General features: G+C 36.4%; 4 protein-coding genes across 4 annotated transcripts in view; 3 read left to right on the top strand and 1 right to left on the bottom strand.

The window, feature by feature from the left end:
* The window catches only part of LOC121389168 (sushi, von Willebrand factor type A, EGF and pentraxin domain-containing protein 1-like), a 15,383-nt gene extending 14,284 nt beyond the window's left edge, over positions 1-1,099 (bottom strand). Inside the window, exon 1 of the mRNA XM_041520775.1 lies at positions 1,037-1,099. Coding sequence (XP_041376709.1) covers positions 1,037-1,099 — 63 coding nt within the window. The remainder of the gene's footprint in view (positions 1-1,036) is intronic.
* A 39,429-nt stretch (positions 1,100-40,528) lies between these two features.
* LOC121389167 (involucrin-like) lies at positions 40,529-41,212 on the top strand. The gene has a single exon (XM_041520774.1). It carries the CDS (start codon positions 40,529-40,531, stop codon positions 41,210-41,212), a length of 684 nt encoding a protein of 227 aa, XP_041376708.1.
* Positions 41,213-45,230: 4,018 nt separating this feature from the next.
* LOC121389166 (involucrin-like) lies at positions 45,231-46,169 on the top strand. The gene has a single exon (XM_041520773.1). It carries the CDS (start codon positions 45,231-45,233, stop codon positions 46,167-46,169), a length of 939 nt encoding a protein of 312 aa, XP_041376707.1.
* A 3,275-nt stretch (positions 46,170-49,444) lies between these two features.
* Positions 49,445-64,943, top strand: LOC121389165. Its single transcript, XM_041520772.1, has 3 exons — positions 49,445-49,719; positions 57,756-57,838; positions 64,806-64,943. The coding sequence occupies exons 1-3, from the start codon at positions 49,626-49,628 to the stop codon at positions 64,941-64,943; spliced, it is 315 nt and encodes a 104-aa protein (XP_041376706.1). The 5' UTR covers positions 49,445-49,625.
* Positions 64,944-72,089: the final 7,146 nt, after the last annotated feature.

The following is a 72,089-nucleotide window of genomic DNA, read 5'->3' as shown; positions in this document are numbered from 1 at the left end:
AGAGCGCCGTTAAATAAACCATTTCCTTCCTTCGTTTCTCTAAACTGGACACCTCTTAAAACCAGACATTTTACTTGATCCTGAAGGTGTCTGGTTTAGAGGAGTTTCACTGTATATCCAAATCACTTTTGCTTGTTAGATATACTTAGAAACAGCTCATTGTAAGATGAGTGGTATCTAACAGCCACTCGTATACTTAGATATACTTAGAAACAGCTCATTGTAAGATGAGTGGTATCTAACAGCCACTCGTATACTATTTGTTAGATATACTTAGAAACAGCTCATTGTAAGATGAGTGGTATCTAACAGCCACTCGTATACTTAGATATACTTAGAAACAGCTCATTGTAAGATGAGTGGTATCTAACAGCCACTCGTATACTATTTGTTAGATATACTTAGAAACAGCTCATTGTAAGATGAGTGGTATCTAACAGCCACTCGTATACTATTTGTTAGATATACTTAGAAACAGCTCATTGTAAGATGAGTGGTATCTAACAGCCACTCGTATACTATTTGTTAGATATACTTAGAAACAGCTCATTGTAAGATGAGTGGTATCTAACAGCCACTCGTATACTTTTTGTTAGATATACTTAGAAACAGCTCATTGTAAGATGAGTGGTATCTAACAGCCACTCGTATACTGTTTGTTAGATATACTTAGAAACGGCTCATTGTAAGATGAGTGGTATCTAACAGCCACTCGTATACTATTTGTTAGATATACTTAGAAACGGCTCATTGTAAGATGAGTGGTATCTAACAGCCACTCGTATACTTAGATATACTTAGAAACAGCTCATTGTAAGATGAGTGGTATCTAACAGCCACTCGTATACTTAGATATACTTAGAAACAGCTCAACATGCTAATTTTCAACAGGAGAGGACATATGGGAGGAGAAAGTTAGTAAAACCACTCATCAGTCGACCACAAATGGTACCAATGACACCACCCATCAATCAACCGCAACCGGCACCAATGTTTCTTTCTCGCATGCCACTGTATCAAGGACAGACATTCTCACCAGTGCATCCTTATCATTTCCCTCCTCATACTGGACTGTACGGCCCACGACCCAACCAACCATGGTTTCCCCAGTGGCTACCACCTCCACCACCACCAGGATGGGTCAACAGAGCACCCATAAGATAGTTCTTACACTGGCAAATAGATATTCTGTGTTGGATAGCTTGTGTGGACATTGTGACAGTAATGTGCAAAACTGTTCATGTACGAAACATATTACTAAACAAAATAGGCCTAACCCTATCACAATAAAAAAATAGTTTTAATATTGTCCAACCAGTCATTTCTGCTACTACTGATGATTCACAACCCATGAAATGCAACTATTATAATTCCCCTGATAAATATCAAGCAAATTGTTGTACTGAGAAATCTGTTAACAAATGTAAAATATTTTTGTCCACTATAGATTCCCATATCACTGTAGACGAATGTCTACAAACTGCTCCTGCAGTAGATATACCAGTGAAAATCTTGGATAAACACTGTATTAATAGCAAGGACACTTTAGGAGTTACAAATACTCCTCTCATGTTTTTATTACCAGTTGGTTTTATGAATGTTAACATGTGTCTTCATTATTTACATATTATTTCATATATTGAAAATGATGCATTTGAAAAGCTAGGAGATAAATATACTCTTCTGCCTGATCCATTCAAGTTTACACAGATAAATGTTGTTCCTGATGTTTCCTGGATATACAATGACGACACTATATGTTTTGGTTTTGAATCTGCAAAAGGGTTAACAATAGCACATCTTAACATCCAAGGTATAAGATCAAAATTTTATCAAGTTAGTCTACTTGCTCAAGATGTCAGTATTCTAGGTCTAACAGAAAGCAAACTAAACAACATAATGCCAGACAGCATATTAAATATCAATGGGTTTCATAAACCAGAAAGACGCGAGAGAACTCACAAACATGGCGGTGGTGTTATTGCTTATATAGCTATGCATCTTGCCTACACCAGAAGAGTGGATTTAGAAAGCGATGAACTTGAAGTAATATGGTTGGAAATACTTCCATATAAATCTAAATCTATTCTTGTGGCTTTTCTTTATCGACCACCAAATGCCAAGATTATATGGTTTGAACAATTTCATGCCAATATAGAAAAAGCTATCACACTTAACAAAGAACTGATTATAATGGGTGATTTTAATATAGACCTGCTAACATCAAAACATTCTGAATTTATTAATATCTGTAAAGCATATAATCTAGAGCAAATAATTAATGAGCCAACAAGAGTTACGGAAAATTCTTCAACACTTATTGATCATGTTTATGTTACAAGCAAAGCAAAGGTTAATCGCTGCTTTGTACCCAAACTTGGAATAAGTGACCACTTCCCTGTCTGTATTGTTTATAAATCGAAGGCTGCACCTATTAAAAAGAATCATCACATCACGCTTCAATATCGATGCCTGAAGCATTTTGACCAGAGTCACTTTTTGAATGACTTATCAAATACTCTTGAACCAGTAAGTAATGTATCTGACCCCAGTACTGCTCTCAATACTCTCTGTGCCTGTTTAACTGAAGTAGTGAATAACCATGCACCACTCACTGAACATAGGGTTAAGCATACCAAACTTAAACCATGGCATACAGATCAAATTATAGGTGCTATGAAAATGAGAGACCTTTGCAAAAAACAACAAAAAGAACGGCAATTCAAATATTGGCGTAATACAGTCAACTCATTGATTGACAAAGCTAAAACAAACTACCTGCGAAATGCTGTTAAAGAAAACACATCAAACCCAGCTGCCATTCACAAAATTCTTCGAAATCTTAATCCCAAAGATAACACTTCCATAGCCTCCATTAAGGATGACAGCAACCACCAAGTAATAAACAAACAAAACATATGTAATCACTTTAATCATTATTTTATCAATGTAATTGAACAGGCAAAATCAACCATTACACCTTCCAATAACAACACCTTTAAACAATTATCAGATTTTGTTGATAGTAAAATACCAAGTACTGTCAAGTTCACCATTCCACTAGTCTCAAGTGCATTTGTATTTGAACAACTTCAGAACTGTGATGTAAAAAAATCAATGGGATTGGATGACATAGGACCACACTTTGTTAAATTGGCTTCAGCTGTTATAACCCCATCACTTGTAACCATCATCAACAACAGCATAACATCAGGGATATTTCCTGAGCAATGGAAACATGCAAAAATAACTCCATTATTTAAAACTGGGGATAGACAAAAGTGTGAAAACTTTAGACCAATTTCTATATTGCCAATAATGTCTAAAATAATGGAAAAACATGTGCATAAAGCATTATCTGAATTCTTCGAAGAATACAAACTCCTTTATGAATACCAATCTGGATTTAGAACCAAACATTCCTGTGAAACAGCTCTACTTAGAATTGTTAATAATTGGCAAAAGTCAGTAGATGATGGTAAATTTGTCTCAGCTACATTCATTGATTTTAAAAAAGCATTTGACATGATAGATCATGATATACTCATGAAGAAACTAAGCATCTATCACTTTGATTCAAAATCTCTAAAATGGTTTGAATCATATCTCTCGGGTAGAAAACAAACTGTTGTTCTTGGCAAAGCCCGATCTGATCCTCTTAATCTCTCATATGGCATCCCACAGGGATCAGTACTTGGCCCCACTTTGTTTGCATTATATATCAATGATCTGCCACTCTATGCAAAGCATTGTGTCATGGATCTGTTTGCTGATGATGTAAGCTCCACATCTGTAGCTGATGACATATCTCTGTTAGAAAAACATGTCCAGTTAGATTTGAATGAGGTGAGTCTTTGGTGCAACCATAATAAGATGTCTCTTAACTTAAATAAAACTAAAATCATGCTTATTGGTTCTTCTAAAAAACTGACCTCGATTGCAGAAACCTCAACAGCATTGACTGTATATGTAGATCACATACCAGTGCAATGTTCCACTTCTGAAAAACTTCTTGGTGTACACATTGACCCAACACTGACATGGGCTAACCACATAAATGCCATTATAAAAAATCTTCTTATTTATTATACATTTTTCGACAAAACAGAAAATATCTTGACCAAAAGACCAGATTAATATTCTACAGCTCTTACATATTACCTCACTTAGACTATTGCTCCACAATTTGGGGAACCTGTTCAAAACATTCTATAGGAAAACTTCAAAAAATCCAAAATCAAGCTGCAAGACTTATTACTGAAAAAAGCAAAGAAATGTCCACTGCAGAAATAATTAGCTCTCTCAAATGGCTTAAAATCAAAGAGAGAATTGACTTTAGAACCTGCCAGTTTGTCTACAAAGTCCTCAACAAACTATCTCCATCATATCTAGAAACAATGTTTCAAACAACTTCAGAAATTCACTCCTTAAATCTGAGGTCAACTCAACATAATCACCTTTATGAATTAAAACCAAGAACAGAATTTTATCGCCATAGTTTTTCATGCAGGGGAGCTAAACTGTGGAACACACTACCTTCAAAGATAAAATATTCTCAATCCCTCGCCTCATTCAAATCCAGTTATTTTAAGCACTATTCAAATAATAATCAATTTTAAGATATACCTTTGTTGTTGATTTTGTGTTTGTTAAAATAATTATGATGTATTGAGTTATCACTGACTCAAGTTTCTTAACAAATTGATTTAAATATTATTTATATATTCATAATATGTGCTATTGTTCCTCATGCTATACATATTACATGTATGTTGATGTTGTTTCTTTGAATGTATGTATGTATAATATCATGTATAGATTAGAGAGGGCCTCATGGGAGACCAGTCACCTTGTACTGAATGTGTTTACCCTCTGAAAATAAAGAATTTTATTATTATTATTATTATTGTAAGATGAGTGGTATCTAACAGTCACTCGTATACTTTTTGTTAGATATTCTTAGAAACAGCTCATTGTAAGATGAGTGGTATCTAACAGCCACTCGTATACTATTTGTTAGATATACTTAGAAACAGCTCATTGTAAGATGAGTGGTATCTAACAGCCACTCGTATACTATTTGTTAGATATACTTAGAAACAGCTCATTGTAAGATGAGTGGTATCTAACAGCCACTCGTATACTTAGATATACTTAGAAACAGCTCATTGTAAGATGAGTGGTATCTAACAGCCACTCGTATACTATTTGTTAGATATACTTAGAAACAGCTCATTGTAAGATGAGTGGTATCTAACAGCCACTCATATACTATTTGTTAGATATACTTAGAAACAGCTCATTGTAAGATGAGTGGTATCTAACAGCCACTCGTATACTATTTGTTAGATATACTTAGAAACAGCTCATTGTAAGATGAGTGGTATCTAACAGCCACTCGTATACTTAGATATACTTAGAAACAGCTCATTGTAAGATGAGTGGTATCTAACAGCCACTCGTATACTTAGATATACTTAGAAACAGCTCATTGTAAGATGAGTGGTATCTAACAGCCACTCGTATACTATTTGTTAGATATACTTAGAAACAGCTCATTGTAAGATGAGTGGTATCTAACAGCCACTCGTATACTATTTGTTAGATATACTTAGAAACAGCTCATTGTAAGATGAGTGGTATCTAACAGCCACTCGTATACTTAGATATACTTAGAAACAGCTCATTGTAAGATGAGTGGTATCTAACAGCCACTCGTATACTATTTGTTAGATATACTTAGAAACAGCTCATTGTAAGATGAGTGGTATCTAACAGCCACTCGTATACTATTTGTTAGATATACTTAGAAACAGCTCATTGTAAGATGAGTGGTATCTAACAGCCACTCGTATACTTAGATATACTTAGAAACAGCTCATTGTAAGATGAGTGGTATCTAACAGCCACTCGTATACTATTTGTTAGATATACTTAGAAACAGCTCATTGTAAGATGAGTGGTATCTAACAGCCACTCATATACTATTTGTTAGATATACTTAGAAACAGCTCATTGTAAGATGAGTGGTATCTAACAGCCACTCGTATACTTAGATATACTTAGAAACAGCTCATTGTAAGATGAGTGGTATCTAACAGCCACTCGTATACTATTTGTTAGATATACTTAGAAACAGCTCATTGTAAGATGAGTGGTATCTAACAGCCACTCGTATACTATTCTCAACCAATTTACCTTTAAGCCGTCGATGTCAACCACAGAAAGTTCTTTCACTCTTTGTGCTTCAAATTCACTTTCTTTTATAGTGTAGGAGAAGACTGTCCCAAAGCCCATCATTTGATTGGTTCGTACCCAGAAACACACAGTGACCTCTGTCATAACCGGAATTGTCTCCCATGGGAAGGTTACAAATGCCGATGAAGAAGGATTTTCAAAAACTAGGTCGAAATCTCTGGACACTTCTGTAAATAAATGGGTCATTAGTAGGTATTTATCATTATTTTGCCTTGATGTTTTAATCTTTACATTTTTCTTGTTACTTGTATGTATCTATGAAATTCTGGCTTTCATGCACTTTCTGTCCTTTAACTTCATTTTAAACCACCCTGATTTTCTGCCATCTGGTTAAAACATGATATAAGTAGTTCATACGGCAATGGCAGATATATTTTCAGTCTTGAATTGACAGTCCCATCATTTTTATGAGTTATGTGCCCAGATCAACATGCCTAACATTAATTGGATATAGGCATAAGTGTACTAGACAGGTGTCTGCACCCCCAGTGCTAGAGCAAAACCTCGAATTCAGGCAAAAATTATACAGATATTTGGGCAAAATATGCTAACCTGAGACCTTTTTTACCATGTATTTCCATCATTCTACCCTCAAAATTAGTTGTAATTCATGTAAAAAATGCGTAGTGATTTGTTTGCAACCCTATATAGCTGTTGGGAATAATGCTAATATGAAGAAATGTTGTTATTCAGATTTGGGCATTTTCGTTTAATTTGGGCAAAAGCCAGTCTGCCCCCTACAAAAATGGGAGCCTGTACGCCTATGGATATAGGCATAAAAATAAAATCCCAATACAATAAAATAATAAGAATGCTGAACTGACCAATCTGACACAGATGGCCTGTAAATCCTGGCAGACATTTGCAAACAAAACTGTTAAGACGATCATAGCACTGGCCGCCATTTTGACACGGGCCACTCGAACACTCGTTGATGTCAAATTCACACCATTTCCCTGTAATACAAGATGTAGAGTCTTGTGTACACAGGACTCATGCTGGATTTTCTTTGAGCAAATTTTCATACATGTTGAGTATTTCCTTGGAAATTGTTAAAAAAATAGTTAATTTAAAACTTTAACAAAATTGATAATCTAATAATAAATGTTATTGCCACTTTGTATTAACAATGGGCAGACTAAGCCCTGTCCAAATATTTACATAAACAGATTGCATAAATAATTTTTGTTTTTGTTTTCTGTCAGTCAAATTAATGTTCTAAAAGTTGTTAGGTAAATGACCCCTGAACTGATGGTGGGAAGCAAATAAATGGCAGATATGTGGCACAGATGGCCACAAGAACAAGAAACATGCTATGGCTGAAGAGACAAGGACTTGGATGTAGAGGTGGACAGCAAAAGTTAAAAAATAAATATAAGCTGTAAATTTGAAATAAATAAGATGGGACTTCAAAGGAGAAAAAAGAATGGGGCAGTGGAAAAGAAAAAGTATGCTTTTGCTTCAGTCTGCTGGGGTGGTATTAAACAAACATTTCTTTCATTAGCTAAAAAATCCATGTTACCCGAAAATCCAGGTATACAGGAACATGTGAAATCATTTGGTGCTGGAGTACAACCAATAGCGTTCTTACAGGGGTGAGAAGAACACAGATCCACTAACACATCGCATCGCACACCTACAAAAACATTTAAAATATTTATAGCATTTATTTAAGAACTGAACATTATATTTTTGACATTCGTGCAATGATAAACATCAAAACCGTTTTACACACTGTATGAATGGCGTAGCACGAAGCCGTTCATACATAAGTGTATGAACGTCAAAAATATAACGTTCAATTCTTATAATTCCAAATGCATTAATATTGCCATTATACAAAACTTTATTAAAAATTCCAATCAAACTCTATTCCACAGTGATTTACAACTGTATCAATACACAAATAAGGGAATTCCCTTAGAAAGTTACATTCATTTTTTTCCGTCAAATCTCTGATTCAATATAATGATTTACATACGGTTTTATTAATTTTAATTTTCTGAATCAAATGTGGATAAAACGTTATAAAATTTAAAATAACTGAACATCAACCGACAACGCAAACATTGTTTTTTTTAAAATATCAAACAATAATTAATTAAGAATTGAACATTCTATATACTTAAATGAAAGATCTGTTGTAAAACGGCTAGAGTATGAGTTTTGAACTAATTAACACAAGGCAGAGCGTCAAATTATTTAGAAGATTTATCTACTATATTAAAATGGCAGTTGTCAAAAGCTGAATTAGTGAAAATGAATGTGAGGTTTGTGATTTTGTTGTATTATTCTCGGACAGGACAGATCGCATAATTGTGCACGAAGGCATATGTGTTTTTGCACATGTAAGTTGTCAATTTGGTGTTTATGTCAAATGTGACACAGCTGGCTCTCTTTTGATTTTTTGAGCATTCTCTGCTATAACTTCTAATAGAAGCTTCGTTTTTGTGGCCTTTCATATACATTATGTGTTTCAGTTTAAAACTGTAGTCGTTTAAAGCCTGAATTGTCACCGTAGAAATGATGGAATCCTCGGGGATTCCACTGTTTACCGAAAAAGTGCAGTTTTCACGTTCATGGAAGAATGAACGTTGGTTTTTTAGATCACGTGATAGCATTTTAACCAATCAAGATACCTATTACAAAACAGTAATTATAAAATGGAATTATACATTAACACATTACATCGCACACCTACAAAAACATGTTTACTCTTTATAGCATATATACATTAACACATCACATCGCACACCTACAAAAACATGTTTACTCTTTATAGCATATATACATTAACACATCACATTGCAAACCTACAAAAACATTTTAATTGTTTATAGAATATATATACATGTATTAACACATCACAATGCACATGTTCAAAAACATAAATTTTAATAGCATATATTATATATATTAACACATCAGAATATACCCCTACAAAAACATTAAATTTTTTAATAGCATATAATATACATTAACACATCAAATCACACTTACTGGGCTATTTCACTGAACTATCCTATGGACCACATGGATAAAATAAGAGGGCTTTAAAACCTAATCTGATTGGCTAACTACTCCATCAAAGTTAGTACAATAGGCTCTGGAAAACATCAGCAACTATACAGATATTAAAACAGAACAGCAACTATGTTACAATTTATTTATTTTTTAAAACAGAAAATAATTAGTGTGACTTACCAACATATCCTGGTATGCAAGAACAAGAACAGAAGCCATCTTGAAATATACCATTACCATAGCGACACTCAACTGGTGTACACTCTTGTGCATTCTCGCAGTGTACACCAGTGAAACCAGTTGGGCAGTAGCACCGGTAGCCATTAATGAGGTCTTCACATGATCCATTATTTCCACAAGGCGATGACAAACATTCATCAATGTCAAGATCACAAGTTTTACCTGAACAAAAATATTTAAACTGATTAAACAAGGTAATCAATGACAGTTTCATTTTTAAAGACAAATTTCTAAAAATCAATATCGCATTTATGTGTGTTGGTAATTTTGACATATAGTCTTAGTGAGGAACCCCGCCACATTTTTCAATTAGTAGCAAGGGATCTTTTATATGCAGCATCCCATAGACAGGACAGCACATACAATGGCCTTTGATATACCAGTCGTGGTGCTGGTGCACTGGTTGGAAAAAAAAATAGCCCAATGAGTCCACCGACGGGGATCAATCCCAGATCGACCGCACATCACCATTAAATTTTCATTTCGTTTCAATTTATTTTCATGCTTATATCCAATTACAGTTCAAGCATGCTGTCCTGGGCACACACCTCAGTCTGTCCAGGACAGTAGATTAGTTGTTAGTTGGTTAGTGGTTAGTGAGAGAGAAGAGGGTGTTGTGGTCTTACACCTACCCATTGAGCCCTTAAGAACTCGCTCTGGGTTGGAGCCGGTACCGGGCTGCGAACCCAGTACCTACCAGCCTGTAGTCTAATGGCTTAACCACGATGCCACTGAGGCCGGTACCATTAAATAAAAGATTCCTTCCTTCATTCCCATAAGACTACCTGTAAATCCAGGTACACAGAGACAGGTGAAGTCATTTGCAAGATCTTCACACACAGAATTATTGCTGCAGGGATGTGACAGGCAGTCGTCCTCATCAACCTCACAAAACGCCCCCGAGAAACCAACAGAGCAGTTACAGACGACACCGTCAGTGTTGACACCAATACAGGTACCATACATTCCACACACTGTGACATTAACACATGGGTCAGAGGTTGAATCTAAAATGATTTAAATAACAAATATGACATCATCAATGTTGACACCAATACAGATACCATATCAAATATAAGACATCATCAGTGCTGACACCAATACAGGTTCCGCATGTTTCACATTAACACATGGATCAGAGAATCTAAAATGATTTAAATATCAAATATAAAATACCATCAGTCGACACCAATACAGGTTCCATATGTTCCACATGCTGTAGGTCAAATTTAAAATGATTTAAATATCAAACATAATACATTATTATCAGTGTTGGCATCAATAGTACTGTAACTTTCACATTAGCCAGTACAAGTATTGTAACCCTGACATATGGTGACATAAATACATGGGTCAGGGGTCAAAATCTAAAATGATTTAAATATCAACTGTAATACATCAACAGTGTTTACACCAGTACAAGTATTTGAACCTTAACATATGGTGACATTAACACATGCATTGGACACTGAATCTCAAATGATTCAAATAACAAGTATAGTACATCATGAACAGTGTTGACACCAGTACAAGTATTGTAAACTTTGACATATGGTGACATCAACACATGCGTTGGACACTGAATCTAAGTATCAACAGTGTTGTCACCAGTACAAGTATTGTAACTTTAACATATTATGGTGACATTAACACATGGGTCAGCATGTTTGAATCTAAAATGCACTCAGTGTTACAGAATTCCAACTGGCTCACCTATACAGCTGTTCTCCGACACAGACCCCCGGCTCAGCGTCACTGTGTTGTTAGGACACAGCATGCAGGTAGTGGCACCCTCTGCTGGCTGATACGAGTTCAGCTGACACATTTGACATGTTTCGAGACCTGTGTCTTGGCTGTAGAAACCGGGGGCACACTTTCCTGAAGACAAGTTAAATTTAATATATTTAATTGTTTTTATATATTATAAAATATTTCATATGTGTATCATGTAGGAACAACAACAAAATAAATAACTTTTTTCAAAATCAGGAGATATAGTAAAACCTGTCTAAAGTGGGGACCTAACTTTTGTCTGATTTAGACAGGATCCGCTGTTTAGAGGGTTGCGTTTTAGAATTTAAAGAATTGCAGTTTGAGGTATCTTGTTCAACTACTATTTAACTAAGAACAAACGCAGATCAGAGCCTAACTACATGTAGTTGCAGCAATGATTAATATAAAAAAGTTTCTTTTGTTTAACAACACCACTAGAGCACACTGATTTATTAATCATAGGTTACTGGATGTCAAACATATGGTAATTTTGACATATAATTTTAGTGAGGAAACCCTGCTACAATGTTCTATTAGTAGCAAGGGATCCTTTATATGCACCATCACACAGACAGGATAGCACATACCATGGCCTTTGATATATCGGTCGTGGTGCACTGGCTTCAACGAAAAATAGCCCAATTGGCCCTAGATTGATCCTAGAAGGATCATGCGTCAAGCGAGCACTTTACCACTGGGCTGCGTCCCGCCCCCATGCAGATCAGAGCCTAACTTCAAGTAGTTGCAGCACTGGGTGCAGAGGGTGGGAGTGGCAGGTGTCCTCCCCAAAATACTAGTTTAAATAAGAAGTGCTATTATTGAGATGACCCTCCTTAATTGTGCCCCAATTATTTTACCACCGCTCCACCCTTACCCCCACTGGTTATTGTTGGCTACATAAGACTGCAGATTTGATCACCATAAAAGGGAATGTGGGATGAGAAAGGGGCTCAAACACAGATCCAGTAGAAGCTGGTGGCTGCAGAAGATAACTCAAGGCTTTTAAAATCATATTTTCGATATTTTGATAGCATTTTTCACCAAAATTAAGGAGTTTTAAATACTGAACATTTTATCTGTGCTTTTTTAACCAACTGAAAACCAGGCCTGGTGCTAGAGCCTGAGACACCAACGTCATAACAAAGTTATACAAATTATACATTGTAACCTGCATTCGATTCACTTTGAGTGCGTTTCTTTTTTAACTGTTACGATACTCGCCAGACCCTAAATTTGATGCATGGTCGCCCAACGGACTACCTTTGTAAAATTCTTAGTCGCCCTTAGCCAATAAAGGTCGCCACGGGTGACCGGGCGACTGCTCATTTCCAACCCTGTATTATTCAACAGACATTATTTGTGAGTACATAAACACTCTGTCACAGTACACCCCTCCCCCTTGTACCACCCCTCCCTCTTGTACACCATCCATACATGATGTCTGGTCAAGCATACATGCCAGCAATTGTGCAATAAATGTTTTACTACAAAATAACGAGTCTACTGCTAGACAAACTTTTTAACTATTAAATGGACTGTCCAGTAGTTTGTTGCCATTGCTAACACTAAAATGACACATTAAATATTATTTTTGCATAAAATATCAGTTGGTGTATACTAAAATGTGTTTCTGGTCACCCTAGTGTTTGTGTTAGGTCAAACTTCATTTTATTTCCTAATATATATTTTTCATACATATAAAATTATAAGGAGACCAAATCCAGTTTGGCCCACTTACAAATATTAAGACGATCTGAAACAACACACTGCATGAGTTTTTATAAAAGAAATTCTGTTAAGTATGTAATCTTAGTTGTTAAAAAGATTTAATTAGATGGAAACATCTTACAATGGCAGCTAACGCGAGACAACACACTGTAACGGGATGACACGTTGTAGATCAATATAGTCTGCAACATATGTTGTAGATCAGCTAATGTGAGACAACACACTGTAACGGGATGACACGTTGTAGATCAATATAGTCTTCAACATATGTTGTAGATCACTTCTGAGACTTGTGATTGGCTGTTCCGAGGTCATGAGCCAAATGTCCCAAGTAACCATAAATGGATGACGTCAATATAGTGAGTCATTTGTGTCCATGACATCATTAACTTATACAACCTAATGCTGAGGCTTTCTGTTTAGTGTTTTCCTATTAAACTATATTAAAAATGACTTTTTAAGGGAGTTTAAGAAATAGAATAAATCACTTGTGTCGATTTGAGACGATTTGTCTTACAACTTGTGGTTCCCAAAAGTACCTTGTTAGATAACATTTGGCAACCACTCATTGTAAAATAAATCATCTCCAACGGTTACCTCTGTATTATACTATTTCTTTAATATTTACAGTTAAACTAACACTTTAACTGAACTCACGTCTGCAATCATCGACACTAGAAGCTCCTGTAGAAGCTGTCGTTGTCTCCTCAGGGCAGGCTATACAAGAAATCGATCTGTTTTGGTCACCATAGTAACCAAAGTCACATGGGATACATGGTTCTAGTCCAGTTTCTGAGAAATAACCTGGATGACATAATTCTGTGAAAAAATATGATTATAATGCATTGAAGCACCTTAAGCATGGTTAATATTTATATTTATAGGATATTAAACAAGTTTCCATTTCGTATCATGTTAATGTCCTGAGTGAAATAATTTTCAGTTGTCACAGGTTTTAGCAAGTGACACTGAAAATTATTTCGCGAGGGACATAAACATGATACAAAATGGTAGTGAGTTTAATATCCTATTTATTACCCATAATTCATCTTAATTTATATCACTCAACTCATTTGGTTAACTTCCTGTGCTAATCGATAATATCAGCATGTGATGTCAAAGTGTTATGTCCCACTTTGATATTTTTAACCATATGGGTGATAATGTCAGATATTAAATATAAATTAAGGAAATTACTGCTTTAACACTTGGTGATTTTCATAAATTCATTTTAAATTATTTTGATGCTGATATCAGGGGCTTGGTCTGAACCTAGTGGATCCTTTTGTCCAGTAAAATATATTCACAATCTAAGCACACCTGTTATTATTTCTATATTATCCTTTACGGGGCAATTCAACAATTATGTAATATACACAGCTGAATGTTCTAGGTAGGGTCAGGTTCCTGGAAACAAGACAATTTTCTTTTAGGCTTAGGAAGCCTACCTCGGCAGTCTGTGATATTAATGGCTCCTGGACGGAAAGTAGTACTGGAATTGGGACAAAGTTTACACTGGAACTGTTCCTCTTCATCTTGATAGTGACCAACTGGACACTGGACACAGGACCCATCTTCATAATATGTCCCCAGTGGACAAGATACTGAAATAAATAACATAATTATAGACATGACCGTAGGATTAACCCCCCCTCGATGGACACATTTGCTGGTTGATGTTTTTATCCTGTAACAACCAATGCTCCATGAATGATATATAAATGGCTGTGGTATGTGCTGTCCTGTCTGTGGGAAACTGCAGGATGGGTCTTTTTGGAATATACTATCATAAATCATGTATATCAAACATGTTTTTTTTCTTGTCACAATCAGTAATTCACAAATGATATATAAATGGATGTAGCATGTGCTGTCCTGTCTGGGGAAACTGCAGGCTGGGTCTTTTTGGGGATATACTGTCATAAATATAGTGTACTCTGATATATCTTTTATAAGCTGCACCCCACCCCCGTAGAAAAAATCTAAGGCTCACACTGGAACAAATTTTGGTTTAGCCAATTTTCAGAAATGTAGAGTTTTTCCTTGAAATTTATTAAAATGTGATTAATTTAAGCAAATGTTTATTAGCCAAAAATTTGATTTTGTTGCCATTCTATATTTAAAAAATAGCAATTGGCTAATTTGGCAATGCACAGAATGAGCCCTGCACGTAATTGCTGTACCTCTGGGTCCTGCAAGTACTTACCACATGAATGAATATAATACGTGTCCATTTTGTGAACCCGTCCTGGATCACACGCTGTAAAGGTTGGATCACTGAAGCCGACTTCCTCTGTGGGTCTAAACACAATGAAACTTTCGTTAACATCATCCGTCAAGTTAAGGCTCAACCGTGGGATCCAGACATTAAAAATCTCTGAATAGTTTAACAAGCGATCCACCATATGAACTTGATCCATCTCGCTTACATACGTCAAGTTGGATTCTGTACTAATTTCAAAGGTCACAGTCATCATATAGGATGAGTTGGCAGACAGACCAATGTTTGTTCCTGATGCTGTGGTTGCAGCAGTCTGTGTTGCCATGGAAACTGGGGTATTTTCAGTACTTGGCAACTCTGTTGTTGCTGGAGTGTCGGCCACAAAGGGAGATGAATCTGATGTCACTGGAAAATCAGTGGCTACACTCCCACTGTCGACGCTCAAATCTGATTCATCGACAATCTGAGCACTTTCTGATTCGGTGTTTGTTTCCGATTCGTACGTAGATTCATCACCAACAGTAACTGCTGAAGCTGACCTCACTTGAGCTGGTGAATCTGACACAGTATTCAACATGGAGGTGCTGTTACCATCCAATGCTAGCGAGTCATTCTGTTCTGAATGACTGAGTCCATTCTCCATTTCCAGTCCACTGGTGGTGTTAGAATCTTAAGAAGAAGAAAAAATATCTGTTTAACAAAACCTCATGACATTTTAAACTACAGCTATTTGGGATCTAACATAGGCTACTTCTACTGATAAAGCAGATTCCATTGAGGAAAAGTTAAAAAGTTAGTTTTGTTTAACGATACCACTAGAGCATATTGATTTATTAATCGCTGCCTATTGGAGAGGGGTGGTCATAATGGCAAATTCTCAATAAACCTAGGTGTGTATCTCGAGGGTGTGATTGAAAATGGGGAATGACTGCCAGGCAGACACCACAAGTCTCATGTATCCAAAACGAAACAAAAAGTTTACAGATGGACAGACAGTTGGACAATGCCAAACCATAATACGACCCGTCAAAGACATGCATATAAAAATCACATAAAACCATTTCAAGTAAAGCACAATAAAACACACATACCCATCATGTGATTTGTGTTTAGGTCAGCATTTCTCTTCTTTCTGGACCCCTCTCCACAGTGAACCTGGACATTGTCTATAGGAATACCACAGGAGCTGTCACCACAAATATCCCATGCCTCTCTCTCAACCAGTTCCATGAACTTGGCAACAATTTTGTCCTTCACCTTGTTGCATGCCCCCTGGTGGTAGTGATACTTGATACTGCCCCGCATCTTCACTCGCCGTGGATTGTATTTTCCTGGAAACACAAGCTTTACAAGTTTGATTTTAAAAATCAGTAAATTGCTGTCTTAGACTTATATTACGTTTATTTAGTATAATTCTGAATGTGACTGACCCAACCAAAATAAATGTTGGGCCAATGCACTGATGCTATCATGGTCAAGTGTTTTAACGTGCACATTCAGAGCAAGCTGTTGTAGTGCATGCCTTTCTTGGGCCCAGGTTCTGACCACCATCATCTTCTTTGTCCAGGACATAAAGGGTAAGGGGAAAGGAGAATAATGCTATCAGGGTAGAGGACTTGTATAGGTATTTTCAATACTGGTCATGAAGGAGCCATGAAGTGTCCGATACAGGCAATTATGACCGATACAGGGCAATTATCACATATGGTCTAAAAAGGTGAATAAAAAAATCACTTCAGCTACATAGGCTAATCTTGTTTCTTAGCAACAGTGTCTGCAATATACATTATAGGTTTTTTCTGCCCCAATCAGTGTCCCAAGACTAGTGTCAAAGGATGTTATATGAACTGTCCAGGGGGTGTGCAACAAGATCAAGGACAAAATTGTTGCCAAGTTAATGAAACTGGTTGAGAGAGAGGCATGGGATATCTGTGGTGATAAGACTAGTATCAAAGGATGTGGTATGAGCTGTCCTGTCTGTGGTAAAGTGTATGTTAGTGTTTCATTGCTGCTAAAGGGAAAATGGGCTGATTTTACAAGTTCAAAAATATCTTGTGAAGTTTCTATCACAGAGCTACATTTCAGTACACTAAACAGTTGAAAATATAAAGTATATTACTGCAGGCCTCTAAAAATGGTGAGAATGGTTGTTTCGTTCGTGCGATGCTCGCGCAAATCTCATTCTGCATAACCTATTGTTTGTTGGTGCAAAATTTCAAGCACCAATTCTCAAGAGGTCTGTACTGATACAATACTCACGAGAACATGGAGGCCAAAATGTGTTTGGTTTGCGAAGAATCCAGTTGCCATGGAGATCACATTTATAAATGGTCTGCGGTATGTAGTGGAAGTCATAGTTGTCATTACATGACACTGAGCACAGTCTGAGAAATCCACTTCCTGTAGAACAAGCGACGCTCCCGTGTAATGGTGGCAGAGGAACAACACACGTCCTTCCTGAAACACAGTAAATATTCAAAAACAAATACTACTTTCCTACTAACCAATGTCCTTCCTGCAACATAGTAAATATTCAAGACATATACTACTTTCCTATTAACCAATGTTCTTCCTGCAACATAGTAAATATTCAAGACATATACTACTTTCCTATTAACCAATGTCCTTCCTGCAACATAGTAAATATTCAAGACAAATACTAATTTCCTACTAACCAATGTCCTTCCTGCAACATAGTAAATATTCAAGACAAATACTACTTTCCTACTAACCAATGTCCTTCCTGCAACATAGTAAATATTCAAGACAAATACTACTTTCCTACTAACCAATGTCCTCCCTGTAATATATTAAATATTCAAGACAAATACTACTTTCCTACTAACCAATGTCCTTCCTGCAACATAGTAAATATTCAAGACAAATACTACTTTCCTACTAACCAATGTCCTTCCTGCAACATAGTAAATATTCAAGACAAATACTACTTTCCTACTAACTAATGTCCTCCCTGTAATATATTAAATATTCAAGACAAATACTACTTTCCTACTAACCAATGTCCTCCCTGTAATATATTAAATATTCAAGACAAATACTACTTTCCTACTAACCAATTTCATTTCTACAACATAATTCCAGTCCGCCATTACTAGATATTCAAATGGAATAAGAATATGTGGCGCTGTGTATTTTTGAATGGAAATGATGTCAAACTCAAATGACGTCAATTTGGATGTCCTTACATCAAAACAAACTAGGGCTTAACATGTTTTTGTTTTCTGAATGTTGGACAGCTTTCAGTGTCAAATCGCCATTGAAATGTTTTTATTCGATGACTATGAATGCATACGTCAATTATGGAGTGTCACACAAATACATTTGCTTAAATGTCAATAAACCTAGTGCCGTGACCTCGATTACTTTACATCTAATTTGCAAAGTTATCAAATTCTTAAAGTATGTGATTTTAAAAATATCACATACTTTGATTTCACTGAAAATGTAAGATATTATATGATAAAAAGGAATATTATATAAAATACAAGGTAACAAAGACAGAATACAATATTGTTATAACATACTTTTGAGACTAATGGAAAATTGGCAGTGTGAATTTCCTTCCACTGAGGAGCAGCGGATATTGTGTGTGCCAATAGCGAATCTGCTGCCGTTGTTGCGAGAGCACAGAAAGTCAACAGTGTTGTTGTTGTGGTCAGAAAACACTGGGGCAGGCCAAGTAACAACAGCATCGTTGCCTGGGACATCATCCATAGTGATGTTGTCAGGACAGAAAACCGATCTGATGATTTTTGCTGTAAATGGTTTTAAAAAAGTTTATCAACTGGAGTAAATACAAAAATCTGGACCAATTTCACAAAACATTGTATGCCTAGTTTTGCAGTTAAATGTAAATCTATGACTAAACCACAATTTGTATTACTATTAACAGTACAAATATAGGTTGAAGTACACATAATTCATTTTCTTTTTGTCCTTAAATGTGTGCAGATTTAAGGTGCAGACCTAAATAGATTTAGTCAAGTAATTAATTTTTCAACTGAATAGGGTGAAGAGTCTTCTTTATCAATGCCAGTGAACTACATTACATTAAAGTTATGACCTTCCCCTATTAAAAATGTATAAATCTGTGTCTCATTTAGACATAAAAGGTTAAAACTGCAACATTATTAATTTATGAATGTAAAAATAAAATTCAACTACCAAGTAGTTCTAATAAGATTAAGTGTTTCCACTATAAACTGATATCATCAATTTTATTAATGAAATATACAAGATTCGTTCCCTTCTGTTTTAGCACATTGAACAACAAATCATTCAGGTTGGACTATACCAATAGAAAATGTGTGTAATATGTCATCTTTGTTGTTAAAAACAACCATTACTCAGAAATATCTCAACAATGGCTAAAACCTGAGGACACTCCCTTTAATGTATGTGGTTAAAAATAGTACGCAAGCTATGATCCATATATATATATGATGGTACTGGGAAATGAAAACAGCATCTACTAATCAAGGCTAGTAACTCTCTCACCTACAACATGTATAGATCTTATGCAAAAGTTCTCATTCCCAGCTTGGTCTCTTGCCACATATTTCAGCTGGTGGTAACCAATTGAAAACTGTCTAGGGCTCCTGCTTGCACCAATCACATTCATGGAAATCCTATTGGGTGAGTTGTCAGATATGATTGGCTCCTCACTCTGCCAGTGTATTACTGCATAATTTGCTTCTGTTACTGGAGTCTGGATGTCTGAAGGGCAGGTTATACTTGGAGGAGTTATATCTTAAAAGATAAAAGGAACACTAACAAAAATTCATTAATTTTTATTAAAAAGTTCTCTATACATGTCAACCCCTGCAATTAAGAAAATGTTCATGGCAAAAAATATGCCATTGAAAAAAAAACCTGAATATTATCAATAAAGTGCTGTGGAGAATTAAAAATACCACGGCATTGCCGATTGCCATTGGCAATTGCAGGGATTGTGCATGATATTACTAATTACCATATCTAAACAAACAAAAAAACCCGACATTAAACAAACAAAATTCAATCATATTGGTTAAATGTCCTTTTACTAATCACCATAGTTTACAGTTTAAATTTTTTTTAAATATATTTTCACTATTAAATAGAAACAAATTATTATATTTTTTTGCAATTTTTTTTTTTAATCTTCCAGGAAAATAATGCTGTTAGTAATCTTAATAGAAAGTGTAGATGGCCATTTGTTACATTTTTGTTAATATCAAATTTATTTATAAATCCTTCATTTTAAAAACACTAGCTTGAATCTTGTTTTAATATATTGAAACATATAATAATAATTAATATAACATCACTGAAAGAACTAAATAAAACTGTATATGTAAAACTTATAAGACGGCTTTTTTTTCAATATTCTTACACACCACATAGTAATATAACTTTCTATACCAGGTTTACCGTACGATTATAATTTTTTCATCATTCTGTTTTTCATTTGCATAAAAAATGAAATTCTAGAAATCACAGTTATCAGCATTTCATGAGTATACAAAACAGACATGTTTTTGTTTTTTAATACTCCCTTCAGCTTTAATCAATACATAAAAAGACTGATTGTTTTTCAGGAATATTTTATCTACATTTAAGGGAATGTTAAAAACATATGTTGGTATTAACCCCTACCACCTAGCATACACTTGTGAAAATATTAATAATCGTGAATAGCTTCCAACATAATGAAAACATTTAACTTCTAACTATCAGATTAATAATACTTTTGAATATGAAATACATAAAATGAAATCTGATCATGCAGGTAATTTCATAATAATAGATATAACTATAGAAGGAGAGAGGATTACACTTGTAAATATCTATGGACCAAACGAAGATAGTCCCAATTTTTATAAAAATATTTTTGACCATATAGAAGATTTTCAAAATGAAAACTTTATTATTTGTGGAGACTTTAATATAGCATTAAATCATGATTTGGACACTAGAAACTATATACATATAAATAACCCAAGAGCCAGAGAATGTATATTAGAAAATTTTGAGAAATTTGGTTTTAAAGACCCATTCAGAGAACTACACCCTAACTTGAGGAAGTATACTTGGACTAAAAAAAATCCACTTAAACAAGCGAGGTTGGATTTTTATCTTTTATCTGAAAATCTAATGGCTAACGTAAACTTGGTAATGTTTGAAAGTAGTTATCGATCTGATCATTCAGGTGTAGTACTGCAATTAAAGTTCTGTCATTTCCAAAGAGGTAGAGGGTTGTGGAAATTTATTAACTCGTTACTAAGAGATAAAAACTATATTAATGTCATTAAAGAGATAGTTAGAGATATCAAAAGTCAGTATGCCGTACCTGTTTATAATTTAGAGAACATTAACAATATTCTTAACAAAAATATTCAATTGACCATTAATGATCAGCTCTTCCTAGAAATTCTGTTAATGGAAATACGAGGGAAAACAATTTCATATTCAGTTTTTTAAAAGAAAACAGAAAATATACTAGAGACTAAATTAACTGAAGAAATTAAACAATTAGAAGAAGATGAAAACCAGATTAACTCAGAAATATTAGAACAAAAACGAAACGAATTAATAGAATTAAGAAAAAACACATTAAAAGGCCAATTTGTCAGATCAAGAGCGAAATGAATCGAAGAAGGAGAAAAACCTACTAAATACTTTTGTAACATGGAATCACGGAACTATACTAGTAAGCTAATTTCTAGAATAGAGTTAGGTAATGGACAAATAATAACCAATCAAAAAGATATCTTAGAAGAAACAAAACGATTTTACCAAACTCTCTACTCTGAAAGAAATAAGCAAATTGACGATGACTTTATGGAAACTATAACACATATCAATTTTAACAAACTCAGTAATGATGAAGCAGAAGAACTAGAAGGTGAAATTAGTTATTCTGAAGCATTAGCTTTTCTCAAAAATATGAAAAATGACAAAAGCCCTGGTTCAGATGGGTTTACAGCAGAGTTTTTCAAAATGTTCTGGAACGATATTGATTATTTTATTATACGGTCAATTTATTACAGTTAAAGTATAAGCGAAATGTCAAATACTCAAAAACTAGGCATGATCACTTGTATCCCAAAGCCAAATAAACCAAAACAATTTCTCAAGAATTGGAGGCCAATTACTCTGTTGAATTGTACATACAAGATTGCATCAGGATGCATAGCAAATCGAATAAAAAATGTATTAGACAAACTTATTGCAAGTGATCAAACTGGTTTCATAAAAGGTAGATATATTGGGGAAAATATAAGATTAATATACGATATATTGCAGTACACAGAAGAACAAAATACACCTGGTATGTTATTATTAATAGATTTCGAAAAGGCATTTGACTCTCTTTCTTGGAAATTTATAGAAAAAGCGTTGGAATTGTTTAATTTCAAAATATCTATTAAAAACTGGATAAAAACCCTCTATAACAATTCAACTTCAAGAGTACTTCAAAATGGATTTTTATCAGAAAGCTTCAACTTAGAACGTGGATGTAGACAAGGTGACCCTCTCTCACCATATATTTTTATTATATGTGCAGAAATCCTTGCAATATTAATCAGAAATTCTAAAAATATAAATGGTTTAAAAATTAGTGGAGAGGAATTCCTCTTATCTCAATATGCAGATGACACAACCTTTATTCTAGATGGATCTCCCAAATCCCTTGAGAATACCTTAAAAATCCTAGATGTGTATGCTAATGTTTCTGGTTTGAAGATAAACTATTCGAAATCAAAAGACATTTGGATAGGCAGTAAAAGTTCTCAAAAGAGGTTTATCATCAAGTAAGATGGAAATTAGAATGGGGTGCAGAACATTTTGAATTGTTAGGAATAAAATTTTCAGTTGACCTGAAACAAATTACTACAATTAATTTCAAGATTTAATGGATGAACATGGTAGAATTTTAACCTATGAAACATTTAGATTTAAATTTCACATACATTCAAACTTCTTAGAACATGCATCTTTAATCAAAGCAGTTAAAACCTTTATGCATTGCACATTGTCAAGTATCAACAACCAACAGGTTAACACCTTAAATCCTATATTTCCTTTTAAATTGGAGTTATTTTTTAAAACTACAAAAGGGTGCAAAGAAATGTATAATATTTTAAACAAATCCACAATAGTGCCAACTTCCCAAAGAAAATATTACAATTTAGGTTTCATACTATCATTACAGGAGTGGGAAAAAGTGTAAAATTTACCATTTATATGTTTAAAACATACAACTTTACAGTGGTTTCAATATAGAATTCTACATCGAATAATCACGACAAACACGTTCTTATATAAAATAAAATACATAGAATCAAATGTTTGCGATTTTTGTCATAGACAACCAGAAACATTGGAGCATTTGTTCTATGACTGCTCTAAAGTCTTTCTTTTATGGAAGGAAATTGAACAATGGATTCAGGACAAAGGTGAACATACACAACTTGATAAACAGACAGTCTTGTTTGGAATCATAAAGAGGGAAAAAAGCAAGATGGTATTTATTAATTGGCTCATTATCAATATTAAATACTATATATATAGATCTAAAATGCAGAAACATGGACCTAACATATATGCTTTTTTAAATATTTTAAAAGATAAAATAGAAATTGAAAAATATATACTTCTCAAAAATTGTCAATTTCAAGAATTTGAGGAATATTGGGCACTTTGGTCCAGATACCTAGAAACAAGACATGGCAATACAATGTTCTAGAGGTATTTCAATACAAATATGTTTTCTCTTTCGAAATTAAAGTATTTAATTCACTCTTTCTTTCCTTCTTCCTTCCTTACCTTCTCTTTTCTCCCTTTACCATTTCCTTCAAATCTTTCCTCTACCTCTATCTTCACTGTTAACCCCACATATTAGTGAACTCCATGTTTTCATGTATTCATGCTTATTAATATTATTATATTGATTCGAATTACACTATATTATATATATAAATAATGTTCATATGTACTTATAACATGGATGTAAGGTAGTGAAATCAGGGTCCCCAACCCTGACACTATAATACTTGTGTCTGGGGACAATAAACTTCTGTAATAACAGATTTCACTTGAGGAGATCCATTTCTTTTTATTATGATGCATGGGAAAGATTTCAGGGGTCAACCACTACCCGCAAGCCAAATTTTAGTGGTGTTTATATATATATAATGAATAAAGTCCCTTGACCCAACTCTTTGCAAAAATGACTGTATACATTCTTGCTAAATGACATTATATTTTCACTATTAAATATTTAGTTCAGTGTGCCTATCCAATTCTCAAACCCTGCCTAACAGTACGTTTTAACAATGTTAAAGAGAAAGAAAGCAAAAGTGCACATTATCATAAACACCATGACAAGTAACTATGTCGGTAGTATCCCATAATCCACTTGAGCTGCATGTCTTTCTGGTTGGTCCCTCACGTTGGTAACCAAAGTGACAGGAAAATACACAGAGTGAGCCGGGCATCATACGGCTGTGAGAACATTCTACAGGGTAGATGGCTCCACCAGACAGTTTTTGCAATGCTGGACATCGGGCCTCTGCAAATATGTATGTTATATAAATATATATGAGAGAGAAATAACAGATTAATGATAGAAGACAGCAGCTTTATGTTTTGAAGGTACAAATGGAAAACATATTATGATGTAAAAATAATAATGGTGAAGTCTTTATTTTCTGAAGACAAGAATGGAGAACTTTTTATTTTGTTAAATTAAGAATGGTGAACTCTTCATCCTATAAAGGTACAAATAGATAACTATGTTTCTGTTCAAACAAGAATGGAGGCCTCTTTAGTTTGTGATGGTAATAATAGTGAACTCTTTATTGTATAAAGGTTCAAATGTAGGACTCTTTGTTCTGTAAAGACAAGAATGGTAAACTCTTTATTCTATGAAGATAAAAAAGGTCAACTATTTATTCTATAGATGAGAATAATTATGGTGCACTCTTTATTTCCAATAAGAATAGTGAACTTTTTTAATTCTGTGAATATAAAAAAAAAGACAAAGAGTTATGTCACTATGTAAAGGTGACCAGGTGTATTTTGCTGCAGAAAGTATATAGCTTTGTTTTATTTATCTATCACATTCTTTAATATAAAGTGTTACTGAAGGATAAAAACATGGTATAAATAGAGTTTAAAAGCAATTCTACTGTTTTACCTTAAGAGAACACCACATGATACGAGTACCTCAAATAAGAATAGCCACGATAAAGGCCAATTGTAACAAGACAACATTACAATTTCATCTGTTGCTATGCAATCAGCTATTCTCGTACAAGGCACTCATACAGAATGGTGTTGCCTTAAGACAAAGTCTGTATTGGTAATTGAATTGATTTACTTCACCTATGCACCAAGCCTGAGTACCAGACCAAGTCCCGTGCTGTGTGCACCACCTCACTGCGTCTCCAAACATCTTCCACCCCGGCTGACATGCTGCTTTCAGAACAGAGCCAAACACTGTACTTCCATTGATGTACGTGATGTTGCCGTTGTCCACAGTTTGGTGATGGTAGTCAAGTGACAGGCAGTCCACAACTGGAAGTAAAAACAACATGTCACGTATGGTCATCCTGAGGTGCAAGATCTTCTTTGACAGGATTTATCTGCCTATGGTGTTTACCAGCCTCGGTGGCACAGTGGTTAAGCTATGCGGCATAAGGCTGGTAGGTACTGGGTTCGCCTCCCACCCAGAGCAAAAAGAAAAGAAAAAAGTTTGATTTATTAATCATCGGCTATTATATGTCAAACATTTGGTAATTTTGACATATAATCATAGAGAAAATCTGTGACATTTTTCATCAGTAGCAAGGGATCTTTTATACACACCATCCCACAGACAGGATAGCACATATCATGGCCTTTGATATACCAGTCATGGTGACTGGCTGTGATGAGAAATAGCCCAATGGGCTTTAATGAATGAATGAATGTTTAACGACAAACACACACATTGGCTAATGGGTGTCAACCAAAGGTAAGTATATCAATATAATTTTCTTACACACCTGTGTAAGAGATGACCCATTTTAGATCATGTCATGTTGTTGGAGATCACTTTTGAACTTTGTGATTGGTTGCTCTACTGTGATGACCCAATCACGACAACCATACCACCACCCCCCCAAACATCGAACTGTCCAGTCGGTTGGGCATGTTAACGTCACTGTCAAAATTCTACAAAAGTACAAGTTTGCAACATTTTCAATATGTCTACGATAATTGATCAGTGATGAACTTGCTTTTATGTAATAATTATCACATATTTATTTCAGTCTGTTTGTATTTGCCACATCGCCATGCACTGTCCTCAATGTTTTAATGTAATCTATCGAAAACCATCCCACATCAAAAACCATCCCACATCAAAAACCATCCCACATCAAAAACCCTTCCATTGGCATTGTACTTCTATTTCTTTTCAACTTTAAACAACGTAAGCACAAACTTTGATTACGGCATACATGTATGCTGTTCACGAAAACATGTCCACAACTTATCCAAAAATGGGAAGGTTAATTGGGGAAAATATACAAAAATGGAAATATAGAAATTAATCTGTATGTTTTTATTGGTGGTGGGTATACCTGGGAACATAGACAATGGCTTGTCAAACAACTAACCTAAGGTAAGCAAATAAAAGTTTAAAATTTTCACTAATTGTCAGCGTAGATAATATTAAACACATCGGATGATTGAAATGGCCATGCATAGTACTGTAGTGTAGGCTACCTTTTTAGCGGAACATATTTTTCGTAACTAAAACAAGTAGTTTAATTTTATTTTTATTGAAAACATGTGCAAGATATATAATAATTATATAAGCTATTTTCATTGATCATTTGTTGACTCACTTATTTATGTATTTGTTCATTTTATGTCATAAGCATGCATCAGTCAACAATTTGGCGAGAAGGACTGACAACACTCTTCAGCAGGTGCCAAACCACAAAACAAACATGGATGTAGCAAATGTTGTCATTCAGTCAATGTGCAGGTACTGCAGACAGTGTGTGTATGTGTGTGTGTGTGTGTGTGTGTGTGTGTTTGGGTGTAAAACCATGTGTGTGTATATAGATAGCAGAGAGAGAGAGAGAGAGAGAGAGAGAGAGAGAGAGAGAGACAGAGAGACAGAGAGAGAGACAGACAGACATACAGACAGACAGACACACAGACACACAGAGACACTGAGACACTGAGACAGAGAGAGACAGAGAGAGAGACAGACAGACAGACAGACACACAGAGACACAGAGACAGAGAGACACACAGAGAGAGAGAGACACAGATACAGACACACATACCGAGACAGACAGACACACACACCGAGACAGAGAGACACAGAGAGAGAGACAGAGAGAGAGAGAGAGAGATACAGACAGACAGACACACACACAGAGACACAGAGACACCGAGACAGAGAGACACAGAGAGAGAGAGACACAGATACAGACACAGACAGACAGACATAGAGAGATAGAGAGAACTAGCTGAAGTAATTATTTTAAAGTATAAAATATGGCATTGGTAAGATAATTAACCACTAAATATAAGATACAATTTTTCACCATTATTAAAGCATAGATTTGATAAAAGTAAAACTATCTAGGTACATAACAAATCCTATCATTTGTCAAAACAAAAACAAAAATAATAATAAAACTGGTCTATAATCATATATTGTGACATGCTGTTAAATTCTTTTCTTTCTTTTTTTTACCTTAGTGAAGCAGATGATTTGTTCTTTTTCTTTAAAAAAACCCAAAAACAAACAAACAAACAAACAAACAAACAAACAAACAAACCCACCTGTTATTACCCAGATCATCTTATTATCATAAATGTCATATTTGTAACATTTTGTTCCAGGTACATGGCACATAAGTTGTTTACTCTGGTTGTGAACCCAAGTACATCTAAAGTGAGGATATATAGCTGGACAAAATTCAAGCAAGGTGTTGAATGTGTGCCTTTTGGAACCTTCTAACATTCATAAAGTTATTACGGTTTGTGTAACTGTGCTAGAAAGCTCCATCTGATTCAGAGAAATTCAATGACAGTGATCCAGGTTTTGTTTTGTTACAAGATGATAACTTTGATATGAAAGATATTTCAACCCTAGTGGTTCATGATGTTGATAGCAGAGCTGTTATATACTAATAATACATTTACTTTTACTAAGTAAATGTGAACTTTCTGATTTACATGCTCTGTTAACACAAAATGATATTCATATTTTAAATTTTTCATACATCTTCATTTTGAAGTTTAAAATTAAATCAATATGCAACAGGAAAATAATGTTACAGTTAGATGATTATAATTGAGAACTACAATGCAAAACAATTCATAAAATAAAGACAAATTAACAAAATAATTATGAAAAATACATGAAATTGTTTTAAAATCTGATAAAGAATAAAAAATAATTTTAAGTAATAATTTTGTTCATGTACATATTGAGTAACTATTTAATTACATGTTCCCTCTGACATGTCACCCAATTTAATTGTCAATTTTAAGATGGGTTTATCTTAAGTTATCTACACTTGGTTTATTTACTTCTACACTATACTTGCTTCACTCTTCACAATTTGTAAGGTGAAATAAATTATAAATATTACTTTGAATTGTTGTTGTTTGTTGTGTATTTCAGTGTATGCCCTGTTTGGCAATATGTACTGACTGAAAGAAATAAGGGATCACAACAACACCTACAGGAGATAATGACTGCAACAAAAACACTCATCTATTTTGTCAGGAAGTTAACTGTGTTACTATCATCCAGTCTCACATTATTGTCATTCAGTGACTCCCACATTACATCTTCGTACTTTATACAGACATGAGGACGATAATAGTATTCAATATTAAGTGTTCTCTTATTTCTTTCTCTATATATTTTGTATATCATGGACAAAACGTCATTTATTTTATGGTATTTTACGTTTCAACATGGAATAGAGTATAAATATGTGTAACATGGAATTAAGTCCCTATGTATTAAAAGTGTAAATACTAGAAGTTAACATTACTAGTTATTTAAGATACAGTCGGTTTGACGGACTAATGTTATTACACTCAGTATAGTAATGGAAATCAAATCTTTGTAGAGCTGACCGAAGCAATGACAAATTAATGAAAAACTGAAATTAAAAGTTCCATTCTTGTGGTGTCCATAATTGAGCATTCCATTCCCCTCTATGTCTTGGATATGCCTCTAAAAGTTATTTATGTGTTTTAAATAATACTGATGACTTTTAATGACTGTTAATAACTGGATTGCTATATATATTTTTTTTTTTTTCTTATAACTATGTATTTAATTTTAATTTTAATTTAATTCTAAATATATACTGCATTTTTAATGATTGTTAATAACTGGACTGCTAGATATTTTTTCTTTTCTTCTTATAACTATGTATTTATTTATTTTTATTTTTATTTTTATTAAATTAAATTAAATTAAATTAAATTAAATTAAAATTTATTTTAATCTTATTTATAAATAAATGTATTTATGTATTTTATTTATTTATAAATATTAAACGATACACTGTTCTTTTTGTTTACAAAAGTACATTGTAAGTGCAACATTCAGTTCCAGAATGCCATGCACGGCGAGGAGTTACCACAATCTAAAAATAACGCTGCCGGATAGCTATTTATGTTTATGCATACCAAAAAGCAAATAAATTTAAATGCGATTAGCAATCCGCATTTACCCGCTATCCACGTTTAGTTTTATCCCCTCCTCATGCATATGGCCCCAGAGCAGATAACTCAACTGAGTGAAAAAATGGATGTCCTAAAATGTTAAATAACAAAATAAAACTAAAACAGAATCTTTGTTTTGATGACCAATAAAAAGGACCTACTTTTACATTGTGGAACATTCCCAGACCAGGTTCCATTGGTCAAACAAATGAGACCAGGATGACTATCCAGTCGGTAACCATGGTTACACTGGTAGTGACATGATGTATCTGGTAGATTCAAACATGGTTCATCAGTGTTAGGGAATTCATCACGAACACGACCGGATACAAAAAACTTGAATCCATTAGCAATTTCTGGCAATGCTGAACAGGTCCGCACTAAAATTTTGAAAACAAAATCAAATATCTTTAATCCTACTACATGAATTTATAATATTTAATAAATATATAAACAATTTCTATCTGATCCAACAAAAAATATATTAATTTTTCATTTAAAATTTTGAAATATATACTACAATTCCTATACCCATTTATTGTGGATCTGTCTCCTTTTGTTTTATCCCCTTCCCCTATAGTTGCTATCTCTTGAGAGCATCCTTTTTCTTTTTATTTAACAACTCCTCTAATCTCTTAACTTCTTTAAAGTCTACTTCCTATTCATTATCTGCCTTCAGCACATGCTTATCTCTAATTACAATTCATGCCACACACCTACTGCTTTTACCATCAAATATTGATGCATCTTATAATACTATAATATAGTATTTTAAATTAATTTTAATTTGTTTTATATAAGATTTCAATACTAAACAGACTATTTTTTTAAATTGTGGTAACACAAATAACCACATAAAATGTTTAATTTGCTCATCAACATAAACACATAAAAATTATTATTTGTGAGAATATGTTATTTACGTACAAAGCAATTTCCTAGTTCTAAACCATTTAATCTCTTGTTATTCGATACCCAGAAAGAAAACTATTGCTATAAAAGTATGTGTTATTTGTTTAATATGTATAACATAAACACAACATGGTGATTCATGGAAGCAGTTATAACCTGGTCAAAACCTCCCTTAGTCTTTGCTTTATACAGAGATACGATTTTGAATGTGAAAACTTTTGTCATTCAGAATTAATATTGAAACCATTTTCTACAGAAGAGTTACTAACATTCACAAGGTCCGCCTCTATGTTTCTGATGATAGGGTGGGTGACATATGCACTGGGCATCGCTGGTGGCACCGATGGTAACAGTTGTAGAGTTGGACGGACAAATCTGACAGCTGTATGGACTGACAGAGTCTTTGAATGTTCCTGTTGGGCATGCTAAAACAAAGTAGAAACCAAACTGTTATGATTATCTGGTTTCTGAAGATCAATTTCACATTGGTCTACATGTTAATGTGGTACTACCTTCCACACAACCAGAGTATTAAATGTCTACCACTTACACCTTCAGGTACCGTATATACCATAGGATTGCATTTTACTAGGAAAGGGAGATGAGTCAGAAAGAAGTTGTCATGAAATAGTTAATGATGCCCTCATTTCCAAATGTAGCAAAAATAATAATAACAGAAGTTAGAGAAACCAATTACATATTATACAATAGCATACACACACATTTACTACTTTACACTGGTATAAGGGATCTTTTATACGCCCTATTCCACAGCCTTTGATGTATCAGTAAACTTTAGATACAGGGCCTTCCATCTCCTCTATTTGATAAGGAGCAAGATTTAGCTCAGTTGGTCAAATGCTCGCCTGTGGTGCTTGCATTGCAGGATCGAATCACCTCGGTGGATCCATTCAGCTGATTTGGTTTTTTCTCATTCCAATACAACCTGGTGCAACACAACTGGTCAGAGGCCATAGTATGTGCTTTCCTCTCTGTGGGGAACATACATATAAAAGATGCCTTGCTGCTAATGGAAAAATGTAGTGGGTTTCCTATGATGACTACATGTCAGAATTACCAAATGTTTGACATCCAATAGCCGATGATTAATTAATCAAAGTGCTCTAGTGATGTCATTACTCACGTGAGCAGGTGAATCCATCCCCCTGGTATCCCTGCTTACACACACACACATATTCTCCGCTACGAGTGCCGCACGTACAGAAGGCATCGGCTGAACACTGGTCACGACAGTGAAGTCCACTGCCCACCAGATCCCATGTCTCGGACTGGCGGTCTGAAACAAAAAACACTTCTATCAGTACTACCAGTGGAGATGAAAGGAAAGGAATGTTCATTCAACAACACCTCAGCACTTTTTAAACTATGGTTATTTGATCATTTAAACTACTCACAAGAATGGATAACAACAGAAAGTAAAGGAATGTTTGTTTAACAACACCTCAGCACTTTTTAAACTATGGTTATTTGATCAGTTAAACTACTCACAAGAATGGATAACAACAGAAAGGAAAGGAATGTTTGTTTAACAACACCTCAGCACTTTTTAAACTGTTGCTATTAGGTATCTAACAAATGGTTATTTGCACATTTGATCAAGAGAAAGGGGAAACCTATTATTCTAACATTTAAGCTACTCACACCAACATAAGTGTACGAGACAGGGGGTGGGGGGAGGGGGCAACTGCCCCCTAGTGTTGGATCAAATCTCAAATTCAGGCAAAAATGATAGAGATATTTGGGCAAAATGTGCTCACCTGTGACCTTTTTATCATGTATTTTCATCATTCTATCCTTAAAATTAGTTGTAATTTATGTAAAAATATGTAGTTATTTGTTTGCAACCCTATATAGCTGTTTGGTAGTAATGCTATTATGAATAAATGTTTTTATCCACATTCGGGCATTTTCATTTAATTTGGGCAAAAGCCAGACATCCCCCTCAAAAAATGGGAGACAGTATGCATACCGGTAACTGTTCAAAGGTAGTGAAATTTGGTGTGAAGTACTGGTATCTGTGATTTGACAGTTTATAATAAAATAATACAAAATAACCAATTATGATCTTCAACTGCATGAAAAATATAAAAAACAGAAATCTAAGGATGTTACAATTATGAAGAGAGGGAGATAACGCTTCAAAAGCAGTGAAATTTGGTATGAAGTAAGAGTCATTTGGCAGTTCATGACAAATTGATATAAAATAGCTGATTATCATCTTCAAATATACAAAAGATAAAAAACACAGAACAGTTTTAGATTTTACCATTATGAAGAGAACGAGCTAATTGTTCAAAAGTGGTAAAATTTGGTATGAAGTATGTGTGATTGGGCAAGCTACTCGCAATGGATCGCAACTCTGGCATGTAGGCATCTTTGATTCCAAAAGCATAGATCTCAACTTGGGGTCCGAGAACCGTTTCGTTCCACGTATCGTTCCATCGTGTGAATCGAATCTCCACTGAGGCTCTCACGGGCGGAGGCCCAATGTTCGACCTTCCATCCGTCAACACAAACACAGCCTTTTTGGCCCCCAGTCGCGAACTCAGCAGAATCTGGTAGACTTTCTTCAGTGCCTCGTACGTTGCCGTAAACCCAGATGGAACCTTCAGACTTAACTGCCGCTGAATTCGAGAAACAAGGTGGCACTTGTTGTTACGACCTTCCACAAGGTTGTTGATATCAACACTGGCTGTGGAACTGAATGTCACTATGGCAACACGTGTATTGGATGAAGAGATGGTGAAATGCTCAAGCAGGGATCGAATAAATCCGAGCATGGCCCTCCATCCCGAGTGAGAAATACTTGACGACCGGTCGAGAACAAACACAAGGTCAACCTCATGAGTGTTGTAGCGAGTGTAGAACTCCTGTACTATGTTTCGACCTTCTGTGACCACAGAGTTCTCCTGAACTGTTAGTAACACACTGACCAAAATATACAACGTTTGCATAATGACTACCATTGTTCTGCTTTAAGGATTCGTCATCTGAAAAAAAAGTCAATATTAACCATTTATTAACAGCAAATCTAAGTATATGGGCTAATATTTCAGACAAAGAACTGTACATATTTTACAGAAATATTGCTAAATATTTCAAGGGAAAAGCCCTTTTAATTATTAATATTTAATTAAAATGAAACAATCCGATTCAATGTAACAAATAAAATTAAAAAATACTAATTACTAAAATTTCTAAAACACTATATGCATAGGGGGTTATTTCATGGCACTTACTCCCCCAGTAGCTGAATGTTTAGCAAAACAACTGATGGATGAAGCTCTGGTGTTAGGATTTTTCTGACTGGCTCATATAACAATAAAATTGATGTACTCTAGTGGTGTCGTTAAAGAAAACAAACTTTACTTTCATTATAACAATAATTATGTAATGCTCGTATGCAGAAAAGAAGGCTGTATGTTTGCATTCAAAATATATATTAAAAACATAAACAGTGTAAACATAATTGCCTAAATCCCTATAGTTTTTGGTAAATGGAAAGCTAATACCTTTTCAGCCAAACTACTCCATATGATTTTGTATGTGAATCTACTTGTTGATAATCATAGACTATTAATTATTAAGACCCAGTTAAAATGAAACAACATCCTTTAATATAGAGCAAATACCGGGATATTAATACTTAAATAAAACAAATTAATGTCATTAAATATAACAAATATACCAGAAAATACTAACTACATAGGCTTACAAAAAGTTAATTGTTAACATTCACAATTAACTAACCATCATTTCTAGAAATACTGTTTTAATACCAATTATTAATATTCAGTTAAAACAAAATATCGTTCAATATATAACAGCAACAAAAAATAATCTAATTACAAAAGATTAATTAATAATACTCACCATTAACGACCACCACTGGTGTAAATGTTAAACAATTTGTGCTATGCCATGTCTGGACAATGCAACCTGATCATTCTCACTAATAAGACTGCCAAGATAGCAAGACACTGGGCCCCACCAGCCACACTGCAACACGACACTGACTGGGAAACAATAGATACAAGCCCAAAGGTGCAGCCCAGACACTTCACAACAACATCAGACACCTTCGCCCTCAGTCCGCATTCCAGACCGCCTTCTTACAAAGTCAGGCACAAAACAAATTCTTCTTTTTAAAAATATCTTTAATGCATTTTTTTTTCAGTTTTATTTTAAATTGTTTTAAACCAAGTTTGTACATTTCAGCTAACATTCACTGAAAATCATGTCTACTATAGATTTTTTCTTTTAAACAAAAACAATATATAGAATATTCACAAACTGAATCAAGGAATTTTCAAAACAAACCTTTGAATTATGCGGGGTTGTTTTGTTTTAGTTTTCTTAAATTATATTCTAATATGAAATCATACTCTTCTTAGGTTTATCTTGGTAAGGCATATTTGCTGTTAATCTATTCAGTTAAATGGGTTATATAACTTAATTGTATGTCTAATAAACTTGTCATCACTTGAAATTAATTTGATCATCAAAAACAGTGTAAAACAATATTACAGGACACTTTTCATGCTAGCTATGAGAGAATAGCCACAAGAATAGGCAATTGTGATAAGACAATTATATAATTTCATCGGTTGCTAAGCAATTGGCTACTCTTGTACGAGGCACTTGTATTGTGTGATGTCACCTTTACACTGACTTCTTTCTCACTGATGACTAACAACTATTAACCTATCATATGTCCTGGATAGACAGACCTATATTTGGGTTATGTGTCATTGAGTCATTGCTCATAATTTTCCCATCCCAACCAGTTCCCCATGACTGTTGTATCAAAGGCCATGGTATGTGTTGTCTTGTCTGTGGGAAAGTACATGTAAAAGATCCCTTGCTAATGGAAACATGTAGCAGGTTTAAACTTTAAATTTCTTTCCGTTAAACTAATCCTAGTTCAACTGTTCAAAATCTAAACAGCCCATTGGGCTATTTCTTGTTCCAACCAGCACCACATGACTGGTATATTAAAGGCAATGGTATCTGCCATCCTATCTGGAAGATGGTGCCTAGAAAAGATCTCTTGCTACTAATGTTGACATGACCAAAGTGGTCTTACACCTACCCATTAAGTTGTTAAAACTCCCTCTGGGTGGGAGCCTGTACTGGGCTGTAAACCCTGTACCTACTAGCCTTATGTCCGATGGCATAACCATGACACCACCGAGGCCAGTAAACAAAACAAACTAACTTTCTAACTCTAAATATGTAAGGGAAAGAACTCTGTAAGGATTACTATAATAATGTAGCAGTAGCACGTTTTTGTAGTTATCCTGTAGCGGTTTTAGTGGTATAGCAGTTATTGCACTGAACTTAAGGCTGATACCAGTATATTATTATATACTGGGTTTGCATCCGAATACAATCTTTCACCCACAGCAACTTTTAATGGCTCCTACACTGACTCTCTCAATAACCACTAACAACTGGATGGAAATAGTAAATATATTATTTTTCAGCAAAAACAACCTGCCTTTATTACAACAGGGCTTGAATTTAATGACAGCCAATCAGCAAATTGCTGCAATGACCTAGTCATGTTTCCAAATGTCCTAAAAATTAAACAGAATCTCACAGCCAAACTGGCAGTGCCTTCTTTTACATGTTACTAATTGGTCATTATACTCGAAAGTCCTGTCGGTGGGCCCACTGGGCTATTTCTCGTCCAGCCAGTGCACCAGGACTGATGTTTTATTACAAAAAAGATGAAACCATTCACACTTCTTTATTTTGAATGGGTGCTGTTGTGTTACATTCAGTTTGCCTTGTTGTCCTGCCTTCTGGCTATAATGTACTCAAACAATCTCCACTGATCTAAGCGAAAAGACCTTGCCCTCTAATTTGCCAAATTCAAAGCATGTTACAACTGTTTTTCATATTCATGCCAACACTGCAAATGAAAAGTTACAGTTTGTTTTGCTCAACAATACCACTAGAGTACATTGATTTATTTATCATTGGCTACTGGATGGCAAACATTTGGAAATTCTGACAGTCTTACAGAGGAAACCTGCTATATTTTTGCATTAGCAGCAACGATCTTTAATATGCACCATCACAGAGACAGGATAGTGCATATCATGGCTTTTGATATATCAGTCATGTGACATTGGTTAGGATAAAAAAACATCCAACGGGTGTTTGATTCTATGACCTAAGCAATTCAGGGGAGTTCTCTACTGACTAGCTAGATACACAACAATAATTACATTTTATCCTTACAGGAATTATATTAAACTATTTTCAATGCTTTTGTTCAAGTGTATTGTCCGGGGCATTCAAATAACCTGCCTCCCTAGGAACAAGAATAAGATTAATGGGTAATATGAAGAAATCCAATGCCACCATACAAGATATTTATAATCAAATAGCACCAAAAGGGTTTTTCTATGCAATGTCCATGGACATACCATGTTCTTTGATAGGCCTTAATCAGTCATAGACCACTGGTTAAAATAAGAAATAATGGAATGACTTTAATAGAAGTCACATTTTAATTCTGTGAGGTGTGGCAAGTGTTGCCTTTAGTTTAATAACAAACAATAGGGCACCAAGGCAAGTTAGAGGTGTACCAAGGCATGTTTGAGCCGTACCATGGCACATTTGAGGTGCACCAAGACAAGTTGGACGTGTACCAAGGCATGTTTGAGTCGTACCATGGCACGTTTGAGGGATACCAGGACGTGCACCATGGCAAGTTGGACGTGTACCATGGCACGTTTGACGGATACCAGGACGTGCACCATGGCAAGTTGGACGTGTACCATGGCATGTTTGAGGAATACCAGGACGTGCACCATGGCAAGTTGGACGTGTACCATGGCACGTTTAAGGTGTACCAAGGCAAGTTGGAGGTTACCATGGCACGTTTGAGGGATACCAGGACGTGTACCATGGCAAGTTGGACGTGTACCATAGCATGTTTGAGGGATACCAGGACGTGTACCATGGCAAGTTGGACGTGTACCATGGCATGTTTGAGGGATACCAGGACGTGCACCATGGCAAGTTGGACGTGTACCATGGCACATTTGAGGTGTACCAAGGCAAGTTGGAGGTTACCATGGCACGTTTGAGGTGTACCAAGGCAAGTTGGAGGTGTACCAAGACAAGATGGAGGTGTACCAAGACAAGATGGAGGTGTACCAAGACAAGTTGGAGGTATACTACTGCAAGTTGGAGGTGCTCCAAGACAGTTGGAGGTGTACCAAGACAAGATGGAGGTGCACCAAGGCAAGTTGGAGATGCACCAAGACAAGATGGAGGTGTGCCAAGGCAAGTTGGAAATGCACCAAGGCAAGATGGAGATGCACCAAGGCAAGTTGAAGGTGTACCAAGGCAAGACTGAAGTGTGCCAAGGCAAGTTGGAAATGCACCTAGGCAAGATGGAGGTGCACCAAGGCAAGTTGGAGATGCACCAAGACAAGATGGAGGTGTGCCAAGGCAAGTTGGAAATGCACCTAGGCAAGATGGAGATGCACCAAGGCAAGATGAAGGTGTACCAAGCCAAGTTAGAGGGCACCAAGGCAAGTTGGAGGTGCACCAAGGAAACGATGGAGGTGTACCACGGAATGTTTGAGGGGAACCAAGGCAAGTTAGAGGTGCACCAAGGCAAGTCGAAGGTGTACCACGGCAAGTTGAAGATGTACAACGGCAAGTTGGTGTTGTACCACGGCAAATTGGAGGCGTACCATGGCAAGTTAGAGGGGCACCAAGATATGTTGGAGATGTACAACGGCAAGTTGGAGGTGTACCATGGCAAGTTGAAGGTGTATTATGACAAGTTGGAGGTGTACCATGGCAAGTTGGAGGTGTACCACGGCAAGTTGGAGGTGTACCATGGCAAGTTAGAGATGTACAATGGCAAGTTGGAGGTGTACTACGGCAAACTGGAGGTACACCATGGCAAGTTAGATGGGCACCAAGACAAGTTGGAGATGTACCATGGCAAGTTGGAGATGTACCATGGCAAGTTGGAGATGTACCATGGCAAGTTGGAGATGTACCATGGCAAGTTGGAGATGTACAATGGCAAGTTGGAGGTGTACCATGGCAAGTTGGAGATGTATACTCTCACCCTGTCGTGCCATTTGGGATTTTACCACTTTTTTAAGTAATGCACAACTTACCATTTGTTTACGTTCCAAGTCTCACAGTAAGATGTGTAGACAGTCAAATAGCTAAGATATTTTAAGTATATCCAATTATTTGTTACATTTTACCTTAAACATTTTTTTTTTTTTACACAGGAACCAAAATAGGCCAAAAACACATGATCTGTATGTCAATTACAACATTTGTAGTTTTCTTAATTTATGGTGATCATGCCCAAAATATATATTGAAGTTTTGTCTGCATGTGCATGTTTATTTTTATGTATTAGTGAGTGATGTCAGTAAAAATGTGAGGTCACACCTCAATTGTTTTTCTATGCAAGCAAATAAGGTCGCTAAAATTTTAAAAGGTAAACTAAGATATAGATCAATACAGTTTTACATTAAAAATATGGCTATTACTACAATATGTATAGTGAGTGTTATATTTGAATAAATATTAAAAATATATTTAGATAAAAAACACAATTAGAAACAACCAAAGCTATTTAAAAAACAAAAAAGAAGTTTGCCCCACCTTATCTTGCAAGCAATATTTTAAACACCATGCAGCAACCTGCTGACTGTTAAATCAATCATTTTTTCATTAAAAAACCAGTTCCTTTTTTATTGATTTCTTCAAGACAAATTCAACCAAGCAAATTGCAGCTATATACTGTGTTTTTATGATGTTTTGAGCTTCTATACTTGAAAATAGTAAATAACACGACTCAATAGAGTTTTTTTGTTTAATTATAAGCATGTTTGTACTTTTGATTACATCAAATATGTAGATTTTTCTGCATTGCAGGTTCAAGTAACAATTAAAACATTTCTTTTGTCTAATAATTATAATAAAATTACAAAGCAGTTTTAAAATATACTAATGCGATTATTAAGTACCTCACCAGGGTCCCATGCTACCACGGCAAGTTGGAGGTGCTCCAAGACAAGTTGGAGGTGTACCAAGACAAGATGGAGGTGTGCCAAGGCAAGTTGGAAATGCACCAAGGCAAGTTGGAAATGCACAGGCAAGATGGAGATGCACCAAGGCAAGATGGAGATGCACCAAGGCAAGATGGAGGTGTACCAAGGCAAGACTGAAGTGTGCCAAGGCAAGTTGGAAATGCACCTAGGCATGATGGAGATGCACCAAGGCAAGATGGAGGTGTGCCAAGGCAAGTTGGAAATGCAACAAGATAGGTTGGAGGTGTACCAAGGCAAGATGGAGGTGTACCAAGGCAAGTTGGAGATGCACCAAGGCAAGATGGAGGTGTACCAAGGCAAGATGGAGGTGCGCCAAGGCAAGTTGGAAATGCAACAAGATAGGTTGGAGGTGTACCAAGCCAAGTTAGAGGGCACCAAGGCAAGTCGAAGGTGTACCATGGCAAGTTGGAGGTGTACCATTGCAAGTTGAAGGTGCACCATGGCAAGTTGGAGATGCATCATGGCAAGTTGGAGATGCACCATGGCAAGTTGGAGGTGCAGCAAGGAAACGATGGAGGTGTACCAAGGCATGTTTGAGGGGCACCAAGGCAAGTTAGAGGTGCACCAAGGCAAGTCGAAGGTGTACCATTGCAAGTTTGAGGTGTACCATGGCAAGTTGGAGGTGCACCAAGGCAAGCTGGAGATGCACCATGGCAAGTTGGAGGTGCACCATGGCAAGTTGGAGATGCACCATGGTAAGTTGGAGGTGCACCAAGGCAAGTTGGAGATGCACCATGGCAAGTTGGAGATGCACCATGGCAAGTTGGAGATGCACCATGGCAAGTTAAAGGGGCACCATGGTAAGTTGGAGATGCACCATGGCAAGTTTGAGGTGTACCAAGGCAAGTTAGAGATGCACCATGGTAACTTGGAGATGTACCATGGTAAGTTAGAGATGCACCATGGTAAGTTGGAGATGTACCAAGGCAAGTTAGAGATGCATCATGGCAAGTTAGAGATGTACCAAGGCAAGTTAGAGATGTACCAAGGTAAGTTAGAGATGCACAATGGTATGTTGGAGGTGCACCATGGCAAGTTGGAGATGCACCATGGCAAGTTAGAGATGCACCATGGTATGTTGGAGATGTACCATGGCAAGTTAGAGATGCACCATGGTAAGTTGGAGATGTACCATGGCAAGTTAGAGGGCACCATGGCAAGTTAGAGATGCACCATGGCAAGTTAAAGGGGCACCATGGTAAATTGGAGATGTACCATGGCAAGTTAGAGATGTACCATGGCAAGTTAAAGATGCACTATGGTAAGTTGGAGATGTACCATGGCAAGTTAGAGGAGCACCATGGCAAGTTAGAGATGTACCATGGTAAGTTGGAGATGCATCATGGCAAGTTAGAGATGCACCATGGCAAGTTGGAGGTGCTCCAAGGAAACGATGGAGGTATACCATGGAAAGTTGGAGGTGTACCAAGGCAAGTTGGAGATGCACCATGGCAAGTTGGAGATGCATCATGGGAAGTTGGAGATGCACCAAGGCAAGTTAGAGATGCACCAATGCAAGTTAGAGGGGAACCATGGCAAGTTAGAGATGCACCATGGCAAGTTAGAGGGGCACCATGGTAAGTTAGAGATGTACCATGGCAAGTTAGAGATGTACCATGGCAAGTTAGAGATGCACCATGGTAAGTTAGAAATGCACCATGGCAAGTTAGAGGGGCGCCATGGCAAGTTAGAGGGGCACCATGGCAAGATAGAAGTGCACCAAGGCAAGTCGAAGGTGTACCTTGGCAAGTTGGATGTGCACCATGGCAAGTTTGAGATGCACCATGGCAAGCTGGAGATGCACCATGGCAAGTTTGAGATGTACCATGGCAAGTTTGAGATGCACCATGGCAAGTTTGAGATGCACCATGGCAAGCTGGAGATGCACCATGGCAAGTTTGAGGTGCACCAAGGCAAGTTAGAGATGCACCATGGCAAGTTAGAGGGGAACCATGGCAAGTTAGAGATACACCATGGCAAGTTAAAGGGGCACCATGGTAAGTTGGAGATGTACCATGGCAAGTTAGAGATGTACCATGGCAAGTTAGAGATGCACCATGGTAAGTTAGACATGCACCATGGCAAGTTAGATGGGCACCATGGCAAGTTAGTGGGGCACCATGGCAAGTTAAAGATGCACCATGGTAAGTTGGAGATGTACCATGGCAAGTTAGAGATGTACCATGGCAAGTTAGAGATGCACCATGGTAAGTTAGAGATGCACCATGGCAAGTTAGATGGGCACCATGGCAAGTTAGTGGGGCACCATGGCAAGTTAAAGATGCACCATGGTAAGTTGGAGATGTACCATGGCAAGTTAGAGATGTACCATGGCAAGTTAGAGATGCACCATGGTAAGTTGCAGATGCACCATGGCAAGTTGGAGATGCATAATGGGAAGTTGGAGATGCACCAAGGCATGTTAGAGATGCACCATGGCAAGTTAGAGGGGAACCATGGCAAGTTAGAGATGCACCATGGCAAGTTAGAGGGGCACCATGGTAAGTTAGAGATGTACCATGGCAAGTTAGAGATGTACCATGGCAAGTTAGAGATGTACCATGGTAAGTTAGAAATGCACCATGGCATGTTAGAGGGGCACCATGGCAAGTTAGAGGGGCACCATGGCAAGATAGAAGTGCACCAAGGCAAGTCGAAGGTGTACCATGGCAAGTTTGAGGTGTACCATGGCAAGTTGTAGGTCTACCAAGGCAAGTTGGAGGTGCACCATGGCAAGTTGGAGGTGCACCATGGCAAGTTGGAGATGCACCATGGTAAGTTGGAGGTGCACCAAGGCAAGTTGGAGATGCACCATGGCAAGTTGGGAGATGCACCATGGCAAGTTAAAGGGGCACCATGGTAAGTTAAAGGGGCACCATGGTAAGTTAAAGGGGCACCATGGCAAGTTAGAGATGCACCATGGCAAGTTAAAGGGGCACCATAGTAAGTTAGAGATGTACCATGGCAAGTTAGAGATGTACCATGGCAAGTTAGAGATGCACCATGGTAAGTTAGAGATGCACTATGGCAAGTTGGAGATGCATCATGGCAAGTTAGAGATGCACCATGGCAAGTTGGAGGTGCACCAAGGAAACGATGGAGGTGTACCATGGAAAGTTGGAGGTGTACCAAGGCAAGTTTGAGGTACACCATGGCAAGTTCGAGATGTACCATGGCAAGTTGGAGATGCACCATGGCAAGTTGGAGATGCACCATGACAAGTTGGAAATGCACCATGGCAAGTTTGAGGTGCACCAAGGCAAGTTAGAGATACACCATGGTAACTTGGAGATGTACCATGGTAAGTTAGAGATGCACCATGGTAAGTTGGAGATGTACCAAGGCAAGTTAGAGATGCACCATGGCAAGTTAGAGGGGAACCATGGCAAGTTAGAGATGCACCATGGCAAGTTAAAGGGGCATCATGGTAAGTTGGAGATGTACCATGGCAAGTTAGAGATGTACCATGGCAAGCTAGAGATGCACCATGGTAAGTTAGAGATGCACCATGGCAAGTTAGATGGGCACCATGGCAAGTTAGTGGGGCACCATGGCAAGTTAAAGATGCACCATGGTAAGTTGGAGATGTACCATGGCAAGTTAGAGGGGCACCATGGCAAGTTAGAGATGCACCATGGTAAGTTGGAGATGCATCATGGCAAGTTAGAGATGCACCATGGCAAGTTGGAGGTGCACCAAGTAAACGATGGAGGTATACCATGGAAAGTTGGAGGTGTACCAAGGCATGTTGGAGGTGCACTATGGCAAGTTGGAGGTGCACCATGGCAAGTTGGAGATGCACCATGGCAAGTTGGAGATGCACCATGGCAAGTTGGAGATGCATCATGGGAAGTTGGAGATGCACCAAGGCAAGTTAGAGATGCACCATGGCAAGTTAGAGGGGAACCATGGCAAGTTAGAGATGTACCATGGCAAGTTAGAGATGCACCATGGTAAGTTAGAAATGCACCATGGCAAGTTAGAGGGGTACCATGGCAAGTTAGAGGGGCACTATGGCAAGATAGAAGTGCACCAAGGCAAGTCGAAGGTGTACCATGGCAAGTTTGAGGTGTACCATGGCAAGTTAGAGATGTACCATGGCAAGTTAGAGATGCACCCTGGCAAGTTAAAGATGCACCATGGCAAGTTAGAGATGCACCATGGCAAGTTAGATGGGCACCATGGCAAGTTAGTGGGGCACGATGGCAAGTTAAAGATGCACCATGGTAAGTTGGTGATGTACCATGGCAAGTTAAAGATGCACCATGGTAAGTTAGAGATGCACCATGGCAAGTTAAAGATGCACCATGGTAAGTTAGAGATGCACCATGGCAAGTTAAAGGGGCACCATGGCAAGTTAGTGGGGCACGATGGCAAGTTAAAGATGCACCATGGTAAGTTGGAGATGTACCATGGCAAGTTAGAGGGGCACCATGGCAAGTTAGAGATGCACCATGGTAAGTTGGAGATGCATCATGGCAAGTTAGAGATGCACCATGGCAAGTTGGAGGTGCACCAAGGAATGTTAGAGGGGCACCCTGGCAAGTTAGAGATGCACCCTGGCAAGTTGGAGATGCATCATGGGAAGTTGGAGATGCACCAAGGCAAGTTAGAGATGCACCATGGCAAGTTAAAGGGGCATCATGGTAAGTTGGAGATGTACCATGGCAAGTTAGAGATGTACCATGGCAAGCTAGAGATGCACCATGGTAAGTTAGAGATGCACCATGGCAAGTTAGATGGGCACCATGGCAAGTTAGTGGGGCACCATGGCAAGTTAAAGATGCACCATGGTAAGTTGGAGATGTACCATGGCAAGTTAGAGGGGCACCATGGCAAGTTAGAGATGCACCATGGTAAGTTGGAGATGCATCATGGCAAGTTAGAGATGCACCATGGCAAGTTGGAGGTGCACCAAGTAAACGATGGAGGTATACCATGGAAAGTTGGAGGTGTACCAAGGCATGTTGGAGGTGCACTATGGCAAGTTGGAGGTGCACCATGGCAAGTTGGAGATGCACCATGGCAAGTTGGAGATGCACCATGGCAAGTTGGAGATGCATCATGGGAAGTTGGAGATGCACCAAGGCAAGTTAGAGATGCACCATGGCAAGTTAGAGGGGAACCATGGCAAGTTAGAGATGTACCATGGCAAGTTAGAGATGCACCATGGTAAGTTAGAAATGCACCATGGCATGTTAGAGGGGTACCATGGCAAGTTAGAGGGGCACTATGGCAAGATAGAAGTGCACCAAGGCAAGTCGAAGGTGTACCATGGCAAGTTTGAGGTGTACCATGGCAAGTTAGAGATGTACCATGGCAAGTTAGAGATGCACCCTGGCAAGTTAAAGATGCACCATGGCAAGTTAGAGATGCACCATGGCAAGTTAGATGGGCACCATGGCAAGTTAGTGGGGCACGATGGCAAGTTAAAGATGCACCATGGTAAGTTGGTGATGTACCATGGCAAGTTAAAGATGCACCATGGTAAGTTAGAGATGCACCATGGCAAGTTAAAGATGCACCATGGTAAGTTAGAGATGCACCATGGCAAGTTAAAGGGGCACCATGGCAAGTTAGTGGGGCACGATGGCAAGTTAAAGATGCACCATGGTAAGTTGGAGATGTACCATGGCAAGTTAGAGGGGCACCATGGCAAGTTAGAGATGCACCATGGTAAGTTGGAGATGCATCATGGCAAGTTAGAGATGCACCATGGCAAGTTGGAGGTGCACCAAGGAATGTTAGAGGGGCACCCTGGCAAGTTAGAGATGCACCCTGGCAAGTTAGAGGGGCACCATGGCAAGTTAGAGATGCACCCTGGCAAGTTAGAGGGGCACCATGGCAAGTTAGAGATGCACCATGGTAAGTTGGAGATGCACCATGGCAAGTTAGAGGGGAACCATGGCAAGTTAGAGATGCACCATGGTAAGTTGGAGATGCATCATGGCAAGTTTGAGATGCACCATGGCAAGTTGGAGGTGCACCAAGGAAACGATAGAGGTGTACCATGGAAAGTTGGAGATGCACCATGGGAAGTTAGAGGGGCACCCTGGCAAGTTAGAGATGCACCATGGCAAGTTGGAGATGCACCATGGGAAGTTGGAGATGCACCATGGTAAGTTGGAGATGCACCATGGCAAGTTAGAGATGCACCATGGTAAGTTGGAGATGCATCATGGCAAGTTAGAGATGCACCATGCAAGTTGGAGGTGCACCAAGGAAAGTTAGAGGGGCACCCTGGCAAGTTAGAGATGCACCCTGGCAAGTTAGAGGGGCACCATGGCAAGTTAGAGATGCACCACGGTAAGTTGGAGATGCACCATGGCAAGTTAGAGGGGAACCATGGTAAGTTGGAGATGCATCATGGCAAGTTAGAGATGCACCATGGCAAGTTGGAGGTGCACCAAGGAAAGTTAGAGGGGAACCCTGGCAAGTTAGAGATGCACCCTGGCAAGTTAGAGGGGCACCATGGCAAGTTAGAGATGCACCATGGTAAGTTGGAGATGCACCATGGCAAGTTAGAGGGGAACCATGGCAAGTTAGAGATGCACCATGATAAGTTGGAGATGCATCATGGCAAGTTAGAGATGCACCATGGCAAGTTGGAGGTGCACCAAGGAAACGATAGAGGTGTACCATGGAAAGTTGGAGATGAACCATGGGAAGTTAGAGGGGCACCCTGGCAAGTTAGAGATGCACCATGGCAAGTTGGAGATGCACCATGGCAAGTTGGAGATGCACCATGGTAAGTTGGAGATGCACCATGGCAAGTTAGAGATGCACCATGGTAAGTTGGAGATGCATCATGGTAAGTTAGAGGGGCACCATGGCAAGTTAGAGATGCACCATGGTAAGTTAGAGATGCACCATGGCAAGTTAGAGGGGAACCATGGTAAGTTAGAGATGCGCAAGAAAAAGGTGGAGGTGAACCAATGCTTTTGTTAAAGTGTATTTTCTGGGGCACTGAAATAACCTGCCTCTCTGGGAAACACTTTTTCGGTTCTGTTCCTTGTGATCATGGGAACCCATCAGAAACTGTTTTTAAAAAATAATTATACATGTATGTATATTATTTTCATTGAATTGTCATAATTGATATAATAATCAAGGGAAACAAAATTTCGGTTCCAGATTATACTGACACAGTACCGTAAACGATCCTTTCTGTGAAATCTGAGGGCCTGAATGTCCATTTAAAGATTTAAAACCTGAAATCATCTGACAGGGAGAAAGAAGGTAAACTCTCAGTACTAAACTAGACTGAATATTTCTATCATTACATACCTTCAGTATATAATATCAGTGATAGGAATAAGCAGAATGTTTCACTAGTTCAACCGACAAGTACACTTAGAAAACTACTATATTTTCGCTTGCCCAAATAAGTGGTTTGTTTTATTCAAGTTCAAAGATTATGTTTTTGATTGCTTAAAATAAAATTGCATTGAACATTTTTCTTGTTCATTGAACAACCATTGAAATACCTTTTGCTTGTCAGAGCAGATATTTACTTGTCAGGACAAATGTACAAGTGCTTATTTTGAACACTGTACATCAGCAACAGAAATGACCAAATACTTTAATGTAGAGATAACCATTTCTCACATGTTAATATGATTTCCTTTCAAGTTCAGATAAAGATTTATTCTATAATCATTTTCATTTAAAAATGCACCTACATGAATGAAGCTAAAATGTAGTATATAACAAATAAAAATTAACAATAAACTTTCATTCATAGTCATGCATAGTCTGTGACATCATGGATAATCCTTGATGAAACTGCTGACTACAAACAAAAATAGTTTGTTAAGAGTGCCGGAAGTTGAAGCCCCTCCCTGCTCAAAACAAATTTCAACTTTAAAAAAAAAAAAATCTGAGGGTCATGACTAGAATCCCTCTAAAAACATCAATCAACAGACTAAGACTCCCCGATAATTATTTCCTACACATGTGTACTGCATCTGGTGATAGAAAATACTTTTTGTAATTACTGAATAGATCTGCACTTTAATTTTATGCAAGAATGCACCATTGCATTTCTGATCCCACTGTTCACCCAGTTTTGCAATGTAAAAGCTATATATATGTTATACAGTCTATACTATAATTTAATAAAGGTTATGTTTTAGCACTTTGGGTCACATCTAAACTACTATTAGTGAAAATTATGATACTAAAAAAGAAAGAAAAAAGAAAAAAAAAAAAGAGGTAAAATCAAATAAAATTTTTTAGATCACAAGCTTCTCCCCAATCCTTCTTGTCTGTGGGAAAGTACATCATTATAAAATATCTTTTCCTATTTGGTTGGAATTGGAATCTATGTGGAGAGAGCTGGTTTCCTCTTTCAGATGAAAACAACTGTGTTAAAACATCAAATAGCTGATGTGTTGCTAAACAAGATCAGAAAAAAAGAAGACAAGAAAACAAAAATTGAAAAGAAAAAAGCAATTTCTTCAACATAATATATAACCAATAAAAATATTATAAAATGTTTTCAAGTCAATAGGATCAGTTATTGGAGGGGGCGAGATGTAGCCCAATGGTAAAGCACTTGCTTGATGTGCGGTTGGTTTAGGATCATTAGGCTATATTTCGCTCCAGCCAGTGCACCACAACTGGTACATCAAAGGCTGTGGTATGTGCTATCCTGTCTATGGGATGGTGCATATAAAAGATCCCTTGCTGCTAATCAAAAAGAGTAGCCCATACAGTGGCAACAGCGGGTTTCCTCCATCAATATCTGTGTGGTCCTTTACCATATGTCTGACGCCATATAACCGTAAATAAAATGTGTTGCGTGCGTCGTTAATTAAACCATTTCATTTCTTTTCATTTCAGTTATTGGAATAAATACGGTATTGTACCATTTCTACATGTTCGTGTGCTTTTAATTTGATTTGGCTCCAGGCTCCTGCGGAATCAGTTACATCCATCTAATGAAATACATTGGTTTGTTCCAGAAGCAGATTCCCTAAAGCCAAAACAGCAATTTCAACAGTAAAGTAACTTACTCGAAAGACAACACGGTCTCACTGAGACTTTCAGCACAGAAGAATCATCTATGATTTTTACAGGGGTTCATATTATTTTATAGTCTTAAATGTACTAAAGCATTTACGTTTAGTTTAAAATACAAATTTATAATACTCAGAGATGCTATTTCTATCATGAATCTGTAGGGTATACAATTCCAAATCGTCAATGGTAAAAAGAAACACAAAATACCGTTTCAATAAGATAAGGAATCAACCTTCAACCCCTATGACAACAATCGACCAGCCCAATTAACATCCAAAGCCCGGATAAGCTCTCGGAGTATTGACTTCAAAGAAAAGCGGACAGCATTGTCTCTTTAACGTATTCGCCGAAATGGCAGTGTTTTGGTCTTAGATCACTGCATTGCGATCATTGTTTATTGTGTCGTCGTATCGGCGTTCTAACTTGTTTCTTTTGCTGGGGAAAATGGTGGACTAGCAGATGCCGGTTTTTTTGTGGGTTTTTTTTTTCCAATCTTGGACAATGATGCCGCAAAGTTAGTAGCGGCGGTTTGGTCCGTTATTTGGCATTTCATCATGAAGTCGGAAAGCTACGCCTGCAGAATTCTGCTCGGAGTGCTCTCCATGTGTCTGGCGTGTGTGGAAGTTGTTAGACCCTCGTTTGTAAATGGTAAGTTCAGGAAATGGAACTAATTGTGTGTACGTAGCTGAAGACCCCTTGTGTTTATTGGTGTGGCAGAGCAATCGGATTCGACGATCATTCGTCATTGTCTGTTCTGTGTACACATTCCCATCTTATAGTGATATATATATTATATACAGACCCATTTATCATGTTTTTTTTTGTTTTGTAACTGTAATCTCACATGAGAGATTATTAAAATCACATTAAATCATAATAATAAATGTAAAATATTAAAGTAGCCAGCAATAATGTTTAATCAAGGGGGTGGGGTGCATCTTGATGAATTAGGGGTGGGGCTATTGAGACCCTGCAGAGATCTATAGAAATAAGCAGAATGTTTCACTAGTCCACTGGACAAATATATCTAGAAATTGACTTGTCTGACAATATTTTAACTTATCCAAATAAATAGTTTGTTTTAATCAAGTACAGTGTTGTCCAGTGTATCGCCCACCTAAGCATTCAAGGACCATTTTCCATGTGGACACTGTGAAATACTTAATAAAATGTATCTCTCACCAATTAAGCAGTGCATAATCTGAAATACACTACAAATTGTTTTATGTCTGTAGTAAATAAACATTTTAAAATTGTGTATAAATATAGGCATGATTTGCATGTCCGGTGATTCGGCGCAGTAGATGTGGATCATTGACCCCGTTATTTATAAATTGCCCCGTGATCTCACTTTGTAGCCCATAAACACTACACTATTATCCCAGGATTGTTTTAGTGTTTTGTCTTGTTAAAAATATTACTATCAAAATGAACGATCACACATGATCAGTTTCGGAATCGTTTCCTTGAGTGGCACAGTACTGAAAATGAATACATGTTCATTATCATGCATGGCTAAGATGCCTACATGGGGTTTTTTTCTCTCGGGTAGATTGTGCACACATGTGGTTCTTATTTCACTTTTATATGTTGTAACAATGTCAGCTCAGGTCCAACTTCTCTGTTATGCACAGTGTAAACAAATGCTCTACTTTATGACAAGGCGCTTCCCTTTCATCAACCTGACTTGTAAAATAACATAAATGACTTGATAGTGTAATAAACTATTTAACTAAATATATTTCAGTTTGCATCAATATAACGAAATGGAGTTATAGTATTTTTTTTTTTTTAAACATCCAAAGAAAAATATGCATATTATTAGGCCTATTGGTAGGATACGTTCGAGCAAAAATGACCACTCACAATACCCAAGTAATAATTTTCTTTTCTTTGGGACTACATAATTGGTAAGTTTTGTGATTTTAGATGGGAAAGTCTACTTAATCAAGGGTTTTACAGAATTACTTACAGTAATAAAGCAGGACAGCAGGTAAAGTCCATTATGATTTGAGGTTATCACAAAATACCCTGTGATCTTAATAAAAGAGGCACGTCTTTTTAGTGTGTCTAGACACTGTCTGGGGACCGTCTAAATATACACCTGCCAATCAAGAACCGCAGGTACAGGCCACGGAAAGAAAAGACCAATTAACCAAGAAAACACTCTGACTATTATTTCAGTACGTGGGTTAATTTATATACAAAATATAATGCAGTTATTTCAACACTTTGACAATGGTGGTTTATTTTGTATTGAAAAATAAACCACATATACCCATTGCTGTGTTACTGGGATGGATATTATTACAGAACATTCCGCAAAAATCCGGTATGTTTTGTTTCTTCAGTTTCGAAGACTAATTCCTGACGTGACAGGTATTACGTAACCACCAGCTCGCCAGAGGGCATATTCACTGGGATGGTACAAAATGGCTGCGCCCGTTATATATAATAGCCGTCACATTTAACCGTTTTATTAATTAACTATACGATTATACTTGATATTAAGCAATAATGTGCATTATGTATCGTTGAGTATGCATACCAGTCCAAAAGCCTTGCTTTAGCATTTCTTTAAGCAAAATACCAAGTCAGGGCTTCTAGATTATGGTAGCCCCACTCCCATGGCTAGTGATATTCAATGTTGGGCTAGTAAATAACTACTATTGCCATGCCTGATAGCTAGTGAATTTTTTTTGGGGGGAGGGTCCAATGTTGCAGTAAATTGTAAATTATATGAATATCCTGCCACCACCCCAACGTTAGTGTTTTTAAGCTATATCTCCCTCTTTAGGTGACATATCTGATTAATATTACTATTATTTAGTAAAATTGTATTAACCCTTATCAGGCTGCATTGTTTTAAGAATTTTTCAAGAATTTGACCTATCATACATTTTTAATGATATCTCTATTAATTTTTGGCATATTGAAATGAAAATATACACACGTATTCTGTAATGAACTGGCTACTTTACTACAATATTTTAAAATAAAATATTTTATTTATGTTACCATGGCAACAAGTACAAAGTTCAAAAGATTTGTTCTTTGATAATACACCGAACATGGTTGTATAAAGATGATGTTTTTCATTGCTCAAAATGAAACTTCATTGAACATTTTTACTCTTCCATTGGATAACTTCCAAAGTACATTTTGTTTGTCTGAGCAGATTTTCGCTTGTTGGGACAAACGGTTAGTGCTTATTTCGAACACTGTCCTGAGATAAGCACAAATTAAGTTGAAATGTATAGTTACATGTAGACTGAATATTTGTATCACAGTGATAACTGGTCAAAACCCGTCCTGTTTACCCTTATGAAAATACACCGTTAGAACCCTCGTTTTTATTCCCCGTGTACATATATACTGAACAAAATAAGAAACTTCCGCTAACTTTGCTTGAACATAACTTGATGAAAACAAACCGGGGGAATAATTGTTATATATGCGTTTAAAGGGTGTTCCATGATGCATCATTTGGTGCAAAAATCATGGCCATAGGTTAACAGAAACTGGGAGAAATTTTGACCAAGTGTGGTAGGGGTTAAAAAAAAAAAACCCCACTTAATAACGGGTATGACCACCTCTTGAATTGACCACTGCAGTGCCTCGCAGGCGCATAGAATTGACTAAAGTGTTGATTTCTGCCTGTGGAATATTGTTCCATTCCTGAATGAGCGCTTGACGAAGTTCGTTGACGTTAGCGGGTGGGTTGGGATGACGCCACAATCGTCTGTCCAGGCTATCCCAGACATTCTCGATGGGGTTGAGATCAGGACTTTTAGCGGGCCAGTCATCAATGAAATCAGTGTTATTTGTCCTAAGAAAATTTATAGTGTCTCTAGCTGTATGAGAGGTGGCATTATCATGCTGAAAAATCGAGATGTTGGCAATGTTATGGAACAGAGGAATGACGTGATGAGTGAGAATGTCATCGCGGTAACGTTGAGCATTTAAATTGCCATCAATAACGACTAGTGGTGAACGATAACCATGGGCAATGGCTGCCCAGACCATGACACAACCCCCACCCCCGAAACGATCTCGTTCAAGAACACAACAGTCAGAATAGCGTTCATTTCTCGTACGGTAGACGCGCACCCTGCCATCACCACGTTGTAAAGAAAATCTGGATTCATCCGAAAAAAGAACGGTATTCCAGCGTCGCCGTATCCAACGAGTGTGTACACGTGCCCAATTAAGACGATTTAGACTATGAAGTTGCATTAAAACGCATCCGACGTAAGGATGTCATGCATGTAAACCGTTCTCCCGCAGACGATTACGAACAGTTTGCCCACTGATTCAGTTATTATGAAGCCCAGGTGTGTTAGCAGCAGTAGCAGTGGCAGTTTGGAATCGATTGTGCAAATGCGTGTTCATGATATAGCGGTCTTGACCACGCGTTGTAACACGCGGACGTCCACGACGTGGCAAGTCATTGGTGCTTCCTGTCGTTCGAAATCTTACACGAAGATTTTGTATCGCTCGACTAGAACTCCCAACATGCCTTGCAACGTCTTCTGTCGACATGCCAGCATCAAGCATGCCAATCGCCCGTTCGCGTAAATTATTGGGTATTCTTGGCATACTAAAAATGCTACAATGTAAAAAAACGTTACTGTTTTTACAAATTTTGAAGCGTTTTCGTTCACTTGACAACAATGTCAGTAAGACAAGTAAAACAAATTGACCGAATACTACACGGGACATGTCGAACCATGCATGCACATGCAAATTGAATTTCACGTTGTCGACGATTAACAGTGCAAAAATAATCGATAAAATTCATGAATCCTGATAATACAGCTCAAGGCTAATACTACCTATATAATTTCATTACACAATGAATTCTTTAACACAACAAATACTATATGTACAAATTGGAAGTTTCTTTTTTTGTTCAGTATATATGGAGGATTCGTCACAAGTGTTTATTAACATGAAAAATATCAACCGAGTCATGTTAATCAGTATTTGTTAAGGCTCTGCCAAGACAAATACTGATTAATTAAACAAGGTTGATATTTTACATATTAAAAAACATGAGTAGCGAATTCTGTTTATCCTATAACACTTCTAAATTAACATTTTAATTCAATAGTTCTGAAGTTGCCTCACTGGTAATACGACGCCAAACACTTCAACTAAATCTGATCAAAATGTTATGCTCAGGTATACAAGTCTTGTTGGATGTAAACAAATGATCCGTTGACATCAAAAACATCAACCGAGTTAATAATGGTAAATATCAAATGGGTTTATGACTTGGATGTTATTGGTAAGTTAGGGGATAAATATTATAACGTAACTTTTCCATCTAGGAGCCAGATAGCACCTGCTTGTGTTTTCATATAGATACTATGAAATGTTTTAGTCGCCAAATGAAAACAAATGGTTGCATACCAGGCCTTGATCTTAAATGTTTTTCAGTAGTAGCTCAGCTGGCTACTAGGTTATAAAATCTGTAGCCCTCAGTAAAAATTGGTAGTCCCATAATTTTAATAAATTTAAGACAAAGAGAAAAAAAAAGCAGAATCATTTACTTTTATTTAAACATGTTGTTTGAGGTGGGAGTTTTAGGTGTTTTAAGCATCTTGTAGATTGCGGAGTAAATGGATGTGCCCCCAAAAAAATCTAGTAGCCCGGCAGACTACTGGATTTAGACATTTGGTAGCCCGAGCAACAAATAAGTAGCCAAAATACCCCAGGCTACCGCTAAGGTCGATCCCTGCATACATGACCAAAATGTAGAGGACTGATGAAAAGATAAAATGAAGTTTGGGCTAATAAAAACATTGGATAATGATAATTACCTTGAATATATACACACTGATACACTAAACTATAATAATAATAATAATAATAATAATAAATTCTTTATTTAGTGAGGGTTACACAGTTAGCAAACGCTAATCTTCCCTGAGGCCCTCAGGTACAAACAATACAGAATTACAATACATACATTTATGAACAAATAGAAAATACATATATGGCAATAAACATATGTACAAATGATATTATTTTAGAAAATATTTCTTGAGTGTATATTTAAAAACAGCAGTATTTGGCGATGATCGGAAACTAGCAAATTTATATAATTTGATATGTAATTCTAGTCATTGGAGACTCTTAATCTCTATTAACCAGTAAGAAACATCTTAATGACAGATCAGGGAATATTTTGTTTTCAAAATTTTGATTAGTAACAGGGTTGAAAATCGATTTATAATTATTTAGTTGTAGGACCTAATTATTTATTTATTTATTTATAATTAAAATAATGCAGATTCTTCCGACTGACCCACTACAAAAATGGATTCCAAACTGTGTTTCAAAGTTCCATTATTCTTGACCACCACAATATTTTGACTTTTCCCATGCATAGTACTCGGTAGAGGTATGTGAATCCTAGTGGGTGATGATTATCGGGGATTTTGTTTCTAATGACCTAAACGTGCTTCTTAGACATCTAAAGTGTTGCTTATTTGATCTGCAATACCTCTATGACGCTACGGTGGTGTGATCTATGGTGTGGGTAATTAAGAATGCTGACAGATCTTGGAGCCATATTGTATTCTCTGTATCTTCAGGCACACCACTGCACGCTGTGTTTGTTGCTTCACTTGCACCCACAGAGATAAGAAAGCACCAGATAAAAAGAATGTTTATTTTCTGAAGATTGCAGAAACAAATGTGCTCTGCACTACCAAGATTTATTTACACATTATTCTTTGATCATTTAGATATGGAAGATATTTATGAACTGGGTTTCCCTATATATATATATATATATATATATATATATATATATATATATATATTATTAATTACACAATGTTTTTGGTTACTTGTCGGTAATTATTTGTTCAGTTCCTCAGAAATGACTAAGTACATGAAAACCCCTCAAATCTGGACTCGGTATGAACTGGACTTCCCTCAAAATGAGATGGGGTTTTTTTTCAGTCCCTTTTTAAATATAAGAGCAGAACGATACCTCTTAAATCAGATGCCCTTTAAAACCAGATTCTTTATTTGATTGCCTACTGGTCGGTGACCGAGGCACACTGTGACAAACACCAGCAACCAATCAGTGACCAGTCAAGTTTGTTGCTTTTGGTCACAAGAAAGTTACCAATATTTGTGGGGTCTTTTGGTCGCAAGTGGTCGTAAAATGGTCTTTACCTGTGTGTGACTGGGGCATTATGGTATGTAGTGTGTTCCCTAGCTTGTTTTAGCATGGTGTAGCAACATGTCTCAATAGTCAATCAGCACTATGCTGCCCTGAGATTAAACAAGCCTTTTTCAATAGTTAATTCTAAAATTACCTTTATAAAACACTCAGAAATGTATTATTAATTAATAAAATATGCCTGTTATATATATTTTGCCATTTATTTATTAAAAGCAAGCATATTAATTGCAATTATTTTTATTTTAATAAAATTTTTGTTGTTGTCTTTAATGAAAAAAGTTCCCAGAAAATGGTGAAAATGCCTCAAAAGTGTCTTGCTAAATTTCTAGGGAAAAAACATATCATATGTCTGCAGACCTGTTTGTGGTAAAGTGCAAAAACTTGTAGCATGTTTTTTTTCCTTCTGTAACGTTAACCTGGAACAGTATTGTCCTAATTGCCCTAATACAATGTTAGTAAACAGTTTCTTTGAGCGGCTCACTTGTTTCTTCTTTCAAACTCCAAACTCTGTGTTTACTTTATGTTTATAAAAAATCTGGTAAAAATATCAGTAAAACAGTTATTCCTTTTCTAAAGCAAGGGTAGAAATGCTCTCCCTTCACCCCAGGATTCTATCCCAAGCCCAACCACTGGCCTTGCCAGAGATATAGGATATAGGCATAAAAATAGAGTTTAAGTCAAGTCACCCCAGTGCATTTTAAGTTGGATTAATCCATCTAGCACCAGCCTTGTTGGAGTCATGGTTAAGATATCGGACTACAGGGTTCGCAGGCCGGTACCGGCTCCAACCCAGAGCGAGTTCTTAAGGGCTCAGTGGGTAGGTGTAAGACCACAACACCGTCTTCACTCTCACTAATGAACTAGCATTGAACTAACCCATTGTTCTGGACAGAGAGCCCAGATAGCTGAGGTGTGTGCCCAGGACAGCGTGCTTGAACCTTAATTTCATATAAGCACGAAAATAAGTTAAAATGAAAGTCCACCTAGCAGGTAGATATTTTGATTTTGTAATGATGATTTTATTTTTCACTGTCTTTCATTATTTTTAGGGTTGGCAAATCCACTGTTCCTTGCCAGTTTTTTGCCTTGTTCATTATGATAATGTATCCTTATCAAGAATTCCTGGTGTTAATTGTATGTACCCAGAAACATGTACCTACTCACTATACCCACACCCTTTTCTCTACCTCTTCTCTTTTTCTTCCTCTTTGTTTAAATCTACTATGTAAGTCTGTGGTATTTAAACATTTATCCGCATGTAAACTGTAGGGAGAGGTCTTAATATAGGCTAAGCCTGTTGACCAATCCCAATATGTTTTTGTAAAATAAATATTGTTTAAACCAGAAACATGTACCTTGTGTACATATATATAGATCTGCATGAATATATTTACATGTGCACACACGAACCCACACGTGTACAATATATGGTAGCTACATGCTTTGTTTTTCATTAAGATTGTTTTCTTTTTATTTGTAGGAAATTCGTTGTTTGTAAGCAATGGAACTCACATAATCAGAATTGATCGAACCTCGCGGATCAGAAAAATTATATATGTTGAGGTAAGTTGAACAGGTGAAAATGGCAGAGGTAAAACAGGCAGAGGTTATAAAACCACAAAAAAACCACACATTATTTTATTAAAGGTGCAGACCCTAGTTTTAACTCGTAAAAATGGACACTAAGTTAAGTTAATCTACAAACCTGTAACACATTTGGATAAAGTTGCAACAGAGTGATTGAAGACTCTTATGACGTTAAAACCGGGAAATATCCTTAAAAAATAGACTAGAACTCTAATCAATAACCACTACTTCTCAGACGCACATGCGTTTTTAAAAATATGAAAAATGTATTTTATGGTATTAGAAACAACAGGATGACCAGAAACACTTTGGTTGTACGGAAATGGATAATCTAAGCAATAAAATATAAGTAATGTTTGATTTCAGTGATCATTAGCGTCTCAAATAGTGAAAAATATGCCGTAGTGTTTCTTTTTCTTCTTCTTGTCGTTCAGTTTCATATGCTCACTAAACCCTAAGATGTGCTGTATCAATGAACTGGATCGTCACTTGGAGCTCACCAGGGCTGCCCCATAGCTTTTTTGTTTAAAAACTAGGGTCTGTCCCTTTAATCACAATAATTTGTTTACATTTATAAGCACATATCGAGTACCAGTAATTACAGACATATTCAAGCACATGTTCACATTAAGCACTAATTTTCCTGTTAATAACTATAATTAACTTCACAGTGACATGCATGTTTTTCTTTTCAGTGCCACAAAGGAATTCTTCAAAGGTCTTTATTACAATTAAATTAAGCAAAAACAGAAATCACTGTAAGCCACATGATCAAAGCAAGGGTTAGACAGTATAAATTGATCCTCCAGTCCAATCACATTCTTTAGCTGGTTTTGACAACCAAAAACAGAGAGGTCAGCCAATCAACTGGGCTCGACCTCCACCAGAGGGGACCATAGGTTTGGTCACCATCATCCTGTCCAGCAGTCTGTCAATCTGTCTCACTCACATACAGTTTTTCTTTGGATATGACCATTTTAAATGTGATGTCTGGTATTGGAACACCTGAATACTGTACAAGAAACAAATAAACATGGCAGATAAATTTACTGGAAAATAGCTACGGATAAATATAGTCATTCTTTTATACCAAGTTTAGCTTTCATTATTAAAAGTGTTTCGGTGAATATCCTGAACACAACTGCCAATTTGCAAATGGCAGCAGAAAATGTTGGCACGTTTGACATTTAACAGTGCATTTGATAATTGCTACTGTTGTTTTATGTTGGCAGGCATAGCTCAGGTGAATGTGAAGTTTTCCAACATGCTGCTGCAGCTGTAGGCAATTTACTTTGCAGGGCATCATGAATATGCATCACAATATCCTGTATTATACCACATGAGGTGCTATTTGGTCTGCCTCACTTGGTGGACACATTGGCTTCTTTTCAGTACACCCCGACTGGTATTACCGGTAATAAGTTCAAAGGCTGTGGTATGTGTGCTGTTCTATCTGTGTAAGTGGGGAAAAACTTTTGTTTTGTTTAACAATACCACTAGAGCACATTGATTAATTGATTATTAGAGAAAACCCGCTACATTTTCCTTAATGCAGCAAAGGATCTATTATATTTTATATGCACTTTCCCACAGACAGGAAAGCACATACCACAGCCTTTGAGCAGTTGTGGTGCATTGGTTGGAACGAGAAATGGGGGGGGGGGGGGGACACAAGCCCTTCCATTTGAAAATGAAAACATGGGTTATTTTTGTCCTGCTGTATATAGATGAAGAAAATAAATCTGGCTCCCCTCACACACTAACATTTTGTCCCCCACCACTTCAGATATCATTCATACAGGCCTGACACACTGAACACATTAATTTTTTTTATATGTTATATGGTGTTGGACATATATGATTAAGAACCACACAGATAATGAGAGAGGAAACTCGCTATAGCCATTTCATGGGCTACTCTTCTTTTTTTTTAATTTGATATAGTAGGAAGAATTTTATATGCACCATCCTATAGACAGAATAATACATACCCCAGTCTATGGGATGATGTATATAAAAGATCCCTTGCTGCTAATGCATGTTTTTTCCGCAGTCACAGAGGAATTCCTTATGATTAAATCAAATTGAGCTAAAACACAGTGTGACCAATGCAAGGTTAGACTATGTGGTGTCATTTTGTGTGTTTGTCAGATCTTGTATACTCATATTTAATACTGGCAGAGTAATCACCAAAATATTGAATATCGCTGACAGATTATGATTTTTATTTCCCCAGTTATGAGTGCCCACTGGGGTAATAAATAAGGTTACTGCTTCATTTGTTCGGCAGAGTGAAAGATAAATCAGTTAGTTAAAAGTAACACATCTTTGGATACCAGTGTACAAAATGGCAACAAAGTTGTTATCACATAGACTACTTTTACCAATTTTTGCAGCAAAGATTCTTATGTGCATTTTTCCATATTTAATACAACATAAAGTAAATGACAGTTTTTACCTCTTTGTGAATTTGATGGGTTTTTTTCTTTTTCTGTCCTAACCAGTGCCCCATGACTGGCATATCAAAGGCTGTGGTGTGTGCTGTGTTGGAAGAGTGCATATAAAAGATACCTTGCTGCTAATGTTTGATATTCAATAGCCTTCTGGATTATTACTTAATATGTTAAAGTTTGTTTGGTTTAATGACACCACTAGAGCACATTGATTAATTAATCACCAGCTATTGGATGTCAAACATTTTGTAATTCTGACATATAGTTATCAGAGGAAACTGCAACATTTTTCCATTGGCAGCAAAGCACATAACACTGCACATAGCAATATGCTGCAGCGGTGTAGTTAAACAAATCAAACTTGAATTTTGATATAGTACAGTAATATATATATGTCATGGCAGAAGAAAAAGAAGTCAAATGGCACCATCAGACCTCAAGCAAAGAACATTTGTTTTATTTAATGACACCACAAGAGCACATTGATTTAATCATCGGCTATTGGATGTCAAACATTTGGTAATTTTGACAGTCTTAAAGTGGAAACCTGCTACATTTTTTATAAGTAGCAAGGGATCTTTTATATGCACCATCCCACAGGCAGGATAGCACATACCACGGCCTTTGATATGCCAGCCGTGGTGCACTGGCTCATACCTCAAGCAAATGCACATCCAGTTCTGTTGTGCTGGGGCGACATTAAAGAAACATTCCTTTCTTCTTGATCTGGTCCTGTTTTCTGTGGACTAATCAGGTGTGATGTGCTGTCTTTACACCTGCTTCATCGCGGGAGATGCAACAGGTGATGCCGTGCTCCGATTGTTTGTTTGATTACAGAGGTGGCCACTAAATCAGACACAAATTAAACACACTGTGGACATAGTATGTACATGTCTGTTAGCCATGTGTGAATGTGTCCATGAAATTTCCCCCTCACTGGCTCTCACTAATTGTCTCTGGGCTGTGTGGAACATGCATGATCATGCACTCTCCTACTTGCTGGGTCATAAACACTACAGAACAGATGGCATCTGCAAGAAAACACTAAAGAATTAATACAAACTATTGCAGACTTCATTGCCTGCAGTCCCTGGGCCCATTGGGCTATTTCTTGTTCCAGCCAGTGCACCACAACTGGTATATCGAAGGCCGTATAGTATGTGCTATCCTGTCTGTGGGATGGTGCATATAAAAGATCCCTTGCTGCTAATGGAAAAATGTAGTGGTTTTCTCTCTAAGACTTAAATATCGAAATTATTGAATGTTTGACATCCAATAGCCAATGCTGTAGTGGTGTAATTTTGCCTGCAGGGGTGGGATCTATTTCAGTCAGTATTTAGAGCATTCACCTACGGTGCTGGGGTTATAGGATCGAATCATCTTGGAGGACCCATTAATTAATCAGGGTTTTGACAAATCCACTAGCCCTCAGTCTGGCTAGTAAATATTTCGTCTGAGCTGTATTACTATAATACATAGGGCACTAGCCAAAGCTTCTGTGAGGGCTAGTGGAAATTACCAGCTGTATTACTATAATACATAGGGCACTAGCCAAAGCTTCTGGGAGGGCTAGTGGAAATTACCAGCTGTATTACTATAATACATAGGGCACTAGCCAAAGCTTCTGGGAGGGCTAGTGGAAATTACCAGCTGTATTACTATAATACATAGGGCAATAGCCAAAGCTTCTGGGAGGGCTAGTGGAAATTACCAGCTGTATTACTATAATACATAGGGCACTAGCCAAAGCTTCTGGGAGGGCTAGTGGAAATTACCAGCTGTATTACTATAATACATAGGGCAATAGCCAAAGCTTCTGGGAGGGCTAGTGGAAATTACCAGCTGTATTACTATAATACATAGGGCAATAGCCAAAGCTTCTGGGAGGGCTAGTGGAAATTACCAGCTGTATTACTATAATACATAGGGCACTAGCCAAAGCTTCTGGGAGGGCTAGTCACTTATTGTTCTCTTGTCAAACAAAACAAACTTTAAGTTTTATCACCTGCAGGTTTTGTACGCCACCACAGGGATGAGATCAGATTAAACATATAGAACAGGGGTTAGTGGTTAGTTTTTGTGATTAGTGAGAAAGAAGTCAGTGTAGTGGTTTTGAACCTCCTCGCCGAGTCATTAAAAACACTCTGGGTGTGATTCAGTACTAGGATGTGAAACCACTGCCTAATGGCCTAATTATGACTGATTACTTAGCTGCTACATTCCTGAGACAGTCAGACTGTTGTGGGTGAAGGGTTAATCGGGATCAAGGAAGGAAATGGTTTATTTAACGACACACTCAACACATTTTATTTATGGTTATAGGACATCAGACATATGGTTAACAACCACACAGATATTGAGGGAGGAAACCCATTGTCGCCACTTCATGGGCTACTCTTTTCGATTAGCAGCAAGGGATCTTTTATATGCACCATCCCATAGACAAGATACCAGTCATGGTGCACTGGCTGGAGCAAGAAATAGCCCAATGGGCCCACTGATGGGGATTGATCCCAAACTCACCGTGCATCAAGCAAGTGCTTTACCACTGGGCTACGTCCCACCCCAAATCTGGATCAACTCCTATAAGTAGCAGCATATAAAAGATCTCTTGCTACTAATGGAAAAACGTAGCAGCTTTCTTGAGACTATATGTTAATATTACCAACTGTTTGACATCCAATAGCTGATGATTAATAAATCAGTGTGCTCTAGTGGTGTTGTTAAACAAAACAAACTCACCAGGTCAAAATTCAAAGTGCACCCAGCTTTTAATATCACTGTTACCACTATAGTCCTGCCATTGGTGATAAATGTGACAGTATAAATTTTGTTATAAAATGTTTCATCTGGCAGTTAAATTCCTGTCATTTAATTTAAATTAGTATCTGTGAAACAGCTACTATTATGCTTAAAACACATGTAATATCCTACTAAAATAGATATAATTGGGTGGTAATGTTTGTATGGAACTAGGGTAGTCAAATACACTTCCTATTGTGTCTCAAATTATTGCATTTTAACTCTCTTTTGTTTCTGCTTTACTTTAAAGGTTATGGGTATTTAAGTATTTATATCCATAAGTTGATTAAAATGCTGTGTGTAGCAGTTGTGGCCACACATGTTACTATTGTTGTGTTTGGGATTTGATTTGATGGTATACACCCTACAGGTGATGACTGTCTGACAGGTTAAATCAGTGTGGAACAAGACACAAGCCAAACACACCAAACACATCCCATGTTGGCCATCTGTGGTCAGTGGCAATGAGTCTGCACTGTTGCTGGGTCTGGCTAATAATCATCACCGGCTCTGTGCAGTGTTTTTATTACATGCTACAGGTGTTTAGAAAAAAACCCAATGCTTTTTATGAAGAATCTGTAATATTGTTCATTACAGTATATTATAAGTTGTAGAAGCATCACAAGGGGTTTATGGAATTTTATACCCTCTGTGTGCTTGTGCCTCTAAGCCGAGTAATTGTTTAATTACAAGATTTGCTTCAAACACATCCAGGTGCATTAATAATTTTGAAACAAAAGACAATTTCAATAGCAATGTCATGTACCCAGTTTAGTGTTATTGTAAGGAGATGTAAAGTGACGTCATTGGAATACTGACGTTATTCCAATTCAAAATTAGCTGTATTATTACAATGCTTCTTGGCAATTCGTTTGACAGCCATGTTTTATATATATATACATTGGTAACAGAAAAATTTGTGTATGGTGCATTAATACAATAACAACAATCCATTGTTACAGGTGGGGTATAAGAGATTTGACTCCGCCGAAGCGAGGTATAATGTGGGTTTTTTCGAAGGCTAAATAACCAATGAAAGAGAGATAAAATAAAATACACATTATTTGGTTAATTTTAAAATACTCATAGCATAGGTATCTGAAGTAGCTGGCATGTGGGCCAGTGGCAGAGTGGCACTGGACCTCCCCAACTCCCCCCACCCCATTTACAGATCAATATGTAATAGCTGCCCCCTCCCAAGTTGCTGTCATCTTGCAGCACCTATGATTAGAATAGAAAAGATGTTTAACGACACCCCAACTTCAAAAAATAAAATCAGCTATTGGGTGTTAATACAATAAAGGTGCAGCAGTTTATTATTTGGATTAAAGAAATAATAAAGTTAGAGAATGTATGTATTGATAATGATGTGTTTAGGCCAAGATGTAGTTCAGTGGTCAAGCACTCACCTGATATGTGATGGGTCATAGGATCGATGGCTCTTGAGGGAACCATCAAGTTTTTGTTCTTTTCCATGCAGTCGTTTACAAAGATACACCAAACGTGATCTATGGGAAAATGCGTATGAAAGATCCTGTTATTCAGTGGGAATAACGCATATGGCAACAGTGAGTTTCCTTTCTAAGTATCTAAAGTAAGTGTCAAAATACTCATTTGTTAGACATCAAATATTCTTAGTTTAAAACATGTCAATGTATTATTAAACAAATTATGTATTCCTGTTTCAGCCTGAAGGTCGAATAATAGGCCTTGCTGCAGACATCGAAGATAACTTGCTATTTTGGTCAGACATCGGTAAACGAAAAGCTATTTTTAAATCAAGACTTGATGGAACCAGGGTCCAAATTATTCTCACTGGTATGTAAAGTTACATAATACTTTATGTTAAGAATAGTACAAATATATTAACAAATTTATTTTAGGTTTACATTCATAAATACTGTGGTCCAAATGAGTATTGTATGATTTTAATGATGCAAGGTTTTTAATGATGTGAACCTTTACAGGCAAAATGCTTTGCTGTTTTTATTTGTATTAATTAGCATTTTTTCATTTTATGTTCTTTTTAAGTCAGTGGAATAAAGAATACTTTTTTAACTGAAAAAAATATACTGAAGTATTCATTTATACAGCATGTCAGCAGGGCTTCTAGATTATGGTAATCCCACTCCCATGGCTAGTGATATTCAGTGCTGGGCTAGTAAATAATTACTATTGCCATGCCCGATGTCTAGTGGAAAAAAAAGAGATAAAATGTTGCAGTTAAGTCTATTTTGTAAATTTATATGAATATTCTGACCCCACCCAAACTCCAATGTTAGTGTTTAAGCTCTATCTCCCTCTTTAGGTGACATCTGATTATTATTATTATTTAGTAAAATTGTATTAACTTAAAGTAAAGTAGGGTAAGTGAATTTTAAATCGTGGCTAGTAAATCTTGTAAATTACTGATTCCATGGCTAGTGGATTTTATAAAAATTCTAGAAGCCCTGATGTCAACATTTGTTTATATCTTATAGGGTGTGCATTATATGTCATAAAGGGTATGTTGGTAATAAATAAAATACACTCTTTTCAATTTAATATGAGTCACTGAGATAGTGTTTTTAGTATATAGATGTACTTGATCATAAGAAATTATATTAAGCTGAGTTGTGTAGTATTTTCTCTATGTTATATATAATATCAATAGTCTTTCCCACAGGAAACACCTTTTTTCATACAATGAAATTTACTACGAGTTATTTATTTAGCTGATTGTTTTCTAAATTGCACACAAAAATAGTAGTGTTTTATTTTCAAAAACACTTTTTACTTTTCTTCTTACATCAAACCAAACTGAAATTATTTACAAAAAATATTTTTGTAGGAAGATGGTACGGACTGTAATAACTGAATTAAAAATTGAGCTTGGATATAATGAAACAAACATTCCTGTCCAACAATGTTCTTGGGTATAGTTATACAGCCATTCCTTTCTTTCTTTCTCTGTTGTTATTATTTTTATTATTTATTTTTGACAGATGTAGAAGAGTGCAATGGAATGTCCGTGGACTGGATTTCTAACCATGTTTACTGGACAGATGCGGGAAAGAAAACCATTGAGGTGGCCAACTATGATGGCAAAGGAAGAAGGATTCTCATTGGATATGGCCTTGAAAAACCAAGGGGGATAATTGTGGATCCTGTATTTGGGTAAGTGTGACTATTTATAACAGCTACCGGCCTCCGTGGTGTCATGATTAAGCCATCAGACAAAAGGCTGGTAGGTACAGGGTTCACAGCCGGGTACCGGCTACTACCCAGAGCGAGTTTTAACGACTCAGTGGGTAGGTGTAAGACCACTACACTCTTTTCTCTCTCACTAACCACTAACAAGTAACAGACAGCCCAGATAGCTGAGGTATGTACCCAGGACAAAATGCTTGAACCTTAATTGGATATAAGCACGAAAATAAGTTGAAATGAAACAAAATATATAACAGCTTTATAATATCAATTATTGCCTTTTGTTTCTTAGTAAACTTACCTGTGAAAATGAAATAACTTTAAATGGGTTTTTTTCAATGTCCCTTTCTACAAAGAAGACTCCTGCTAAGGGATAAGCATGAGTTGTTTAAAAAAGTAAATATTACTTATTAAATAAATATTAAATAAACTGATATTAAATGAACTGCTTTTTAATGAAATTTTTATCTTTAAAAAACCGTCTTTGATTAAAGTAAATAAACTTTATATAATACCACTGAGCTACATCCTGCCCCAAGCAGAAATGTAGTACCCTCTGTAAAGTGGTCACTTTTTTAAATATATGTACAAAACAAAACCTCTCTAAACCGAAATCCCCTTAAAACTAGACATTTTACTTGGTCCTGTGGGTGTCCGGTTTAGTTGGGTTTCACTGTACTTCATTTTATACATCAGCAGAAATAAATAACAGTTTGTTATATATTATGCAGAATCCACCATTACATTATTCAGAATGTATCACTATGAAAATATTTCCAGTTCGAGCTCCGACTGTTCGGATATCTAACTGAGCATATACATTTGACGCCAGAAGCCGGTGTCTGGTTCTCTTTAGGCTTGCATAACTCTTACACACGACCGGCTGAATGCAATACTCGATCAATACAGCATTATTCATTTAGAAAACACTATTCCTTTTGTTCCCCATCCGTCTGACTCACTTTGCATTGTGTTGTAACCCTTTCAGAACATCTGTCCTACAGTAACTGATTGAATGGTGATTTAACACAAGTTATTAACAACAGTGATATACAAAACAATCTTTTGATATTGGCATTCACTCATGTGAAGCAGTATTTCATGTTAGTGCATTTCGTTTCATAACATTTGTGCAAATGAAATTGTTGAACGTTCAGTCTCTTCCTTCACTGTGGCAGTCTGTCTTTGTCTTTGTTTTTGTCTTGGTTTAGTGTTCTTTTTTTTCTTTTTCTTCTTTCTTCCCTCCCTCCCCCTCTATCTGTATGTATGTGTGCATGTCAGTCTCTGTCTCTCTCTGTGTCTTTCTGTCTGTCTCTGTCTCTTTCTCTGTCTCTGTCTTCTCTGTCTCTGTCTCTTTCTCTCTCTCTCTCTCTCTCTCTCTCTCTCTCTCTCTCTCTCTCTGTCTCTCTCTCTGTCTTTCTCTCTCTCTCTCTCTCTCTCTCTCTCTCTCTCTCTCTCTCTCTCTCTCTCTCTCTCTCTCTCTCTCTCTCTCTCTCTCTCTCTCTCTCTCTTTCTCTCATTCTCTCATTCATCCATGCACCAATCCATCAATCCATCCATCATACAACCATCCATGATGGTGTCCATTATGGAATTGATACACCATGGTGATAAGTTTGAGTGAAATCATATTTTATTTGACGTCATTATAAATAATTAATATTTTACAATTAATATTATTGATGCTAGAAATGGATAATGTTCTAAATTTCTCAGCATATTTTGGTAATAAATTGCCTGTCGGTCACAATATTTAACAACTTACTCATTCAGTAGTAAATTGTCACATGATGGCTGTGAATGTTTTGACAGTAATTATTGTAAATTGAGGCAAGTTTGACATTTCTAAACTTGACACAAATGATATTCAATTGCATGTTGGGTGGACATGCGTCTGTCGCTGTAATACTTGGATGTTAGAAAATTATGTAAATTAGACTATCCTTGAAACATTGTTGGTTTCTTGTGACCTGACCTGCCCTTTTATTAGTGAGTTAGTTTGTAGGCTTTTTTTTCTTCTTTTTTTAAATAATCTATTTAAAAAAAGATCAAAAGTAGCAATGACAAAACATGACATAAAATAATAAAAGTGAGAGAATTTTAATGAGTTTGTCAAAGGAAAGCAAAAATGTATTGTTAAAATTATACTTGGTCTCAGATGAAATATATAGCTTTGTTTACTAAGTACTACATTATTGCATATACTTACCTGCTTAAAGAAAACATTTAAGTACAAGATGAAACTTTCCCATATTTTTGTTCATGGGTTTTTAATAGACTTTCATATTTTTAGTTTAGTATGATTTTTATTTCAATGGTTGATGACATAACATAATAAAAACATGAAATGCTGTACCGGTATTTATTTATTTATTATTTACATATTTTAAAAATGTTATGCTTTATAACAGTTGTTTTAAGACCAGTTTCTAATGATGGGTTATCAAATGATGAACCAGGAAGCACAATTTACTATCTTTCTTAGCCATGTTATGAAAGTGTATCTTTTTATTTTTGTATGGTTAAATCTATTGATTTTGGCTTGGTCAGTTGTCACAGTTTTACAGTAATCATAGTTTCAGTCCTTCTAACTACATGAACATCAATTTCTGGCTGAATTACACGTATCTATCACTTTTTGATTGTGAACTACATATATATTCAATTAATAGTAGTCTTAGAGCTTACAGAAACATGGCGGTTTCTTGGCTCTGACTTTAAAACATGATGAGTCATCTATTGATTATCCTATTGAGTCCAGATCATTTTCCAAAGTATTGAATTTCTTGCCTTAATCTGTTTAAGCTTGCAGATCAAATGATCACTGAGAGCAAAACTTTTCATCAATATTACACATTTACAATCTCTGCCTTAGTATCCTGACTTTTTTTTCTTCTTCTTTTTCTTTAAAAAACCCCCCGTATTTATTGTATATGCTGATGAGTCTTGGGAACATGCTGCTCCCCCAGGATCAGCATGGGTTGTCATGACAACTGGCTGATTGCAAGGAATTGACAATTGATCAATAATTAAGTCGGTGGTGATTGGCGTAAAATTTGATTGCATATCACCTTGTGCAGGATTGCACATGTTGCTGTGATAAACGACAATGTCAGTGTCACAGAACCTGTTGCAGGTGTGTTTCATTGATGCTGTTTGTCTTAAGCTGACACTGGTCTCCATACATTAATAATACGCTTTGTGGGTGAGACCATTGTGTTATTGCTAGTCATTGTACTACTAACAGGGAATGAAGATAATCTCAATTTATTATTTATACTATAACATTGAACTGTGATGAAATGTGTACAACCAGTTATAGATAGACTACAATGATAAAATGTGTACATCTAGCATAGTGTTTTTCTCCAATTATGGACAAAGAACATTTTAATTAATAATTAATAGATTACAATGATGAAATGTGTCTAACTAGCTTTAGTACTGTTATTAGTACTACATATGGACAAAGAACATTTTAATTTTAATTTTGTAGACTACTGTGATGAAATATGTCTTTATTAGTTTTAGTACTATTATTAGTATTACATACAGACAAAGAACATTTTAATTTTTAATTTATAGACTACAATGATGAAATGTGTCTAGCTTTAGTACTGTTATTAGTATTACATATGAACAAAGAGCATTTTAATTATTAATTTATAGACTACAACAATTTTAAGGAAAGTATTTGACTAGCTTTAGTACCAGTATTGGTATTAAACATGGACAAAGAACATTTTAATTTGTAATTTATAGACTACAATGATGAAATTTGTACAACTAGCATATTGGGTTGTTGTGAACAAAGCATTTTAATTGTTAATTTATAGACTACAGTGATGAAATAAGCACTACTACTGTACTAGTTTACTATTTTTAAATACAAACAGAAAATTAAGAGTAACCTAGCAGAGAGAAAACAGTTGGGAATAATAATAATAGAAAATATCAATTTACATCTGGTTTTTTTTTGCTTTTACTTAAATAAATAATAATTATATAATAAAATAATAATAAAATGGTCACTTCTCATAATCTTGTTTTTATTGACACCTATGATAATAATAATGAGTACAGGGTAATCCCTCCATATAATCATATTGCTAGTGACAGCTATAATAATTATAATGAGTACAAAGTACAGAGTAATCCCTCCATATAATCCTGTTGCTAGTGACAGCTATAATAATAAGTACAAAGTACAGAGTAATCCCTTCATATTATCCTATTGCTAGTGACAGCTATAATAATAATAATAATGAGTACAGAGTAATCCCTCCATATAATCCTATTGCTAGTGACAGCTATAATAATAATAATAATGAGTACAAAGTAATCCCTCCATATAATCCTGTTGCTAGTGACAGCTATAATAATAATAATACTAATGAGTACAAAGTAATCCCTCCATATAATCCTGTTGCTAGTGACAGCTATAATAATAATACTAATGAGTACAGAGTAATCCCTCCATATAATCCTATTGCTAGTGACAGCTATAATAATAATAATAATACTAATGAGTACAGAGTAATCCCTCCATATAATCCTATTGCTAGTGACAGCTATAATAATAATAATGAGTACAGAGTAATCCCTCCATATAATCCTATTGCTAGTGACAGCTATAATAATAATAATAATAATAATGAGTACAAAGTAATCCCTCCATATAATCATATTGCTAGTGACAGCTATAATAATAATAATAATAATAATGAGTACAAAGTAATCCCTGCATATAATCCTATTGCTAGTGACAGCTATAATAATAATAATAATAATAATGAGTACAGAGTAATCCCTCCATATAATCCTATTGCTAGTGACAGCTATAATAATAATAATAATGAGTACAGAGTAATCCCTCCATATAATCCTATTGCTAGTGACAGCTATAATAATAATAATAATAATAATGAGTACAAAGTAATCCCTCCATATAATCCTATTGCAAGTGACAGCTATAATAATAATAATAATGAGTACAAAGTAATCCCTGCATATAATCATATTGCTAGTGACAGCTATAATAATAATAATAATGAGTACAAAGTAATCCCTCCATATAATCCTATTGCTAGTGACAGCTATAATAATAATAATAATAATAATGAGTACAAAGTAATCCCTCCATATAATCCTGTTGCTAGTGACAGCTATAATAATAATAATAATGAGTACAGAGTAATCCCTCCATATAATCCTATTGCTAGTGACAGCTATAATAATAATAATAATGAGTACAAAGTAATCCCTCCATATAATCCTGTTGCTAGTGACAGCTATAATAATAATAATAATAATAATGAGTACAGAGTAATCCCTCCATATAATCCTGTTGCTAGTGACAGCTATAATAATTATAATGAGTACAAAGTACAGAGTAATCCCTCCATATAATCCTGTTGCTAGTGACAGCTATAATAATAAGTACAAAGTACAGAGTAATCCCTCCATATTATCCTATTGCTAGTGACAGCTATAATAATAATAATAATAATAATAATGAGTACAGCTATATATATATAAATAATAATAAATAATAATAATAATAATAATGAGTACAATAATGCCCTACTAATGAGTACAATCCCTCCATATAATCCTGTTGCTAGTGACAGCTATAATAATAATACTAATGAGTACAGAGTAATCCCTCCATATAATCCTATTGCTAGTGACAGCTATAATAATAATAATAATAATAATAATAATAATAATGAGTACAGAGTAATCCCTCCATATAATCCTATTGCTAGTGACAGCTATAATAA

Source organism: Gigantopelta aegis, chromosome 14, assembly GCF_016097555.1.
Source record: "Gigantopelta aegis isolate Gae_Host chromosome 14, Gae_host_genome, whole genome shotgun sequence".
Taxonomy (NCBI): Eukaryota; Metazoa; Mollusca; class Gastropoda; order Neomphalida; family Peltospiridae; genus Gigantopelta; species Gigantopelta aegis.
The sequence above is the reverse complement of the archived record's forward strand: the minus strand, read 5'-3'. Positions and strand labels throughout refer to the sequence as shown.

Bases quoted from the DNA above. Each gene is read 5' to 3' on its own strand.
- LOC121389166 (XM_041520773.1), top strand. From the start codon at position 45,231: ATGCACCATGGCATGTTAGAGGGGTACCATGGCAAGTTAGAGGGGCAC.
- LOC121389165 (XM_041520772.1), top strand. From the start codon at position 49,626: ATGAAGTCGGAAAGCTACGCCTGCAGAATTCTGCTCGGAGTGCTCTCC. The intron at 49,720-57,755 runs GTAAGTTCAGGA...TTTTATTTGTAG, and splicing joins TAGACCCTCGTTTGTAAATG to GAAATTCGTTGTTTGTAAGC. The intron at 57,839-64,805 runs GTAAGTTGAACA...TTCCTGTTTCAG, and splicing joins GAAAAATTATATATGTTGAG to CCTGAAGGTCGAATAATAGG.
- LOC121389167 (XM_041520774.1), top strand. From the start codon at position 40,529: ATGGCAAGTTGGAGGTGCAGCAAGGAAACGATGGAGGTGTACCAAGGC.